We start from the raw sequence: 69,866 nt of genomic DNA, 5'->3' as shown, positions 1-69,866 counted from the left end.
AGAGTTCAGAACAATTTGGAGTAACAGAGATTCAGACACTAGGAGTAGGAGTAGACATTAGACACTTGGAAGAGAACAACTTAGAGTACAACTTGGAATTAGGAATTAGGTTAGACACTTGCAACAGAGAATTAGGCACTTGGCACTTGGAGAAAGAACTTGGAACTTGGAGGCACTAGGGACTAGGAACTAGGGACTAGGAACTAGGAACTAGGGACTTAGAGAGAAGAAGAGAGACTGAAGAATAAATGGGATTGAATCACACTCTGTCTGGTCTCCATTCCTCAAGTCCATCCTTACTCTCTCTCTTGCTGAACCCCAACCCTCCGACCAGAGCTGCTTTTGGCAGTGCCGGTCCCAACATTGACAGAGCGGTCCCCGACATTTTGGCCGCCAAGTGTGGGGCAGCTCAGGCCGCAACATTTCATCACAGCAATAGTAACTCTAAGACTTGTCTTTTAGGAAAAGGGATATGAACTGGCTGAGGCAGTGGTATCTGTAGAGAGAATCTTTTGTGAAATATCACCTGTCGATAGAAAAACCTATGGCCAATGAGCTGAGGCAGGAAATAGGAGGTGAAAGTTCTGGCAGAGAGATGGGGGGTGGGGGGCCTGGGAAAGAGGCAGGTTGGGGGATTTGCTCCAAACTCTGAGGAGGAGACAGATGCATAAAACTGAGAAGAAGGTAACCAGCCATGTGAAAAACAGAATAATCTAAACAGGTTAAATAATTTATGAGCTAGTCTTGGAACAAGTCAGTTATTTGCCTAAGCATTTATTCATATTATAAGTCTTAGAGTCATTTTTTTCTGGGAACAAAGTGGCTGGGTGTAAGGCCCACAATAACAGGCAACTGTAGACATACTGGCTGAGACCCTGCCGGACGTCAGGCAAGGCATAGAAAGAAGTAGAAGGAAAACTTGAAGTCAAGACTATAGAGAAACAGAGAGCAAAGATCAAAAAAGAAGGTGGCAATGGAAGAAGCTTCCAGACAAATACAAGAAGATTTTAAAAAGTCTAGGCCTGCCAGCACATCCACCAGGCCCATGACTCTCTAGACCTACAGAAGCCCAGTCCTAGCATTAAGATGCCCACAAGCCTGCTAGCTACAGTCATATAAGAAGTGGAGACAAGAAGACCACAAGTCCCAGCTCACCCTCAGATAAACAGTTCTGTGCCTACCTGGGCTACATGAGATCCTGTCTCAAAACAAACAAACAAACAAACAAAAAGAATGCCTGAAAATCAATAACAGAAAAAACCCCAAAACTTCCCATGAGGACATTTGCAGAAAAACAAGCTGGAAACAAAAAAAAAAAAATGTACACATACCAGTGTATCTACCTTTGTGTATGGGGTGGGTAGTATGGGGGCTGAGTCACAATCAAATCAAACTTCCCACTGAGATTGGCACGACATAAAAAGAGCTCCGGCCCTTGGCTAACAGGTGAGAGCCAGGAGCAGTGCATGAAGTTGCTGGTAGAAATGTGAATTGTGATATTCCTGGGAAAAGTGATACATGGATCAGAATCATAGTTACTTGTCCACCTATCTACAATCTGTCTCTTTCTACCCAATGATGTGACGTTACATACAGGATACAAGCACAATACACACAGCTTCTAACACCAGGTGTCTTTAAGGCAAATTGAGAATGGAGGCACAGCTGCAAGGCAATGTGGAGTCTTTGAATCAGCCACAAAGATACTGTATGTTCCCTAATATTGCACACATGCCAGTAAACTTTGAATGATATGTGTGAAGAGGTGGCCATAATCCTAGAAGTCATTTTAAGTGATTGTGGGTAATGTTTATATTTTTCTCTGTACTTTCCTATGTTGTTCACTTCCTCACCCTATGAGTTTGTATCACCCACATAATCAGAGCAGAAACAGTAAACCTTGGTTTGCTTTTCTTTTTTAAGACAGAGTCTTTCTATGTGGTCCTGGCTGGTCTCAAATTCTCAATCTTCTAGCCACAGACTTCTGAGGGCTGGGATTCTAAGTATGTGTGCCACCATGCCCAGCCAAAAGAAAAACCATTTCTTTCACTTGGGGAGAAAATAATCAGCAATAAAACCTAAAATCACTTTGCCAGGCAAAGATTTTTGGCCCCCATGACACCTGGCCTTCTGATGTTCTGGGCTGTGACTTTTCAGCCAAGTGGAAGCACTCTAGTTTCAGTTTCTTATTCTATAAAGTAAGGAATTGGTGCAGATGTCTTCTGAGATCTCCCCTGATTAGCTTAGGAACCTCTACACCATTAGGTTAAAGATGGGAGAGGCCCTATCTGGCAACCAACCATTATGTCCCCAGCTGTACAAAGGGTACAAGGAGCAGCAAGACTGAGAGCAATAGTCACAAGGACTCAGCAGCAGCCCCTCCCTCTAATAAAACTGAGCCCCGTAGAGGCACTGTGGATGGAAGGCTGAAGATAGGCCGAGGGAGGCCTAGCCAGAAACTGTTTTACTCCAGCTCTTTTGGGATGTACTAGTCCCAGGCCAGGGCTGATTGAGGCACTGTGAGGTCCAAGTTTCAGCAGCTGGGACAGGACTACTAGATTAGGAGGTATGAAGTAAACTCTATGGCTAAAGCAGGTCACACTTGGAGAAACTCCAGTCAAAATGGTAGGGGGAGATTCTAGGCCCTGGTCTACCAAGAGCACTCTCAGCTCTTCTGCTCAGTCTGCATAGGCTCTAGGACTGCTGGCTGTTTTTAAATTTGTTCGCTGTAGGCTTGTTGGCTTTAACACCGAAAAATACAGGAAAGTTCAGATGGACACTGAAGAATTTTTCAATATAATGTCTCATACAATCCTTGGGATACAAAAGAAAATGTTACTCATCAAGCTTACATATAATTTGGAAAACAGAGAGAGAAGAGGGGGATGACTAGCCTAAAACTTCTGGCCTCTCCTTTTGTGACCACATACCAACTCAGGGTCTCAGAGTAGTTAGGACCAACCCTATGTGGTTCTCATATATATATATATATATATATATATATATATATATATATATGTGTGTGTGTGTGTGTGTGTGTGTGTGTGTGTGTGTGTGTGTGTGTGCCCACCCAGTAGTTCTCTGTGAAACTGCCTTGAATCATTCAGATCTCAGCATGCCACCTGTTTCTGGTGAGGACTCTGCCTAACACAGGAGTTAAATAAAAGCCAGAAGTTTCTAAAAATTATTGAATACATATTAGTAAAAATGAAAACTAGAACAAATTAGTGGCACTTGTGCTTTGTCCTTTATATCTCTGGGCCTCTTGTAATCCCAGGGCTGGGGATTTTGAGATAGGAGGAATCTGAGGCTTGCTGGATAACCAGCCTAGCCCAATGAGCACATCGTAGGCCAGTTTGAGGCCCTTTCTCAAAAAACAAAAAGGTAAGGGTTTATGGGTGAATTAAATGAGAACATGACTGCTCCAGGGTATAGTTGAGGGGGTTTTATTGTAAATATGAGGGAGAGTATATCCAGAGACATCTGGAAGAGTCCAGAGTAGGGAGAGAAAGTAGTAGACTAACCATTACTAAACTGTACCATGAGTGGAGGAGGGGGAGGGGCAAGAGCACTAAGAGAGAGAGCAAAATGAAAATGTGTGGACAAAATGGCAGATTTTTATAGGAATCAGAAGTTGGGGCAAGAGAAGCAAAGCCACTGGACTGGAGAGGCTTAGAGGAGGGGGAGGAGTGAAAAGAGCAGAGAGGAGCCACAGGTACTGACTGAGCCTAGCAGCCAATGTAAGCTTCAATATGTCACATTCATTTGTTCCAAGTTTCTGCTGAATCTGACAGTGGGAAGGGTAGAAGGCAATCTATGTAAATACAATTGTTACCATACCTAACAGCCTGAGTTTGATCCCCAGGATCACATGATGAATTGAGACAACCAACTCCTGCAAATTGTCCTCTGACTTCCATACACATTCTGTGGCACATGTGAGTGTACACTGCCCAGCACACACACACACACACACACACACACACACACACACACACACACACACACACGAGATCTCATATAGTATAGGGGGAAAAAGATTTCTTGTAGCCCAGGTTGACTTTAAATTTACTATTTAACTGAGACTGGTCTCAGCTTCATAGTTAAATGCCTTAACTTGCCTTTATCTCCCAAGTGCTGGAATTACAGGTATGCAATACCATCCTGGATCTATATGCTCACTTTGTGCTGGACATGCTCTATCATGTCCTGCACTGCCAACTCATGATGCCAAAAGCATCTCTTGTATGATTCAAAACTACTGAATTCATGAATTGCATTGTTTTTACTCTATACACAACTTTTCTGCTCATATAGACACAATGATTTAATCATAGAAAATAAAGACTAAATTTTTCTACCATTATTATTCAACATGTAAGTATCAAATTATTATGTCTATGGATTGCATTTCATGAGAATGTTTTGGTTTATTTGTTTTGAAATATTGTTGGGGTGGAAATGGGGAAAGGGGATAACATCTGAAATGTAAATAAGTAGAATATCCAATTAAAAATACATTTTTTAAAAAAGAAAGAAATATTGCCACATAATGTAATCTTAGCTGGTTAGAAACTCAAATATAGGCCAAGTTGGCCTCAAACTCATACAGATCTCCCTGCCTCTGTCTCTAGCACACTGGGGTTAGATTGTTGGAATTAAAGATATGTACCACCACTCCCAGAAGAACGTTAGGTATTTTTTATTTCTATTTATTTTTTGTGACAAGGTCTTTTTATTATATAGCTCTGGCTATCCAGGGACTCAGTATGTAGACCAGACTAGCCTCAAACTCACAGAGTCTACCTGCCTCCTAAATGCCTTTAAGCTAGCACTCCTAATGGAACAATGTTATTTCTCAAGCAGGTTCCACTTTCAGCCTCCAACAATATCATCACTGGACCCAGATCCTGAAAGGTGGACAGAGGTGGGCTAAGGACTGCATCTGAGCCCTTGCTGACATTTCCAGAGGGTTTTTCACATGTGGGCTTGGTTATGACTCATCAGTGAGCTCCCACTTGAGATGTACCCAACCAGGACAGAACATCCAGTCTAGGCACCCAGGTCCTAAAGCATCTCAGAAACCACAACAATGGTCACATAACAGCCCAGAAGGCTCTGGTAACCAGGCGTTGGGAAATTAAGAGGTGTCTCTTGGCACCCTGGCCTAGCATGCAGGCCACTTAGCTAAGACAAAGTGTCTTTTTTCTTTGGGCTTCTCCTTTGACCTGTTCAGTTATCCATTTAATTTGTGCAAGATAGTCCTGCATTGTTATCTGCCCAGTGAATAAGAAATGCTTAAACAGGGTTTAAGGATACAAAGATAAGACTCCTGGGGTCTAGAATTGAAGAGATCTTGAGTTTGCTCCCTAGGAACCACATGATCACATAGAAAGAGAGAACTGACTCCCACAAGTTGTCCTCTGACTCCATGCATGCATGGCAAACACATAAAAATATGCAATTTTAAAGAAAGTCTCCATTATAGACTAGATGTGTTTTAGTTGAAATGGGCAAAAAGAATTGATATGCTACCACCAGAAGCAATTTGCTTTCAGTGGGCAAGGCCTGCAATATACCTTTACAGTTTTGCCTCAAGGGTATATTAACTCTCTTGCCCTATATCACAACTTAGTTAGAAGGGATCTTGATTGTCTCTCTCTTCCTTAAAATATCACATTGGTGCACTATATTGATAACATTATGCTGATTGGACCAAGTGAGCAGGAGGTTGCAACCACTTTGAACTCATTGACAACACTTATGCATGGAAATAAATGCAAAATTCAATGACCATCTACATCAGTGAAATTCTTAGGAGTCCAGTGGTATGGGGCATGCAGAGATGTTCCTTCTAAGGTGAAGGATTTAAGTTCTTACACTTGGCCCCTCCCACCACCAAGAAAGAAGCACAATATTTAGTAGGTCTATTTGGATTCTAGAGACAACACATTCCTCGCTTGGGTTTGTTACTTTGTCCTGGAAAGCTGCTAGCTTTGTGTGGGGCCTGGAACAGGAGAAGGCTCTTCAACAGGTTCAGGTTGCTGTGCAGGCTGCTCTACCACTTGGACCTTATGATCCGTCAGACCTGATGGTACTTGTATATCAGTGGCAGATAGGGATAAAGTCTGGAGCTATTGAGAGGTGAATCACAGAAGAGACCTTTGGGAATTCGGAGCAAGGCTCTACCATCATCTGCAGACAAACATTCTCCATTTGAAAGACAGCTCTTGGCATGCTCTTGGACCTTAGTGGAAACTGAACATTTGACAATGGGCCACCAAGTTTCCATTTGACCTAAACTGCCCATCTTGGACCCACCAAGTCATAAAGTAGGACACACACAGCAGCAATCTATTATCAGAACCTGAGTACACCAGAAACTGGTTTACTGATAGCTCTGCACATTATGCAGGCACCACCCAGAAGTTGACAGCTATAGCATTACAGACCCTTTCTAGGACAACTCTGAGAGAGTTGAAAGAGTGAAGAGAAATCTTCACAGTGGGCAGAACTCAGGGCAATACACATGGCCATACATTTTGTCTGGAAAAAGAAATGTCCAGATGTGTGATTGTTCATGGATTCATGGATTGAACTGATAGACTGACTCAGTGGTCAGGAACTTGGAAAGAACATGATTGGAAAACTGGTGAGAAAGCCATCTGAGAAAGATGTGGATAGATTTCTCCAAATGGAAGGATGTGAAGATACTGTATCTCATGTAAATGCTCATCAAAAGGTGACTTCAGCAGAAGAGGAGTTCAATAATCAAACAAGTAGATAATATGCTCTGCTCTATGGACAGTCAGTCTCTGTACCCAGCCATCCCTGTCATTGTTCAATGGGCACATGAACAAAGTGGCCATGGTGGCTGAGATGGAGGTTATGCTTGGGCTCAACAACACAGACTTCCACTCACCAAGGCTGACCTGGCTACAGCTGCTGCTGAATGCCAGATCTGCCAACAGCAGAGACCAACACTGAGCCCCAGATATGGCACCATTCCTCCAGGTGACCAGCCAGAAACCTAGTGGCAGGTTGACTACATTGGACCACTTCCTCCATGGAAAGGACAACATTTTGCTCTTACTGAAGTAGATACTTATTCTGGTTATGGATTTGCCTTTCTTACAGGTAATGCTTCTGCCAAAACCACCATCAATGGACTTACAGATTCCCTTATCCATCATCATGGTATTCCACACAGAATTGCTTCTGGCCAAGGAACTCATTTCACAGCCAGAGAAGTGGGACAGTGGGCCCACAATCATGGAATCCACTGGTCTTACCATGTTCCACACCATACTGAAGCAGCTGGTCTGATAGAAAGATGGAATGGCCTTTTGAAGATACAGTTACAGTGCCAATTAGGTGGCAGCAGCATGGAGGGCTGGGTCAGGGTTCTTCAGAAGGCAGTATATGTTTTGAATCAGCATCCGATATACAGTACAGTTTCTCCCATAGCCAGGATCCATGGGTCCAGGAATCAAGGGGTGAAAAGGGGAATAGTTCCTCTCAATATTACTCCTAGTGACCTACTGGGAATGTTTTTGCTTCCTGACCCCACAACCCTAAGTTCTGCTGGCCTAGAAGTTTTGATTCCAGAATGGGGAGTGCTTCTACTAGCAGCCACAACAAACATTCCATTGAACTGGAAGTTCAGACTTCCCCCCTGGTCATTTTAGGTTTCTAATGCCCTTAAACCAACAGGCTAAGAAAGGAATATCAGTGTTAGGAGAGGTGACAGATCCAGATTACCATGGGGAAATTGGATTGCCTCTCCACAATGGAGGTAAGAAAGATTATGTCTGGAGTGCAGGAGATCCCTTAGGGTGTCTCTTAGTACTACCTTGTCCTATGATTAAAGTCAATGGGAAACTACAGCAGCCTAATCCAAACAGGATGACAGAAGACACAGACCTATCAGGAATGAAGGCATGGGTCACTCCTCCAGGAAAAGAGTCAAGACCTGCTGAGGTGCTTGCAGAGGGTGGAGGAAATACAGAATGGGTAGTAAAGGAAGGTAGTTATAAATACAATCTCAGGCCATATAACCAATTACAGAAATGAGTATAATAATTGACATGAGTATAGTGACAATTTTGGCATTTTGGATTCTTTTAAAAAAAACACAGAAATATTATAAAAATATGTTTTTGTTTTAACCCCAGGTGTGGGATATGGGGCTGCTTCAGATTGTCCACAGCAGCTGACTGATTTGCCTTGTGCTCTAGCAGGGGTGTGATTTTGATACCTGCAGATAGTTTCTGTAATTGTATGATGTTTGAAACTCTGGAGACTTTTCAGAGAGTATATAATTGCTAGAACTCTGAGAGAGTTGTTGGGTTGTTGGTCATGGTTTATTAAGCAGTTGTGCACAGAGAAGAAACAACAAAAAGAAATTAAATAGCCTGGTGTTGAAGATCAAACTTGCCTCAAGGAACTCAATATCCCTAATCAGCAGAAAGTAGCCTAACGACAATAATGTCACCCCCTTTCTGACCCTTGACTTTATTCAGGGATCTCCTTCCTTTCTATCCTCTTTTTCCTCTCTTATCTAGTGTTAGTGCGTTAAAATGGTGAGAAAAAACTGGGTAGAGAGGGGTAGAAAAAAGAAGAACCCACAAAGTAGCCAAAGTCAGCTACACAGAGTTCTCCTGGCATGAGAAAGCCTAATGTGCCTTTTTCCTCTGTTAAAAAAAAAACAAACAAAAATGAACCCTCATCTTGCCAATTCTCAGCCTCAAGTTCCGCCAACAGTTTTCACCAGAAAAAGTAAACAAAAGTGAGACAGTATTTACAGTGTGTTCACCTTCTTGTTCGAAACCTCTAGAAGAAGGCTCTGGAAGTTTCTATTTCCTGAGGCCTTTGGATCTGTCTTTCCTGGTGCCTAAGCTGTCTTTTTTCATCTGTATACTATAAAAATCTTGCTTATTGTTCTAGTTGTTTTAAAATGTGTGGAATGACATTTCCCAGGTCTATATTACAAATTAGAAGCCTTCCCCTGTGATGGCATTCCACATGTAGCAGTTTCCAGGCTGACCCCAAGACCTTTTAAAATTAAATCCACTAGGTGAAGTCTGAGTTTGGGAATCTGGGCCAAATTAAGGGAGGACAATGAGGATTTCTCTTCCTACCCTACCAAAAGGGCTGAGCCACAAATAACCTTCTACTTCCTGCAGTCACACAGTCACAGAACCAGAGGCAACTGTGCAAGTTTTTGGTTTTTGTTTTTTAAGTGTGAGTGTGTGTGTGTGTGTGTGTGTGTGTGTGTGTGTGTGTGTGTGTGTGTTCAGTTTTGCTCTTTGAGACAGTGTCTCACTGTGTACCTCTGGCTGTGTCCTGGAACTGCTTTGTAGAACACACTGGCTTTGTCTGAGAGATCCACATGCTTCTGCCTCCCAAGTGTTGGGATCAAAGGCATGAGCTACCAACTACCTGGCTAAAGGCATACATTTTTAATTTAAAAATTAATTAAATGTGTTTGTGTGTTCTCATGTGTATACACACGTGTAGAAACCAGAGAAACAACTTGCAGAAGTCAGTCTCTCCTTCCATCAAGTAGATCTAGGAAATGTATTTAATTAAATTAAATGTATTTAATTCAGGTCATCAGGCTTAGTGGGAAGTAGTTTTCCTTGCTAAATCATACATCATCTCATGGGTTGTTAGGTTTTTATTTTTTGAGACAGGATCTCACTGTGTATCCCTGATTGGCCTGAGACTAGATGTGCAGACCAGACTCTCCTCAAAGTCACAGACATCCATTTACCTTTCCTTCAGAGTGCTGAGATTAAAGAGGTGCACCATCACACCCTGCTAGGTCCTTGTTTTTCGTTTTTAATATTTTATTCTTCTTTGACACTTTCATACATGTATACAGTGTATCTCAATCAATTCCAGATGTCCTTGTTTTGTTTTTGTTTGTTTGTTTTTGTTTGTTTTGGATGGGGAGATTTCTCACATTGTAGCCTAGGCTGACTTAACGAACATACTCCTGCCTCTACCTGGCAAGTGTTGGGATTAGAGGCATGCACCACCACTCCTAATGAGAAATGTATTAGCACTGAAGGGAAAATAGGCTCAACTCAATGTTCTGAAAATGACTCACAGCCAATTGCAACTGAGAGGTAGCAGAGACACAAGGAAAGGCCTTAAGCTCTCTGTACTGTATGTGCCTTCCAGCCCTGGCTTTTTCTCAGCCATGTGACCAAAACCAATTTGCTCACCTATAAAAATGTGGAAATTGGCAGCTCTTTCTTGATGCCTACACCTATGTCTCCAGTGCTTAGTATTCTCCCCTCCCCCTGTTTTTTTTCTTGAAACAGGATTTCTTTCTGTAGTACAGGCTGTCCTAGAATTCAATTTATAATCCAGGATGCCCTCATAGGGGTTCTAATCTGCCTGTCTTGTTTTCTGGCCTTCAGAGATTACCACACCCAAGGCCTACCATGTGGTAGGCATGAGCTACCACACCCAAGTTTTAAATTTTGTTTTATTTTAATTTTACTTTTGGCATTTCAAGACAGGATTTCTCTGTGTAATAACTCTGGTTGTCCCAGGGCTCACTTTGTAGACCAGGCTGGCCTTAAACTCACAAGAGATCCACCTGCTTCTGCCTCCCTAGTGCTGGGATTAAAGGAGTGAGTCACCATAGCCAGCTGATTTTTTTTAATATGCTTATTTTTAAAATATTTATTTTTTGGAGCCAGGCATGGTGGTGCACACCTTTAGTCTCAGCACTAGGGAGGCAGGTGGATCTCTGAGTTCGAGGCCACTCTGTTCTACAGAGTGAGTTCCAGGACAGCTGGCAGCTACACAGAGAAACCCTGTATCAAGACAAAACAAAAACCAAAAACCCTCAAAAGAAAAACAAAGAAACAAATAAAACAAATTTTCTCAACTTCAAAAACAAAAGTGTAGCCTCCTGGCTCATATCTTAGCTGATTGGTACCCTGAGGTAGGAGGAGTGAAAGTTTAAAGAGAAGTTTGACTGAATGAAACCCTGACTCAAAAGTTAAAAAAACAAACAAACAAACAAACAAACAAAACGTTGGAGACATAGCTCAGTGGTAGGACACTTGTCTAGAATATATAAAGGCGCCGGGCAGTGGTGGCACATGCCTTTAATCCCAGCACTTGGGAGGCAGAGGCAGGCGGATTTCTGAGTTCGAGGACAGCCTGGTCTACAGAGTGAGTTCCAGGACAGCCAGGACTACACAGAGAAACCCTGTCTCGAAAAACAAAAAAACAAAAAACAAAAACAAAAAAAAAAAAAAAAAGAAAAGAAAAAAGAATATATAAAGGCTTAGATTAGATTCAATCCCCTGTATACATAAATAAACAAATAATAATCATGGAACCCAGAGAACTATCATATAAAACTGTTTTTGTTTTTTGGGATTTGGGGTGGGGTAGTGCTGCTGGTGATGAACATGTATAGGGCCTTATATATGCCTGCTAAGTAAGTACCACTAAGCCTCACTCTCAGACCCAGAATGGGCTATTATATATTAGACTACTTAGTAATGTAAATTATTTTATTGTTTGTTTCTAAAGACAGAATCTCCTACTGTAGTCCAGGCTAGTGCCTGCCTTGGTTACCATCCCCATCCCTTTGTCTCAACCTCCCAAGTCCTGGAATTAGAGGCAGGAACAAGTACTGATAAGTTTCAAGACCAAATGTCCAACTTCCTTCCTGAAGTTTAGGGTAGGGCATAGTTGGCTTATACTCTCCTCCCTTATCTTCTCACCAAACCCATCTGCTCTTTAGTTTCTCAGATATGTCCTGGAGTCCCCTGGATCCTGGGAACATGGCTGTTGGGCTTAATGTAAGGCTTGCTTGCCTTGAGTGTATGTTGCTAAGAAGGACCACCAGGTCTAATATATGTGGGTCCCACTGCTGAAACTCATTACCACCATCAGGAAACTGAAGCTTTCATCCTGAGTTTGTCTCCATGTCTGGGGGCCACATCTGCTCTTGTATTCTCACCTCTGAGCCAAGATTAACATGGTCTGTATTCTGAGGCCCTGAGTCTTTCTTAAGTACCCTTGGATCTCATCATATCCCTTCTAGCCAACCTTTTGGCTAGGGTTAAAGTGCCATCCACATGCATCCTTGAAGAGGCTTCAGCTGGGACACAAGCTGGTCCACATCCTTCCCTGCACCTATATGGATCTCTATATTAAACTTCCCTGTACCCATATGGGCACCCACATAAGTCTGACTATCTTCTGGCTAGCATGCAGAATGATAAAATGGTGATAGGAGTCATATCCTGTCAACTGAGGAGGACATCCAGGAAGGGTATAGATAAAGCAATCCTTCCTGCAAATGGGATCAAAGTCTACCAGAGTAAGAGATGAAAGTCACATACAATGAAACCAATTGCCCAAGTCTCCTAGGAAAATCAAGCTGGCTACTTTGTAACTTAATCCCTTGTACCTTTGAATTGCCATGACCCTTGTTCCAGGCCAAACAGCTTTTCAGAGCTCCCCACTAGCAACTGACAGGAAAGACTTGTAGCATTGGCTCTTAGGTCTTGGGTCTTTTGGGAATATCCTGCCAAGTGTGGCAATGTATCTTGTCTTCACCCCACCTCCATTTCTACAGGAACTAGTTATTTATATTGGCTCCAAATTTCAACCACTATGTCCAGGTAAGTGTAACAACTTCCCAGTTAAGGAGCTCCTTCATAAAATACATGTTCCTTACATGTGCCTTTTTCTCATGGCTGTATAGATTTAAACAGCAGCCACTGTCACCTCCAGGCAGTGAACAGAGGTGGCTTTTGGCTTTGCAGTTATTTATGAGGACATTCTATTGTGCTCAGGACTGTCTAATGAGATTCTTCTGCAGATGTGAAGGCATAGAATGGGACACTCCCATAATATTTGGATAACCTTAGCCACCTAGAAGCCCACAGACCCCAGAGGAACTAGTTAGCTTCTCATTTTGAGAGCAAAATATGCTGAATTCAGTTAAGCCCCTAGAAGACCAGCAGCTCAGCTCCTTTATTTTACAGGGAAGAGTTTGGACTATAAAAGAGACTGGCCAAGGTCACTAGCTCTTGATGGTACAGCCATATAAAACAGGGGCTCATGTATGGCCTTTGCCAAATGAGTACTTGCAATTGGATAAACAAAAGTTGAGAATACTAAATAAATTTAATACATGAAGAGAAGATTATTACAGTACAATATGGTAATTTGCATGTCTTATTAATAATAAATTACAAAATCTACAGCAGGCTCAATACAGTAACATCAAAGTTAAAGTATTTCAGACTGCCAGTGAGAGCTTGTAATTTAATTTCTAGATCTATACAAAGCAGCTACAGGACCTATAGTGATCTGTACATGTCCTTTGATGACAAAGTCACAGGTGTTTCTGATACTCCATGTTCTACTTCCTACATTTTCAATTACAGGCAATGCCAAAATTCCACTAGAAGTTAGTTAAAATAAAGATGGAATGAAGAAAGGTTAATGTGGAGAAATCATCTGCTTTTAGTTTAGGCTCTGGGGCATCCGTTTAGGACCCCTGTACTACACTGTCTATGACAGTAATAACAATGCTGTGCCTGTACGGCCTCCTAGGTGACTTGGAACGTAGAAATAAAGACGGTAATTCTCCTTTTCCAAGCTTGTTGTGTGAGCTTGCAATATTGGCGCGAAAAGACCAGCGTTCACCATCCGGGTTTTTTTTTTTTTTAACTTCTCTAGCTTTGCTGGGGAAAATTCAAATCTCAAAAAAGGGCGGACCCATAAAGATGCTGTACGCCTGCGCAAGGGCGGGGTGAGAAGCCCTGGGAAGAAGGCGGGGCGGGTGACGCAAGTGACGCAGACTGCTCCCGCGCTGACATTGCTTCGGCGCCTTTAGCCTTGCTGGGCCGCTGGGTCGGGGTAGCCTGGCGCCTTGCGACTTGGAGCGTGTGGCCGGGTCATTCGGGAGGAGCGGGCGGAGGCGGCGACGCCTTGAGGTGTTGCTGGCGGGCCTGGGAGCCGGCCTGGGAGCGGGCCGCAGCTCCGCCCCTGTGAGCTCATGGCGTCACCTTCCGCTCTGGCCCCGCCTGCAGCTCCCCGCTGTAGCTGGGTTCTGACTGTCGCTGAGTGTTCGAGGCGGGAAAACAGCTGCTTCCCAGCAAAGGGTGCAATCGCAGTGTCCCTTCTTTATTACCCTAACTTACCATGTGCCAAGTCTCCACTGCTAGTTAAAGGCCATTTCTCTGGTTTGTGTCCCATGAGCGACCTGGGAGACAAATCCCAGAGGGCGGGACAAAGCGAGTGAAGTGGGAGAAGAGTTAGATTTTTTTCATCCGGGCATCCTCAGATGCCGCGGCCATCTTTGTTTTGTGCTGAAAGTCGCTATTGACGCCCGCAGACAACCGGGCGTGGGGAAGTGGCAAGATGGCGACTCCCAGAGAGGAGGCGTGGAGGAGCTCTGGTGGGGGGGCGCAGGGCGGGGCGCTACTGCACCTGACCCGAATTCTACTGTCCTCTAGCTTACTGCACAGCAGCACCAACTCACCCGCAAGTAGACAACGCAACGGTTTTTAAAGAAGCTTTTAATTCTTTATTTGCCTTGGGTCCTTTAAGAGGCTTGAGACCAGAGACGAAGAGGTGCGAAGGCGGGAGAGAGGTGACGTCTCCTGACTCCGCCCCCTCGCCCGATAGCGGCCATGTTTAGTTGTTACTTCTTCACACAAGATGGCGGCTCCCAGGGAGGAGGCATGATCACCCTGCCGTTACTGCTTCTTCTGCCGTACAATTGTCACTTCGTGTCTTAACTCCTGCTCTTTCGAGCGGCTCCTGTGGGAAGGAGCCTTAAGGAGGGAAGCGAGGATTGGATGCTGCCTTGCGTTTGGTTTGCTGTGGAAGAACTATCCAGGAAGAAGAGAATAGGTGGGGGGGGGGGGAAGAGAAGCTAGTCTCAAGATGGCGGCTCCCAGGGCGCCCGGCGCAGCCTGAATAGCAGAGGCGGACTCAAGGGAAAGGTTGCTAAACCTCACGAGCCATACGGCTCGGGGCCCAGAGCAGTAACCGGGAGTTGGAGCCCATTCCGCCAGCCTCTTGACACGCCATTATTATTTAGGAACGTTGGGGTTCTGTATTTGGTGGCTGTACTAAGTGCTGGGTGGGGAAGCAGGACGGTCTCAAGATGGCGGCTTCCACAATTGTGGTCTGACTGCCCGCAGAGCAGAGACAACCGCGGCAATTGTGGCTCTTTTCCACCCGCCCCGGAAGCCAGCCAGTGCTGGAGACGGGGGGTGTGGGAACCGGGCCGGGGCTCCGCCATTTCCGGCGGGGGAGGGCTACGACTGAGGAAGGGAGGAGAGAGAGGCGGCTCAAGATGGCGGCTCCCAGAGCCTCCTGCTCGAGCTTCTAAGCGGGAACACACGGGCAAATAGTTAGAGCGACGGCGCTCAGTGGCCTCCACCTTCTCGGGAATAGGTGCTCTGCAGTTTTGAGAAGCTTTTAAGGATACGAGCCAAGTGAGAAGGGGGGGAAAGAGCCAAAGGAAGGAGGATAGTTAAGATGGCGGCCTCCATGGAGTCGTCCACCGCTGTGTAAGGAGCCTCTTCTTCGTGAGAGCTGCCTTAGACGAAAGGGGGTGTGTGAAGAATTAAAGAGTATCCCTCTCGTTCAGTGACTTCTTCCCACTGCATCCTTAATCGGAACTATGGCTTCGGCTGTATCCCCCGCTAACTTGCCAGCGGTGCTTCTGCAGCCCCGCTGGAAACGGGTGGTGGGCTGGTCGGGTCCTGTGCCCCGACCCCGCCACGGCCACCGTGCAGTGGCTATCAAGGAGCTTATAGTGGTGTTCGGTGGTGGCAACGAGGGGATAGTGGACGAACTACACGTGTACAACACTGGTAAGTGTTGCCGCCCTGGGTTTCTCAAAGCCTTCCCTCCATCTCTCTCCTTACTCTTCTCTTTCCTATCTTCTCCTATTTCTCACTCCCCGTTGGGTTTTCCTTCTCCCTTTGCACTTATTGCCATCTTTGCTTTTTCCCTGATTTTTCAGCCCCCGTTCTTACACCCCCGTACTCTTCTGTGTTTAAAGGTTGCATTTTGGTACTTAGAGAAACCCTCTACTCCGACTGGTGAGGGGGAGGGGATGTCGCGGGCGACAGTGACTTCAGACGTACACCGTTACCCAGTGGGCTGGGGCTGGCGCGGCAGCGGATGTGTTCTCTTGGCGCAGGCGGAATCCTTCCCCATCCTCCGATAGTTCTCATCCCCAGCGCCCATGCTCGTTCCGGAGGAAAGACAGTATTTAGATCACAGATCCGTTCTCTACACCCAGAAAAAAAGGGACGCACTCTTTAAGGTGCAGACTTTTAACAGTCTAATGTGACCCTCGTGGCAAGTACGGATAGCGTTATGGCTATACTCCCTTCCCCCCACCACCACCACTTGGGGTTATTTACTTGTACGAGTTGCAAATTTTTGTGGGTTTTTTTCCCCTTCAAATTGTTTCTTTTCCTAATCTGGTGCCTCAACAGTTGAGTTCCCCCACCCTGCCCCCCATAGCAGATTGGGGGGGCTCAATGCCTCTTTTGTGTGTGAGATTGAAAGGGTTAACCTGCCCCTTCTAGTGCCTCCTTCCCCAAACCCAAGCCCTTGCAAATTGGGAGGAGCCTATCTACAGGTAGGGCTGATCTGCAGCCTGGCCTCTGCCCCCTCCCTTATGGGAACCACATGTTGTTCCTTACTTGGTTCCCTTGCTCTGTCTCTAGGGCAGAAAGCTTTGTCGCATGCATCCTTCCCCTGTGGTAGCCTCTTGGCACTTTCTGCACATCTAGTACAGGGGATTGGCCTGAGTTGCCAGTTGACTGCCCAAGGGCCTTCAGGACCTTCTCCTTGCCCTAAGGGAGAAGTGCTGGGGTTTGCCAAGGCTGGAAGTGTGTGCCAGTTGTGCCCAGATGAGAGCCTGGAATACTAGTGTGTCTAGGCAAAGCCAGAACCCTTGCCTCTGGTAGACTAGAAGCTTCCCTCTGCTGCAGTAGGTGCAGCCTGCAGTGCTTCCTCCCTTGCCAGCTCCTTGGCCTCTTGCGTGCACTCTCATCCTTTCTGGGCCCCTGCGGTCCCAGACACCTCTTCATTTGAGGGCAGGACCAAGTGTGAAGCAATTGACCCCACCCCCACCCTCCATCTCACACACTCAACACTGAGGAGGCAGAAAGCAGACAAGAGATCGTGGTATGGGGTAGTTCATGGAACTAGGGTTGGAGCCAGACTCTCCTGGCAGCTTCCCAGCACCTCCCCTGCCAGGCTCAGTGTACAGGGCTGCCTCTGCACCTCTGAACTATTCCCCCTTCCAAGTTGACTTTGAAAGACTGGTGGGTTCTTCAACCCTCTGAGTTCCTTGCCTCTCTGCACCTGTTGCCTCTAGGGATCAGGGCTTTTCTCAGGGCCTCTGCAGAAAGGGGGTGGGAGGGTTGGTGATGCTTATGCCAGCCCAGGCAGCTGGTGGCAGAAATTAGCCCAGTAAAGTAAGGCCAAGGGCAGGGGTGCAACTTGTGGAATAGTAGAGCTGTTTTTAGAGACGCCTTCGACAGGAGCAGCAGCACCTCCATTTCCTGGACTGCCTTTCTTCTACTAAAGCCTAGAACAGACTTTCTGGCAGGGAAATACAATTTTAGAAAGTAGGGCAGGGGCCTAATTACAGTCAGCTCCAAAGTCCATTGCAGGCCTATGTCTTGGCTTCCTGGGATCTCTACATATTCATTAGTTTATTGAAAACAATTGACCACTTTGGTGTTAATTTGTTACCATTTTGCAGAGGTTGGGTGTTAGAAGGTAACCAGGCTTCTAAAAGTCCCCTTACAGCAAAGGCCTGGAATCCTCCAAGAGTAATAGTTTTCAAATTGTTCTGATCAATTTTTAGGTGACTTGAGAGAGCAACTAGCAGACCCTACTATACCCTCTTCTTCACCTTAATGGGTGTACCCCTTGTAGTCTTGATGGTCTCAGGGTGTTGTGTATTTGGCAGGCTTGGAATTCCAGCAATCTTCGTGCTATTCTGGCTGTCCATCTACAGCTGCCTCTTCTGCTTACCTTGGTTTTGTTTTCAAAGAGGCCTGAGTTCATAATTTGTTCATGCCTCTGCCTATAGCCCTTTGCTTTTGTGGGATCAGTACTTACCCCTTTAAAGAGTATGCTCTTCTAGAAACTCCTCTTTGAAAGAGAAAAGAAATTCAGGGTGTGTGTGTGCTTGGCTGTCTTGGTCAACTCTTCAGTTTGCAGGGAGTGGAACATAATTCACTCAGAGGTTACCGTTACCCATTGGAATTACTGGGTTTGTGTGTGCTAGAGTATGTGCATACAAGACTTTGCCACTTTTAGAGGCAGTCATCATGGGGACTGATAGACCCTTTCCTGGCTTTTGGTAGGTCTTGGGGTTGCAACTGTCTGTGAATGAATTTTATTTCTATGAGGCAGTTCAGATTACTCAAGAGGCCTCAAGGATCCACACAGGCTGAGGTGAAATGTTCTGTGGTGAAGCTGTGTGTGTGTGTGTGTGTGTGTGTGTGTGTGTGTGTGTGTGTGATTGTTCCCTCTTCCAGACTGCTTTTGCCTTGGTGGATATTAGAAGTCACCAGCCCCCAGGGTTGGGTGTGGGCCCTGAGCAAGTTCTGTACCTCTGAGCCACATCTCTGGATCCTCCATAGACTTGGGAGAGGGCCAGGAGGGAGGTACAAAATATTTAATGGGACTTTCTACATGTAAGGAAATTGGAGTCTAAGAGGGAAATGACAGGTCCAAACTAGGGCACTGCACTGGCTACTGGTAGAAGTGGGCCAGAGTGTGAACCTTAATAGACTGAAAACCACCACCTTAAGAAACATATTCATTTACCCTCTGTCCCTATACCTAAATTTCATTAAATCAAATGGGTATTACATCTGTTTCCCCCATCAATTTCTGGCCCTCCTTAACAGGCTCACTTCCTTATCAACAAGTTTGTTGTTGTTTACTGATTAGGAAATAGCCTATTTACTCTTCAAAGCTCTGTCTTAAATGTTTTTTACTCAGAGAAACCTCCTTCAGTTATGTCCTTCATCACCCTTGCTCTGCTTCCAAGGGTTGGGCATGGTTCCAGGCTCTTTCAGTTTTTCTTCCTATCAGTGGAGAGGTTCACAGCTTACCAGATGGGAAATAGGAGGCCTGGACCATCTCTGCCTTTCAGCATGGGGCCTGCTACAGCAGAAATGGTTTTAGTATAACCAATCACACTGAAAGGAAGATAATTCCTTGAACTCCATCATGTTCTCTACTGTATGGCTATCATCAGTCTATATGGTGATGGGGAGACAAAGCTATAAATGAAGTTGGGCTAAAGAAAGAAAAGGTAAAAAAGTATCTCATACTGGAGCCTACAAACAGGTGGTCTCCTTTCCTCAAATTCCCCTCTTCTGGTGAGGGTCAGGCTAGAGGGCCAGGGACATGCCAGGGCGTGTCAACAATGAAAGACCCAGGGATTGGGTTACATGATACCCCACTGGGTGTTAGAGGGCAAGGGAGAGCAGCTGTTATATTTATAAGGTGGAGAGGGGAATTCATATACTTACACACTTGTAGGGAGTAAAACAAGGATTCATAGGTGAGATGATGGTATGTTATCTCCATACCAAGTACTTTACTCCCTAACAGACTTCCTGATAGGAGTTGGGAAGGGCTTCTTTCTGCCTTGCCAGAAGAAACATTCTAGAGCCAGATTAGTACCTCTTAGGTCTCATAGGAGAAGCTGGTGATCTGGGAGGTTCAGGGACATCATAGTTCTGGCCTGGTGGTCATCTGGGTCAGTAGATCAGCATGATAGGAAAGCTGTGGGCTAATCCCATTTGCCATTTAATTTTTACCCAAGACTTGCCTCATGATTCCCTACCTATTGCTTTAACACAAGGGTTCTCAGCTGAGTGAGGGACTGCCCATATATGAGACAGATAGTGAATCAAGTTCGTGTCCCTGCTGGATTTTACTCGGAATTCAGAAGAGTTTCCCTTCCTGTGCTCCCCGCCTCAGGGTCTTTTGTTGGTGTGTGTTTTGTTTTGAAACAAGGTTAGGCTAACCCTGAATTCCTGATCTCCACCTTTCAAGTGCTGGGATTACAGGTAACTGAGGGCTGGATTGAGACTGCCTCAGAGAATCCTGCTAGCTTTTCTTTTGTAATTTGGATGAAACTCCTTCCAAGGATTGTTTACTTGTCCAAGGTTGATTTACTTCAGTATTGGAAGCTCCTACATTTCTTGATTTATGTTTGCACTAGGAATAAGAAAATAGGTCAAGAGCCAACATTTGGGTGTGTGGACACATGCATGCATGTGCACAAGCAGTATAAGCTGCGTCACTCCAGCAGAAAAATGGCAAAGAGGATGGGGTCTATAGTGTTGTCTTTAGTGACTCAGCTAAAACACTGAGGAGTCTTAATAGCTAGCTAGCTATTCCAGGTGCACCTGGGGAGACCCTCCTCCCAAAAGCAAAGCAGGGTACAGTTGTTGCCTATACGGCCCTGGAGCTGAGAACATGAGATTTTACAAATGGTGTTGGGGGAGAGAACTTTGTTCTCAAATGCATCTAAATAAAGGGAACAGAAAAGGCAAAACAAGCAGTTTCCCTCTTTTTCTCAGTGCATGGGTCTCCAAATCAAACATCTGTTTCTTGTAGAAATATACCTGCCTCCCTGCATGGACAGTATGGCTGAGAAGCAGATGAACAGCTTAGACTGGACCACAGAAGCCTCCTGTGTCTTCTCCAAAATATAACCTGACTTCCCATCTACTTCTAGGAGGGAGGGCTAGTCTTGATTTGAAGCCCTTCCCCATCATAGCTGCAGCCTCCCTCCCCAGATCCAGGACTTGAAATCCTTCCTACAGCCTTCTCAGATCTCACCTGACTGACATGCAGTAGGTGGGGCTCCAGTCTTAGAGATCTTGGGAATGGACTGACTGACTTATCTTTTAAATATGTGGCATGGTAGAAGAATGTGTTTGCCTGTAACATTACCAGAACCCTTGCTACTGCAGATGTGAAGGACAGGCGCCTAGGTGAAAGCAAACTGCCAGCAAGCTAGGGAAGGGCTCCACTCCAACTGAAGGCTTGACCACTGTTTTGTACTATCATAGGGGAACCAGGAGGTACCTGAGGGATGATTTCCCTTTCTTGATGACCTTACTACCTTAGCACCAGTTAGAAGTGTGAGGGGCTCCTGAGAAGTTTCTGTCACAGAAGCTCTGCTTTAGTTACCACTTAAAGGTTTGAGAACATTCTGGATGTGGGGGAGGGGCACTTATCTACGAGATAAGTGAGTGGGGAAGTCAAAGCAGAGGCAGCTAGGCTTGGGAGGTCCACAGAGTCTGATTCTTGCTTCAGGTTCTTCTGAGCCAGCAATCTCTTCCCTGTCTTGTCAGCTGCCTGCATGAAGGGAAGGCATCAGCCTATAACAGTTAAAGTTTCCAGGACCACCTACAGGTGCAGCTGTGGGCTCTGGATGTCTTAACTCTGCAGTACAGAGAGAATCATGGGCCTTAGAGGGCATTTGGGGTATAGAAGTTTAATGATCACTGGGCAGTGGTGGTGCACGCCTTTAATCCCAGCACTTGGGAGGCAGAGGCAGGCGGATTTCTGAGTTCGAGGCCAGCCTGGTCTACAGAGTGAGTTCCAGGACATCCAGAGCTATACAGAAAAGAAAAACCCTGTCTCAGAAAAACCAAAAACAAACAAACAACAAAAAAAAAGAAGTTTGATAATCATGTAAACAGTAGGGGAGGGAAGTCATGGTCTACTAGATTGTCAAAGGCTGATGAATTATCTTGGTTGGTGACTTTACTGCTTTCTGAGATGACCTTAATGAGAACTTGTACAATAGTTTGAAAGCCAGGGTTCTGCAGATGGTTTGAATAAAATGGCCAGAGATTTGGGATAATGCTGTTAAAGGATAGTGTGCTGGCTCAGCCCCTTCTCAGCTACATTTGAAGACAAGGAGTTGGAGAGTACAAGACTTAAGGAATAAAGAAGAATGGGGGAGGCAGGGGACATTGGGTTCTAGAAGCTCCTGGATGTTATGAATTTTGTTTCTTTTTCTTTAGCAACCAACCAGTGGTTCATCCCAGCTGTGAGAGGGGATATCCCTCCAGGGTGTGCAGCCTATGGCTTTGTGTGTGATGGAACTCGCCTACTGGTGTTTGGTGGGATGGTAGAGTATGGAAAATACAGCAACGACCTCTATGAACTCCAGGTAATAACATAGAGCCTCTGTGGGCCTGGGTTGTTACACTGCCTCAGGCCCTGTGGAACTCTCCATAGTGGTCCTTGTACTGGTTTGTGAGCTAAGGCAGGAGAGGTAGTGTAAGGGATTACTTGAGAGTCTACCAAGGGCTGGGCAGTGGTGGCGCACACCTTTAATCCCAGCACTTGGGAGGCAGAGGCAGGCGGATTTCTGAGTTCGAGGCCAGCCTGGTCTACAGAGTGAGTTCCAGGACAGCCAGGACTATACAGAGAAACCCTGTCTCGGGGGGGTGGGGGGGGGAGAGTCTACCGAGGCTGTTCTCTTCTTGAACAGTGTCAGGAGAGAACAGGACCAAATTCTTTAGAACTTACATGTTTCAGCAATGTGCTCTTTCACTCTGGACAATCTTCTCCTTATGCCACAAATAGCCCCTGGCCCCCAACCAATGACCTTCTTAAATATTATCTCTTAAATATTATTTATTTTGTAGGCAAGTCGCTGGGAATGGAAGAGACTGAAAGCAAAGACACCCAAAAATGGACCTCCTCCGTGTCCTAGGCTTGGACATAGCTTCTCCCTTGTGGGCAACAAATGTTACCTGTTTGGGGGTCTAGCCAATGATAGTGAGGACCCCAAGAACAACATTCCGAGGTGAGGCTTTGTTCTGTTTTTGTCTCTGAAGAATCCCACCAGGGTGGGTCTACTTTCCCCAAGTATAAGATTTTTTTTTTTTTTTTAAATTCTAAAGTTGGTTGTGCCAGCTGTCTCTATGTTTCTCTCCTGTGCTGGGTTGTTAATGAGAGAATAGATTCAGTGCCCTTTCAAGAAGTTCTCAGCTTTGAGATCTGAAACCCCAGGTAAGTCTTGTAGGAGAAAACTGAGCAAGAGGTAGAATTGGCCTGGTCCCTATTCCTCAGTCTGAAATTAGACATGATTGCTTCCTTTGCAGCTTCTGCTGCTTAAACATTTTCTGATGGGTATTTTCTAAGGCCTGTGGCCAAAGCTCCTAATATGTGGAGGTAGTTCCAAGCTGATACCCCCTTACTCTAGGGAGGCCAACATATAATGCCTTGTATTGTGTACATAATTGCCTAAAAAGACCTGCCACTGAGTCTGAACTTAAGGCTACCATCAGAGCTTTGCATATACATCCTTTCCATTGCTCCAATTGGACTCACCCTGTAAGCTTCTAGCAGTCTCTTTTGGGGGCAAGGATAGTAGAGTTTGTGTTTTCCATGACCTTTGCTTTTTTGTGTTCTAATCTAATGCTCACTGAGATGTGTTCAAGGTTTGCTATGACTGTTCTTCCTCAGGTACCTGAATGACTTATATATTCTCGAACTACGGCCAGGCTCTGGAGTGGTAGCGTGGGACATCCCCATCACTTACGGTGTCCTGCCTCCACCCCGGGAGTCACATACTGCTGTGGTCTATACTGAAAAAGATAACAAGAAATCCAAGCTGGTGATCTATGGAGGAATGAGTGGCTGCAGGCTAGGAGACCTTTGGACCCTGGATATTGGTAAGAAATTGCTGCGATTCCAGTAGCTTCAGAGCAAATACAATCTTCTGGATAACTGGCCTTGAGTGGCTGTTGTTACCAGGTGAAGTGGGGCTCATGGGAAGCTAGTATCCACCTTAGCCTATCAGTGGATAGAAAACAGTAAGGCTTGGTGCACTACTATATGGGCTTTGGAGAGAATAAGGACAATCTTTTCACAATGGAATTCCCTCAATCTAGGTAGAGTCCTGACTCACTTTTCAGTGGACAGAGTTTTTGTCTAGTGCTAAAGTGACATGGAGGTAAATATGCTCTGGAGTAGAGGTGCAAAGGAGAGGTTGGGGTGAGCTTGATACCCCTATATCATCCCTGAGAGTGGTGCTGCCTTAAAGCTGGCGCCTGGTACTTTTGGGAAGAAACCTCCTTGCCCAGATCATCTGAACAGCTTTAGAAATGCTGAAATATAGTTGTTAGGGCAATAAATTAGAGGGCTTGGTGAGGGATTTAGGAAGACAGAGATGCAGTTGTTATGTTGGTTTAGAGCCCAGTTGGCCCAAGTACTGGGACTATGGTGTCTGATCCAGCATTGGTAATCTCTCCATTTCTGCAGAGACACTGACATGGAATAAGCCCAGCCTTAGTGGGGTGGCACCCCTTCCTCGAAGTCTCCACTCTGCAACCACCATAGGAAACAAGTAAGTGTCTCCTCTTTTTCTTCCCTGACCTGAGCTGCCCCTGAGTCCTGAAAGTTTCTCAAGTCAGTTTTGTCAACTGTCCCCCAAGCCCAAGGAGGCCTTTTTCTGGCAAGTCTGGCATTGAACAGCCCCATACCCTCCCTATTAAACATAAAAAAGACAGATTAAGGGTGGAAGGACTGCATGTAATGCAGCCTGAGACCCTTTCTTTACCTGTAAGGCTACCCCATCATGAAGCAGTGTAGCTCCTCATTGAATCAGGATTCTTTGTGAATGCCAAGGTCTGCTAGGGTCCATGGAGGCACCTTAGATGAACAAAGTAATGCTCTCCTTACAAAGAAATGACAGTTCTTTGAAAGAGTGAACCATTGGGTAGAAAGTGCCATCTTCATCTTCAGGGACTCCTGGGGCCTTCTAGGGAACTGAGTGTGTTCAGAACTTTCTGGGTAAAAGAGGTAGCCTCTAGCTTGGTACTTCTCTTCAATCCTCTCTTGCTTTTTCTTCATCCTCCTAGAATGTATGTATTTGGTGGCTGGGTGCCCCTTGTCATGGACGATGTCAAAGTGGCCACACACGAGAAGGAGTGGAAGTGTACCAACACACTGGCTTGTCTCAACCTGGGTATGGCCTTCTCAGGCTTAGAGTGGCCAGGGATGGGGTAGCCCTGGGAAATTTTTTAAATGTGCAGGAAGCAAACTTGGGCTCATGGATATTACTAGAAATATCCAATGGGTAGAAAACTCTCAGGCAGTACTCCTTTTGGTTTGAATGGACTCTTCATATGTGCCTGATAACAGTAAGTGGAAAAGCACATATAGTGCAGAGGAAGTGTTTCTTGTATTCCATATGTAGGAACTCTTTATATAGGCAATAGCTCCAGGACCTTAGCCTACCATACACAGGGCCAAGTAGCCCTTTTCCCTTACTGTCTTGGAGCTCATTTCATACCTATGCATAGTGAGTATCATATTCTTTAATATGGTGTACAGCTTTAATTCTAGCATCTAGGAGGCAGAAGCAGATGGATCTCTTGAGTTCGGGACCAGCCAGGTCTTAGTAAAATCCCATCTTGAAAACAAAATACCAAACAAAAAATTTGAGTTGCTTTAATTTTGACTGTGGATGCATAACATTTTCTTAAGATCTTTACTTGATTTGTTTTATGTATTTTGTTTCCCTTTGCCCGTCTCTTAGGATTGTTTCATTTTTATGTGCAAGGAGTTATCTTCCAAATAATTTCCCAGTATATTGCTTAATTTCCTTTTTATGCTCTTTTTGCCTCATTTTTGTTTACTTTTAATTTGATACTCCAATAGCTTGACCTTCCCCGACAATGAAAGAATAGAGAGCAACTTGGGAGTTGGGGAACAGGTTCCTTTTGTCCTCTGTGACCTCTAGCACCTGTACACCTCTAGATACCATGGCCTGGGAAACTATCCTCATGGATACATTGGAGGACAACATTCCTCGAGCTCGAGCAGGCCACTGTGCTGTTGCCATCAATACTCGTCTGTACATTTGGAGTGGCCGTGATGGCTACCGCAAGGCCTGGAACAACCAGGTCTGCTGCAAGGACTTGTGGTACCTGGAGACAGGTAAGATACAGGACCACTGCCATTCCCCACTGCTGAAGCTTCTCTATTCCGTATCTTAACAGTTTCTTTGTTGTATTACAGAAAAGCCACCACCCCCAGCCCGAGTACAACTAGTACGAGCCAACACCAACTCACTGGAGGTTAGCTGGGGTGCAGTAGCAACAGCCGACAGTTACCTTCTACAACTCCAGAAATATGACATTCCTGCCACAGCTGCTACGGCTACCTCCCCCACTCCCAATCCAGTCCCGTCTGTGCCTGCCAACCCTCCCAAGAGCCCTGCGCCAGCAGCAGCTGCACCTGCTGTACAGCCACTGACCCAAGTAGGCATCACACTTGTGCCCCAGGCTGCCACTGCACCCCCAAGCACAACCACCATCCAGGTCTTGCCGACAATGCCAGGCAGCTCCATTTCTGTGCCCACTGCAGCCAGGACTCAAGGTAAGCCATGAGGGCCATAGGTATTTGTGTAGGGCTTAGTCATTGGAGACATTCATTGCCTTAATAGTGTTTGTTGCTTTGTTCTTGGTTGATTTAGCTTTGGTTTTGTTCTTGAAATGGGAGATAAAAGTGTTCTGTCTTGCTGATAGGATGGCATTGGGCATAGAAAAGTCACACATAAAGAACATGCAGGTCAAGGAATAGCTCAAATCTGCCTTAAATTTGGCAGAGTAGTGGGATATGTGTAGAAGAGTACCTCCTGATGATCAGCCCTTTTTCTCATCAGGTGTCCCTGCTGTTCTCAAAGTGACTGGTCCTCAAGCTACAACAGGAACACCACTGGTTACCATGAGACCTGCAAGCCAGGCTGGGAAAGCTCCTGTCACTGTAACTTCTCTGCCTGCCAGTGTGCGAATGGTTGTACCCACACAGAGTGCCCAGGGGACGGTAAGGATCTGTTACTGAGTGGGGCTTTATGGTGACCCAGTAGTATAAACAGAGTTCTCATGTGATCTTTAAAATTACGTGCGTGCATATCATGTATCTCCCTGCAGCTAGGGGTGTAGCTTACTTGATAGAATATTTGCATAGCATGCATGAAGCCCACCAGCTCCCATCATATATTCTTCTTGTTTGTAAGATGCTACTGCATTAAAAATGCCACAAGCCTTTAATCCCAGCACTCATGAGACAGGAGTTCAAGGATAGCCAGGGCTATACAGAGAAACCCTGTCTCAAAAAGCCATAGCAGGGGCAGGGGGGTTCTTGACATTTCCATTGTGTTTTTCTGATTTTTGAAAGGTGGAGGGAAAAATTTAGTTAGTTGGGTTTGACCCCAGTCTGTGAGAATGAGAATTTAACTCAAAGGTTGTGTTTTATTTTGAGTTTTGACAGTCATACTCTGTAGCCCAGGTTATCTACTATTTAAGAAATTGTCCTGCCTCAGCCTCCTCTGAGTCTGGAATTATAAACATGAACCATACCCAGCAGTGATGTTGATAATGTTGTATGTGAAACCCATTACTGCTTTGTGTATACTGAGATATGTAAAGTGAATTATTTTTATTATAAATGTATATAGTAAATTAATCCAGTGGCTGTATTTCTTTACCTTAGCTAGTCCCAATAACCACATATAGAGGCTAAGATTTATTAAAATTGCTTTGAGCCAGATACTTAGCAATTATTACTCCATTTTAAACCTCCAAGCTAATCAGGCTTCCTCCCAGACAATATCTGCATATTACTTGCATTTTTTCATCCTTTCTTGTTCTAGCTCTCTTCTCCTAATGCCTCATAGTGGGATAGAGAAATTAGCATTGGTGGCTGGTGTAATGGCTCAGCAGTCAAGGGCACTGACTGCTCTTCCAGAGGTCCTGAGTTCAATTCCCAGCAACCACATGGTGGCTCACAACTGTCTATAATGGGATCTGATGCCGCCTTCTGGTGTGTCTGAAGACAGCTATAGTGTACTCACATACCTAAAATGAATAAGTCTTTTTAAAAAAGAAATAATATAAGGGTAACCCTTACACAGTATACAAAAACATTGTGCCAACAGAGATATATCTCCAGTTCTGGCTATGGTCTTTTTATTTATCTCTACAGTGCTGGGGGCAGAACCCTGTTAGGGAGGAACTTCACAAACTAACTATACCTCTAGCTTTTACTTTTGAATCCGGGTATCACTAAGCTGTGATCTTTCTGCTTCCGCCTCCTGAGAAGCTACAATTACAAGCTATGCCCCAGGCCTAGCTTGACTATGGTTCTTTGGTTAAAAATCTACTCGGGTTAGGGGTGTGGCTCAATTGGTTGAGTACTTGCTTAGCCTGCATGAAGCTCTAGGCTCAGTTTCTAACATAACATTAGCCAAGTGTGTAGTTGCATGTCAGTAATCCCAACATTTGAGAGGTGGAAGCAGGAAGATCAGAAATTGAAGGTCATCTTTAGTGTGAGTTTGAGGCTAGCCTGAGCTATGTGAGACCCTTTCTCAAAAGAAAGGAGCACTTGGCAAGCACCTACCTACTTATCATTTGCACTAGGAGAGAGGAGCCAATTAGGAAAAAATGGGATGCTGCTGAGCCCTCCTGGCAGGTTCTGAAAGGGTCATTGAATTGGGAAGCAGGTGGAACCCTTGCAGCTCACATGCTTTCTGTCCACCACAGGTGATTGGTAGCAACCCACAGATGAGTGGGATGGCTGCATTGGCGGCAGCTGCTGCTGCCACACAGAAAATCCCTCCTTCCTCAGCACCCACAGTGCTAAGTGTCCCAGCAGGCACCACCATTGTCAAGACAGTGGCTGTGACACCTGGCACAACCACTCTTCCAGCCACTGTGAAGGTAGCCTCCTCCCCTGTCATGGTGAGCATTTATCTTCTGGGCCTGGTGATCGAACAAGCAGTGACCATTTGTTCTAGGTTTGGTCCAACCTTTCGGGCCATTGGTTTATAATCAGTACTGGCATGGGTTATGGAACATACAGTTACCTTTAAGGGTGTGCAGCTTTAGATGAGACCTGTGGAGAGGTCTGGCTGTTCTCTTGCTGCTCAGCCAACCAAGCTGAATGGACAGGTGGTCAGCAGAGCTACAGCCATTATGTTGCTGCTATGTTCATTACTCATCTCTGCTTCTCCAGGTGAGCAACCCAGCCACTCGAATGCTAAAGACTGCAGCTGCCCAAGTAGGGACATCTGTGTCCTCTGCTGCCAACACATCAACCCGCCCTATCATCACAGTACACAAATCGGGGACTGTAACAGTAGCCCAGCAAGCCCAGGTGGTGACCACAGTGGTAGGCGGAGTCACCAAGACCATCACCCTAGTGAAGAGTCCCATCTCTGTCCCAGGAGGCAGTGCTCTGGTAAGTGACAGAAACCACCTGACTGTGTGTGGCAGTTGCCAGCTTATGGTGGATGCCACTGGTGACTTGCTATCTTGGGCCAATTTCAGTATAGTTGTAGCCCAGTCCATGCCCTTGTTTGGTTCCAGATTACTGCCTGTTCCATCCTTTCCTTTTTAGATTTCCAATCTGGGAAAAGTGATGTCAGTGGTCCAGACCAAACCAGTTCAGACTTCAGCAGTGACAGGCCAGGCATCTACAGGCCCTGTGACTCAGATCATCCAGGTGAGCACTCTCTCTCAAAAGTCATCCCTAAACTCCAGGCCCACAGGGATGAATAGACATTGAGAAACAAGGACAGAAGATACCATGAGCACAAGTGGCTCAAAGGCCTTGCTGATACCACAGTACCCACAGTATTCAGAACATTCTCTGAGTTAGAGTAGCTAAACCTAATGTTCCTTTCTGGCAGTAGTTCTTGTTAATTCATAACTTCTTCCTTTCAGACCAAAGGACCTCTGCCAGCAGGAACTATCCTGAAGCTGGTGACATCAGCAGATGGCAAGCCCACAACCATCATCACCACCACACAGGCTAGTGGGGCAGGGACCAAGCCCACTATCCTGGGCATCAGTAGTGTCTCTCCCAGCACCACGAAACCTGGCACAACTACTATCATTAAGACCATTCCCATGTCGGCCATTATCACCCAGGCAGGCGCCACGGGTAAACATACAGCTTTTAAAAGGCCCTTGCTGTTGAGTATATAAATCTAAAAGATGAGACGCCCTCATAGCTTATTTTCTCTGGACCCTTCCCCAATGCAGGTGTTACCAGCAGTCCTGGCATTAAGTCCCCCATCACAATTATCACCACCAAAGTGATGACTTCAGGAACAGGAGCACCTGCCAAAATCATCACTGCTGTCCCCAAGATTGCTACTGGCCATGGGCAACAAGGAGTGACCCAGGTGAGGCACACATGGCTCTTCTTCACTTCAGTCCAGCACAAATCGCATGTGTCCTCCTAACAGGCCTGAGAGGGGCAGCATAGTCCAGCCTGAAAGTGACATTGGTGGCACTTTGCTCTGGTGTTCTAGGTGGTGCTAAAGGGGGCCCCTGGACAGCCAGGCACCATCCTCCGCACTGTGCCCATGGGCGGCGTTCGCCTGGTCACCCCTGTCACCGTCTCCGCTGTCAAGCCAGCTGTCACCACATTGGTTGTGAAGGGCACCACAGGTGTGTAGCCCACAGGCCAGGTCCTCAGTGCTGGCTGGGGGAGGCCACATGGCAAGGCTCCCATTCCCTAGCTCTCTCCAGAGAGACAGGCTGCTAGATAGTAAGTGGTAGCAATAGGCTTCATTCTACCTCTGCCTTTCCCTCCATTTAGGTGTTACAACACTAGGCACAGTGACAGGCACTGTCTCCACCAGCCTTGCTGGAGCTGGGGCACATAGCACCAGTGCTTCCCTGGCTACACCTATCACTACCTTGGGCACCATTGCTACGCTCTCAAGCCAGGTGATCAACCCTACTGCTATCACAGTGTCAGCTGCACAGACTACACTAACAGCTGCTGGTGGACTCACCACACCCACAATCACAATGCAGGTAAGTGGGTCCTAAGGATGTACCACCATACACAGCAGCACTCCCACATGAAAGGGGGCATTTTAGCCTTTCTCCCCTTTCCAGATTCAGTTCTGAAGACCTATGTAGTTATGACAGCCTTTTCGCACATGGTGTGATCTCTGTCTCAGTCTTTCCTGGTGGCGCATGGGAGCTATGTCCAGTTTGCAGACACTAGGATCTCATAATATGCATATAGTATTTGTTATCTTGTCATATTTTTTTTCTCTCAAACTGAACAAGAAGTTGTAAGGGATCTATTTTACTGGCCTTTGTACACTGTTTAGAAAAAGGCTTGGCTGTAGCACAACCCCTTCTCCTGCCCCAGCTCTGCCTTATTGTCCCTTCATCTCTAAGTAAGTCATTGTTTTAAGATCATGGGCCAAGCTTATCTTAGATTTGCCTTGGATAGTTAGCAGAGTTGGTGGTTCCAGTCAACATGGGCAAGCATAGGATAGTAGGAGAGGCAAAAGCGAAATAACATAGTTCAGGCACTAACTCCTCTGTTCTCTTTCCCCAGCCTGTCTCCCAGCCTACCCAGGTAACTCTGATCACAGCACCCAGTGGGGTTGAGGCTCAGCCTGTACATGACCTTCCAGTGTCCATTTTGGCCTCACCTACCACAGAGCAGCCCACAGCAACAGTTACCATCGCTGACTCAGGCCAGGGTGATGTACAGCCTGGCACTGTGACATTGGTGTGTTCCAACCCACCCTGTGAAACCCATGAAACAGGCACCACCAACACAGCTACCACCACTGTTGTGGCTAACCTTGGGGGACATCCTCAACCTACCCAGGTGCAGTTTGTTTGTGACAGACAGGAGGCAGCTGCTTCACTTGTGACCTCAGCTGTAGGACAACAGAATGGTAATGTGGTCCGTGTCTGTTCAAATCCCCCCTGTGAGACCCATGAGACAGGCACCACCAACACTGCCACAACAGCAACCTCCAACATGGCTGGGCAGCATGGCTGCTCGAATCCCCCCTGCGAGACTCATGAGACGGGCACCACCAGCACTGCCACTACAGCAATGTCCAGCATGGGCACTGGGCAGCAGCGAGACACCCGTCGTGCCACTAACACCCCTACTGTAGTGCGGATCACTGTGGCTCCTGGGGCATTGGAGAGAGCCCTGGGTACTGTGAAGCCTCAGTGCCAAACTCAGCAGACCAACATGACCAGCACCACCATGACTGTGCAGGCCACTGGAGCTCCATGCTCAGCTGGCCCACTGCTCAGGCCAAGTGTGGCACTGGAGGCTGGGCGCCACAGCCCTGCCTTTGTGCAGCTAGCCCTTCCAAGTGTCAGAGTTGGGCTAAGTGGCGCCAACAGCAAGGACACGCCCACAGGGCGCCAACCAGAGACATATCATACTTACACAACCAATACCCCAACCACAGCCCGTTCTATCATGGTTGCTGGGGAGCTTGGTGCAGCTCGGGTGGTCCCCACATCTACATATGAGAGCCTCCAGGCAAGCTCTCCTAGCAGTACCATGACTATGACAGCCCTAGAGGCACTGCTGTGCCCTTCGGCTTCTGTGACCCAAGTCTGCTCCAACCCGCCATGTGAGACCCATGAGACGGGTACCACCAACACCGCCACTACCTCCAATGCGGGCAGTGCTCAGCGAGTATGCTCCAATCCGCCTTGTGAGACTCATGAGACAGGCACCACACACACAGCTACCACTGCCACATCAAATGGAGGTGCAGGCCAGCCTGAGGGTGGACAACAGCCTGCCAGTGGCCATCCCTGCGAGACACACCAGACAACTTCTACTGGCACTACTATGTCAGTCAGTGTTGGTGCCCTGATTCCTGATGCTACTCCCTCTCATGGAACCCTGGAGTCTGGCTTAGAGGTGGTAGCAGTGTCCACTGTCACCTCCCAGGCTGGTGCCACATTGCTGGCTTCTTTCCCAACACAGAGGGTATGCTCCAACCCTCCTTGTGAGACCCATGAGACAGGTACCACGCACACAGCCACCACTGTCACCTCTAACATGAGCTCAAACCAAGGTGAGTATAAGTATCCAGTAGAGGAGGGTACAGATATTCTGTTAGCCACAACAGAGGGGGGTGGTCCTAGAAAACCTGTGGTGGTAAAAGCAAGTGGAAGTCAACTGGTCTCTTCTTTGACACATTTATAGACCCTCCACCAGCTGCCAGTGACCAAGGAGAGGTGGCAAGCACTCAAGGTGACAGTGCAAATATTACCAGTGCCAGTGCTATCACTACAACTGTGTCTTCTACACTGCCAAGAGCAGTGACTACTGTGACACAGTCTACACCAGTTCCAGGTCCCTCTGTGCCGGTAAGCCTCACCCCAAAGGATCTCTTGTGGCCTTCTGCCCACTATACCTTTCATCTGTGCTGTCCATAAATGGACACTAGATGTCACCCTTGTACAAGCATAGTATTGCTCCTTGGTTCTTCCGGACCATAAAAGGGCAATCTTGGTGCCTGGGAAGCAGGAGGCAGACAATCCCTTAGAGGCGCCATGGCACTTTATCTTCTGCTATTGATTTCCTTCTTGGCTGTTCCCCATCATTTGTCTCTAAAGTGAAGTCTTCTGGGCATGAGTTGAAACTTGACCCAGGGGCTTTCCTCCTGCACCTTCCCCATTTACATTTATCATGGGGTAAAAAGTGGCCAGCCTGTAGTGTATGATACCATAGGCCTACAGGGAAAAAACAAAGGCCATCTTGATTTTTGGCAACACTGCCTGGTTCTAGCCTTTGTCTCCCCTCCTCTCCCTCTGACGGGGGCTTCTCTCCCTTTCTAGAACATCTCATCATTGACTGAGACTACCCCAGGGGCTCTGACTTCCGAAGTCCCCATCCCAGCCACGATAACAGTGACCATAGCCAACACAGAAACTTCTGACATGCCCTTCTCTGCTGTTGACATCCTGCAGCCCCCAGAGGAACTCCAGGTCTCACCAGGGCCTCGCCAACAGCTGCCTCCACGGCAACTCCTGCAGTCTGCCTCCACGCCCCTGATGGGGGAGTCCGCTGAGGTCCTGTCAGCCTCCCAGACCCCTGAGCTCCAGGCCGCCGTGGATCTGAGCAGCACTGGAGACCCATCTTCAGGCCAGGAGCCTACCACCTCTGCAGTCGTGGCCACTGTGGTGGTCCAACCACCCCCACCCACACAGTCTGAAGTAGACCAGTTATCACTTCCCCAAGAGCTGATGGCTGAAGCCCAGGCGGGCACCACAACCCTTATGGTAACAGGGCTCACTCCAGAGGAGCTGGCAGTGACTGCTGCTGCTGAAGCAGCTGCTCAAGCTGCAGCCACTGAAGAAGCCCAAGCCTTGGCCATCCAGGCTGTGCTCCAGGCCGCACAGCAGGCTGTTATGGGTAGGTATCAGCTGGGAGATTTGAGGGATAGGCACCTTAGGATGAGTGACAGCCTTACAGAGAGGGCTAAGGCACCATTTGGGGACAACTTGAGATCTGCTTCCTGTGAGAGTGCACAATGTAACTCAACAGAGGCCTGTGTAGGACAAATAGTCCAGGAAGTTGACATAGGGCCTAGTGGTGAGGGGTGTAATAAGGTGTGGGCAGGATAAAAGCTTAGGAAAACACCATTGCTGTCCATTCTGCCAGGCATAGTTGTGTTCCTTTTGAATAGTAGTTTTCTTGGTCCTGGAGCAGGCACTGGGGAGCCCATGGATACATCTGAAGCAGCCGCAGCAGTGACACAAGCAGAACTGGGTCACCTTTCAGCTGAAGGCCAAGAGGGTCAGGCTACCACCATACCCATTGTGCTGACACAGCAGGAGCTTGCAGCCCTGGTGCAGCAGCAGCAGCAGCTCCAGGAGGCTCAAGCTCAAGCACAACAACAGCACCACCTTCCCACTGAGGCTCTGGCCCCAGCTGACAGTCTCAATGACCCATCCATCGAGAGCAACTGCCTCAACGAGTTAGCTAGTGCTGTCCCCAGCACTGTGGCCTTGCTACCCTCAACAGCTACAGAGAGTAAGCGGGTCTGCTTTTTGGCAGGGGTAAATCATTGATAGAGTTGAACTGATGGGAGGTGGACACAGTGTAGCAAGATGGCATGGAGGTTCTGCCTCAACACAGAACCTTCTCCCAGCTGATACTTTGTTTCTTTCCAGGCCTGGCTCCATCTAACACATTTGTGGCTCCCCAGCCTGTTGTTGTAGCCAGTCCAGCAAAGATGCAGGCTGCGGCTACCCTTACTGAAGTGGCCAATGGCATTGAGTCCCTGGGTGTGGTGAGTCTGGTTCAGTGGCCCCAGGGGATAGAGCAGCACTGCCTTTGGGCCCCAAGGGCTTGATGTCATCTCATTTCTGTTCCCCAGAAACCGGACTTGCCACCCCCACCCAGCAAAGCCCCTGTGAAAAAGGAGAACCAGTGGTTTGATGTGGGGGTCATTAAGGGTACCAGTGTAATGGTGACACACTATTTTCTGCCACCAGATGATGCTGTTCAGTCAGATGTAAGTATTCCCAGTAATTGGTACCCTTGGATAGTGGGGTGGATCCTGCCATGCCTGTGAGGCAATTGTCATAAAAACAAACTTAGTTTCCCTGCCTTGTGAGAGGAGCTCACAGGAGAACTCAGTCTTTGTGCCACTTGAACAATTAGGAAGTAGAAAGGCCAGCCAGAGAGACACCTTCCCCACCAGAGAGTAAAAGTCAAACTTAATCTCTTTCTAATGGCACCAAGCCCCAGTTAACCTCACCATGTCCCTAGGGCCTTGCTATAAAAGAGACAGCCATCACTGAACTTCCTCTTGGTCCCATTTTACTCTAGGACATTGTCTATCTTAGACAAGCACTCTAGCACTGAACTGCCCCCTAGTCCAGAGTATTTTTGACTGCAGGCCTCAAGCCATATTCTTCTTTACGAGTTTTCCACCTCTTACCTTAGGATGACTCAGGCACGGTCCCAGACTATAACCAGCTAAAGAAGCAGGAACTGCAGCCAGGCACGGCTTATAAATTTCGAGTTGCTGGAATCAATGCTTGTGGCCGGGGGCCCTTCAGTGAGATTTCAGCCTTTAAGACTTGTCTTCCTGGTTTCCCAGGGGCTCCTTGTGCTATTAAAATCAGCAAGGTGAGTCTTTCTATGGTCCACCTTTCTGTTCTCTGTTGGTCTGCTGTCTGCTCTAGGGTGGTACATATGAACAGAACCAGTGGGTATCTGGACCAAGAGTATACGAGATAAGGTCAAGGTAGCCTATATTCACCCTTAGTAAACAAGGTACATGCTAGGCTCTCCATTGATAAAGCTTTTTGTCTAATCCTGAAAGTCCCAAGGAGGCCTGGGTCTTGTTAGTCTACTTTCAGATGCAGAAACTGAGGCACCAAGAAGCTAAGTGACAAGTTATGGATTAGATGATGGGTTTGAGTTGGGGCGTATTATAAAGGCTCTTTAAAGTCCTCTAAAACTTGATGTGGAATATCTCTGGGTTGTTTTGGGTTTTTAAATTTTTTTAATTACATTTGTATTTGAGGGGGGGTCATAGGTGTGCCACGGTGCTCATGTGATGGTCAGAGAAGGTTGTGGAAATTAAACTCAGTCATCAGGCTTGGTAGCAGGTACCTTTACCATACTGCTTAGCCATCTCACTGGCCCCTGGAATATCTATTGTATTGGAGGAGGTTTTTATAGAGATTATTAACAGTTCTAGAAGCTTCTAGCCCTCTTGCTCTGAGCACAGGCAGGGTGGGCTGAAGCCACAGTAGATGAAGAAGACAAGCCTTAACTTTATGTCCTGGGTTCTAGAGCCCAGATGGTGCTCACCTCACCTGGGAGCCGCCATCTGTGACCTCGGGCAAGATCATCGAGTACTCTGTGTACCTGGCCATCCAGAGCTCACAGGCCAGTGGTGAGCCCAAGAGCTCTACCCCAGCCCAGCTGGCCTTCATGCGAGTGTACTGTGGGCCTAGTCCTTCCTGCCTAGTGCAGTCTTCCAGTCTCTCCAACGCCCACATTGACTATACTACAAAGCCTGCCATCATCTTCCGCATTGCTGCCCGCAATGAAAAGGGGTACGGCCCTGCCACACAAGTGAGGTGGTTGCAAGGTAAGTGTTCACAAGCCTTTTGGGGCAGTTTTTAGGAAAAGTACAGGGGAGAGCACTGAGTAGAACAAAGATACCTAGCTAGACTAGGGGGGGCTCTTGTGTTCTAGGGGTGCACAGAAGATACCCTGGGATGTCTAAAAGTGAGAAAAGTTAGGAGGAGGAGCTAGAAGAAAGCAAAAGATGTTAGGTTCAAGAACAGCATATCCCAAGGTCCTTAAAATGGGTGGCTCAGGCTGACTCCCTGGAGGTATCTGTCTCAGGAGGGACATTGAGAGGCAGGAACTGAACCTGAGGGATGACCTGGGCAGTCAGGACTGTGACAAGTGGGGTACACTCAAGTGTTCCTACTTTTACCCTGACTGCTCACCATTCATCCCATTTCTTTCAGAAACCAGTAAAGACAGCTCTGGCACCAAGCCAGCCAGCAAGCGGCCTATGTCGTCTCCAGAAATGTAAGTAGCAAGTCTCTTTCAGGAATCTTCTGTGTGGGACACTTAGAGTGTTAGTAAGCTCCATTTCTCATCAGCTGCTTGGGATTATATCCACACAAGGTCCTGAGTTGGTGTTTTTGTGATACTCTTGGAACCCTCTGTAACTATTTCTTCTCTTTCTCTTATATAAGGAAATCTGCTCCAAAGAAGTCTAAGGCTGATGGTCAGTGAGGAAGCTGGCCAGCATCTGGATCCTCCAGACCCCTCTGCTTCAGGAATGCCCTATAGGGCCCACCTTCCCGCTCTGCCCACCTGGCCTTTGCACTTCACCCTCACCAGCTACTGGCCACCATTCAGTCTCCCCGTTTCCCTCTGTTTTTACAATAAAGAAAGCACATTTTACCATTGCTGTTGGGAGGAAGCAGAAGGCAGATTGGAAAGAATGGCGAGTAAGTGCAAGTTGTGCTCCTTCCTTTTCCCTACTTGGTGCCCTCCCTGGGTTAAGTATGACTGGACAGTTCAGAGACTTTGGGAAGAGAAATTAAAAACTAAAAACAAAGGAGATAGCACCCATACTTAAGCCTGCACTTGTTTATAGTTCATCAACCTTGGCCTGAGATACAGCCAAGGGCTGGAGGGGGAAGGGCAACCCCCAGGTTCCCTTACAGGCTTTTCCCAGCAGGTATCCCATCTTGGGTATCTGTCTGGTTCTATTTTGGTTTGTTACTTACTATCCTTGTATTTCCAGCCTCCTCACATCCCTTCTTCAAGCTTAGCCAGACCCTATCTTGCCCAGCAAAGTCACGGGAAGCTTAATGTATCTCAGAGGCCTTTGAGTTCCCACTCAATACCTCTCCCTCTTTACAAAAGAGAAGGGTAGGAGAGCCTTGGTTGGTCTGAGCAGTGGCTGTGAAATCCTCCCAGTGGGCACAGAATGGCCCCCCAGTAACCCTGGCTTTGGCCTACCTTTTTGAGCCTGGGGGCCACATCACCAACTGCTGCATTTGTTGTATTTTTAAGTTGAAATTAATGAAGTTAACATTTTTATTGTAATTTTAGCCTTAGTGTGTGGGGGTTTATCCCTTTTTTTGTTAGCTGTGTACAGAATGTGTATCCTATCTTCCACCACCACCACCACCCCCTTGGCTAATCATTGGCAGGAGTTTTCCTGGGGAAAAGCTAAAAGAGCAGCTAAGGCAGGAGAGAAGCAGAGTATCCTGGGTGAGACTTTTACTGCCCCAATATCCTGTTGCTAGCCCCTGCCTGTTTGTGGAACAGTGTGAGACAATTAAACTTCATTCCCTATGGGTTAGCACTTAACATACAGAGACTTGGGCTTGAAGGTGGTGTCCACCTTAATCAGCATCACTTGCAGAGACTGACCCTAAACAACACAGCAGGGGCAGGGAACTGGTGGGACTTAACCCCCTTGAAGGCAGCCCAGGATGGGGGTGGGGTATGCTATATCCCACAGAGGCTATGGGTAGGTACCAGATACCAACTCGGTAATTAATTGTAGCATTGTCCCCAAGCTCTGGATTTTTTTCTCTCTCCAGGACCCAAGTTAGGCAGTGAGTAATGCTTGCAAGCAAGTTACTGAAAGATTTAAAAATGGACAGCCAATGTGTTCAGCCGCTCTGGCCCGTACCCCCTGGGGCCTCTAGTGTATTGTATTATATTTCTCTGTGGAAAGTCATGTTTAGTCAAATTGGAACCCACTCACCTGTTCCTTTTGTTTTCCCCATCCCTCCTCCTGAGCACCCTTTGATTTCTGAGGACAATACTACCCATTCATCTAATGTAGAGTAACCCTTGTGACTCAATATTACCATAGTGCGATGTTGTTTTGTGCTATTTTGAACAATTAAAAAGACTTTTTTTGAAATAACCATCTGGTATCTACCCGTGTGTCAAGAATGTCTTGTGACCTTTGGAGATTAGAAGCTTGGACCTACCCAAGGTTCACTTGAGCTACTGGAGGCCTTTTCTAACCAGAAACCATGGGTTTCAAAGAAGGCTCCAGAACAAGGTACACCCCTTGGGGCCTTTAGGGACATGGTACCTTATAGACCCACAGCTGAGAGGCCTTGTTGAACAGTTGCTGATTTTGCATTTAGAAATCAGTTCACGGGCTGGAGAGATGGCTCAGCAGTTAAGAGCACTGACTGCTCTTCTGAAGAGTTCCAATTCCCAGCAACCACATGGTGGCTTCCAACCATCTGTAAGGGGATCCAATGCCCTCTACTGGTGTGTCTGAAGACAGCAACAGTGTACTCATATAAATAATAAATAAATCTTTAAAAAAAAAAAATCAGCTTACCTATTTTTCCCACTAAGGCAAACACCTAGCTGGCCATTGGTAGTTAATTTTCCTGGACATATAAGCCACACAGCCTCTGTAAATTTCCCACCATAAGTTCAGCAAATCCCGGGGTGTGTATGACACGAGATGGATGATCAATGCTACAGGACCAAATTCTCTGGTATTGTGCACAAGCCAAGCATATAAAGAGAGACACAGAATTACCCTGGCAGCTTAGTAACCAGTTGGATAATACAGTTATGATTTGGTTGAATAGTGCTAACTGGGCAGAAAACTAAGAAAGTCTGGAGATAAGGCAGCCCTGGACTGGACTATAGTGCCAGAAGGTTGAGAGGAGCAAGCATAACCACCCCATGCCTCTTTAGGTCTTGGTTGAGATAGAGAAGGAGTGTGGAGACATGTTTCCTCTCATCAGCATCTCAATACTGTTATCTCTGCTTTTTCTCTTTTCTGTTTGTTTTGGGGATTTGCTTTGTTTTGTTTTGTTTTTTGTTTTTTGAGTCAGAGACTCAACTGAAGTCTTGACATGTGTAGACCAGTTAAGCCTCAAACTGCTGCCTCTGCTTCCAAGTACTGGATTTAAAGGTTACAACTCAGCTTTTTATTTTAATTCTGTGTATGTATGTGGGTGGGTGAGTATGTGCAGGTTCTCTCAGACACCAAAGACAGTCCTCTGGAGCTGAAGTTACAGGCAACTAATGAGTATCAACTTAAGGACTGGGAATTGAACTTAGGTCTTCTGCAAGAGCAGTATACAATCTTAACCACCGTGTTATCTCTCAGCCCCATGTATTGGTACTTTTCTCACCCATTTTGGTACCAAAAGTTGCCTCCTATGAGCTGAGTGCACCTGATGCAGGACCAGTACAGTAGGTTGCTTCTGAAAAGCCCTTTTCTTGGTGCTCACATCACCACTGGGCTCCATAGCAGCACTTCTTAGCATGTGGTATCCATTATGTCCTCCTACCCAGACTGTTCCCTGCCCCAGATGGGACCCAGCCTAGGACAGCTAAGGTACAACTTGGGGGCTGGAGGGATAGCCTCACTAGGTTCATAGCCTCCAAGGCTTCATGTTGGCATATCATTTTATTGGGTTCTTACAGTTCTACCTTCCTTCTAATCCCCCAACACTAGGTAAGAGAAGGTTAGAAAGGAAACGGGGTATAGACCTCTTGGCCAACAAAATAGACTACTTCCTGTTAATTAGGGTCGTTGTGTTTCTTGGCAAGTCCAGTCTTTGTCAGAATATCTAGCAGTCTAGCAAACACAGCAGTGGGAGCAGCAGGCCCTCTTGGGGTTCTCCAGAGTCCTCAAAATTAAGCTGTCTGCAGCTGGCAAAAATCACCCCTCTAGAGCACAAGACAATCATAGTTAATAGCTGTGGAAAAACTGAAGCAGCCCATATCCCATGCATGGGGTTAAAACAAACAAATTCTATAACTGAGTTTTTAGTCCAAAACTCACTACATTTCCCCCTTTTTAATGCAAAATAAAGCCTTTTCTCTAATAAGCTAAATACAATAAGAACAATTATAAGGACTATCAAATAATTATATTTACAGTATTCAGTCTATATATGTATTTAGCAACCTGGGAAAAAGTACTCCACTCTATCCTATCCTGGTGAGTCCAAAGTTCTGTACCTAAATCACTTTCTATCATAACTTGCATTTATCAACCTGAAGACATCTCAGATCCTAAACAACTTAAGTTTTTATATCTTTAATCCTAAACAACTTAAGTTTTTATATCTTTAATCTTTAATAAAGAGAACTTTTAAGACTATATCTAGTCTTCAATCTCATCAGAGATCTGGGAAAGCTATATTACCTTACTAAACAAGAAGTGTAGAGCAAGCAGCTTCCAAAACTATAGAAATGACAGAGACTGCTGACTCCCTGGACAGTTACCCAAAGTTCCTGTGTGTCATTTGGGGCATCCAGTCTTTAGCTAACAAGCCCAGAATATCTGACAGACATCTGTGAAGCAAAAATTTTGAAGGACTGACCTACTTTTGTCTCTGCAAATTGGGCAGTCAACTTTCCAGTGTCCTGTTTATCCACAGTTTGGACAGCCTGCTGTCAGCAGTAGAGGCAAGAGCAGTTTTTTGTTCAGTGGCTAGCTTTGCTACATTTGAAGCAAAGTACATGTGGAAGTTTGATACCCATGAAAAGCCTTTTATTATTAAAACATCTTTAAATGCCATAATCTGTGGATCTCCAAAGTGTTTGAAGATTATCATATTTAAGTAGACAAACATTTCTTGTTTCTAACTATTTACTATCTGCTTAAGTTTGAAAACATACAAGAGGCTAAATAAAGCTTATTTCTGTAATTAACTACTACCTAACAAGACTACAAGTAAGATTATAGGTGACTAACTACTAACTTGCATTTTAAATTATCCTAAGCAGTTTGTAATAATAGCTTTCATAAGACTAGAACTTTACATTTTTAAGTGAGTTGTATATATACAATATATCAAGCAAGAGTTGAACAAAATAACCTAAAATTTCTATCGATATAGTGATAGAATTTGAGAATAGTGGATTTAATAAACTACCTTTTATCCTATCATCCTATATCCTCCCTACTTTTTTTTTACTTTTAGTATCTCCTTCCTTCTCCAAAACACTAGATAGGAAAGGATAGAGGGGAAAAAGAGATCTCTGAATCTAACCTCCTTTACTTTGTATCCTCCCTGACCATAACTAATAACAACCTGAAACCAACACCCCTAAATGAAAACAAATATTCATAACCCATCAAACAACCAAAAACCACCCACCCCACCTCTTGGGAATGGGGCCATTGTATTCTTAAAATTGCTTCCTGCTGTCTGGGGTGAAGGAAACTTTTGAGGACCCTAAGAAAATCGAGATATTGACAAAATCCTGGGAGAGCTGGCTATTTCACTTGCTGTCTAGTCTCAGTGTGATAGGAAAGTGCAAGGCTTAACTAAAGTCCTAGCTGTAACAAGTCCCTGAGGGTGAACCATCTGAGCTAGCTGCTTTGAAGTTGACCTGGATGCAAATTTTTGAGGAAACAGTGAGGCAGTTACTGGGTGAGGCTCGATCACCCAGGCTACTTGCTTTGTCTCCATTGGTGTATGGTCTGTTTGCTCTGAAAACACACAAACTTTTAAAGGTAATACAGGTACATTTCTGGATTAACATGTATGGAACGCATGGTGTGCATAAATCAGCCAACAATTTTCTGCTTAGTGTCTGACCAGGTGAAAGGCATCTATCAATTTTTAAGTCCATTTGGACTGTGTAACCAAACTGTATTATATATTTCCATCCATGCTATATAAAAGGATGGCATGTGTCTTAGTTTGGGTTTTACTGCTGTGAACAGACACCATGACCAAGGCAAGTCTTTAAGGACAACAATTAATTGGGGCTGGCTTACAGGTTCAGAGGTTTGGTCCATTATCATCAAGGCAGGAACATGGCAGTATCCAGGTAGGCATGGTGCAGGAGGAGCTGAGAGTTCTATATCTTCATCTGAAGGCTGCTAGGAGAATACTGACTTCCAGGCAGTTAGGATGAGAGTATTAAAGCCCACACCCATAGTGACACACCTACTCCAACAAGGCTACATCTTCTAGTAGTGCCATTCCCTGGGCCAATCATATACAAACCATCACAGCATGTAATAAGTCATGAGCACCAGGTAGCCAAAAAGATTCATTGGCTATGCAGAGACATTTAGCCTCAGCTAGCAGGAAGTCTTCCCAGGTCATATATAATCTTTATAACTTTTGATGGTAACCCTATATTTTTCATTCCCTATAGAAACAAAACTGTCCTTCCTTACATGCCTAAGTCACCCTTGATTGGATAAAATAGAAAGCCTATGACCTATTAGCAAAGGCAGGAAGTAGAAGGTAGGAATTCCAGTAGAGATAGCACTCTGGGAAAGGCACAGGAAGATTTGCTATAACTTTAATTTTTTTCTTTCACGATTTATATATTTTATGTATGTGAGTACACTATAGCTGTCTTCAGACACACCAGAAGAGGGCATCAGAACCCATTACAGATGGTTGTGAACCACCATGTGGTTGCTGGGAATTGAACTCAGGACCTCTGGAAGAGAACTCAGTGCTCTTAATCACTGAGCCATCTCTTCAGCCCTAATTCTTTCAAAACCTATTTTTAATAATGGTTCTTAAGTGCTTTAACCTCCCTTGTAACCCACCACTCACCAGAGGTAGTGAAAAAGAAAGGATATGGGGGACTTGGATCTGTTTAGAAAGGTTCTTTGGCACAACTCCTATCTGTGTTGTCTGGAAATCAACAGTTCATTCAGTTCACAGGTTAGCGGTGGCAGCTTGATCCACTTGCAAACACTTCACGGATACACCAGCAGTCCAGTTGGGTAGAGTTGGGATAGCAAACAAATCGGCAGTAGTGGCTCAACCTAGCAGAGACAGCCAGGTCTCAGCCTTAGCTTGAGTCAGCAGGAAGGATGCAGAGGGACGCCAGGAGATACTCTCAACTGTACCTCTCTCAGGGAAGCGAAGATCAGCGAAGACTCGAGATCCATAAGCATTGTACAGCTAGCTTTATAAGCAAGCCTAGTTCAGCCTCCATCACTGTTCATTCAGTCCTATTTATACCCTCCAAACATCACATGTCCTGCCTCAGCACATGCACCTGTCAGCTGACATCACTCTGCCAATCAGCCTGAGTCTATAGCACACCACCAGAAGTTTTTTGGTGTGTTTATGGTGTCCTGACCAACGGAACTCAACTATGCAATATAAGGTGGACCAATAAATATGTGTGTTGTTAGCAAAGAATCCTTCATCACGTGTCCTTTCACATGCTTCCTTTTAAAAAAAAAAAAAAAAAAAGGAACTTAAAGCGGTTGCCCATTGAAACCCCAAGTATATATCAATGGTATGCTATAAATACATTAGTTTTCCAAATTCTGCAAAATGAAACACATCCATCTGCCAGACTTCATTTCTTTTGATACCCCTCAGGTTACTTCCAGTAGGTAAATGAGATTGGTTATACAGGGAACAAGTAGGACATTTTCTGATAATTTCCTTGGCTTGTTGCCAAGTAGTAGAAAATACTTTCTTTAAGCCTTCACTGTTTTGTTTTGTTTTTTTTTGTTTGTTTGTTTTCTGAGACAGGGTTTCTCTGTGTAGTTCTGGCTGTCCTAGAACTCACTCTGTAGACCAGGCTGGCCTGGAACTCAGAAATCTGCCTGCCTCTTCCTTAAACCTTCACTGTTAACATGGTATCTTTTCATGAAAATTTGAAGCTTCTAATATAGTTTCTATCAATAGTTGGTCAATTTCCTTGTTTTCTTGTGCCAACGGACCTGGCAAACCTGTATGAGGCCAAATATGAGTAATATAAAATGGAAAGTTGTAGAGAGAATATCTTATGTCTGTATGGATGTGGCACCTGTCAATAATAAATCTGATAGCCTATGGCTTAGGCAGAATGTTGGGGGGTCCTGCATCCGCTCTGCCACAGGGGTAGGGCTGCTGGTCAGGGAGGCAGGACTCAGGATGTGGGAAGTTTGACTGTGCTCTCACCCTACGCCACTGCTGGGCTGGTGTCAGGCTGTGAGAAGCTGTTGTGGAGACACTGCTCCAGGGGTGGGGAAGTGCAGACTGAGGTCTTGGGGGGGACCGTCTGGTTCTCAGGCTCTTGGGCACATCGGTGCCGCTGGAAAAAAAAAAAAAAAACGTAAGAGCTGAGAACGACATGGGGGCCCACGTGCTGGACTGGCTTACCAGCTGGACTGGCCCACGGCCAAAGGGGTGAGGGAGAGAGAAGCTCCAGCTGTGCCCCATGGGGAGAGTCCTTGGCTTGTCTCTGTGGTTTGGCTTAGCTTGTTCACAGGCAGCTGGCTTGGGTTGGTGATCACCGTGGCTGGGAACACAGAGAGGTCATCTGTGGTAGATTAGACAGCGGCTCCTCATGGCGAATTCAGTGAAAAGAAGCAGTCCATGGTTTTAAGGCTTTTATTGTCGCAGGGCTGTGGTGGCGCACGCCTTTAATGCCAGCACTTGGGAGGCAGAGGCAGGTGGATTTCTGAGTTCAGGCCAGCCTGGTCAACCCTGTCTCAAAAAACAAACAAACAAACAAACAACAACAACAACAACAACAAAGCTTTTATTGTCATGGCAGAAAGTAGATGAGAAACCGTACCCTGTTTGAGGACCGGCCTGAGGTTAAATACCTTTTGCAGGGAGGAGTGTCTGGGAAGGAATGCTTAATTGGCTAAGCCCTTCTGGCCTGTAGGTACCTCATTAATATGGAGCTCTGTCTTGAGGCTACATGGCCTGTAGTCATGCCCTCTACCTGTGGAGGGGCTAGGAGGTTGTTACCCTACAAAAGGACACAAACCTATGGAGGGTTGATGCCTCATGTCAGGAGCCTGGAGTCTGGGGTTGTGGCAAAACGCCTGCTGTCCCTTAGGATCACCTGGGGTCACTGGGGTTTCTAGCCTGTGCTCAACCAGAAACCAGGCTGCCTTTCAAGGTCCAACATAAATCTATATCATCTTCCTCAATGTTAAATAACTTAAGTTTAATTATGAGACTATAACTAGTCTTCAACTCCATCAGAGATCCAAGAATGAATTATTACCTGAATGTGTAGGAAGCACAAGAACTAAGCTGCCAAAATTATATAATTTGGAGAGACAGCTGGCTGTCTAGACAGTCTCTTAATTTCTTATAATGATGGAGTCTCTGTCTTTAGCCTTCTGGCCCAGAAACACCTGGCAGACTTCATGTGAAGCAGGAAAATATAAAGGACTAGCTTATCCTGTCCTGGCAGAGCTAAGCTGTCAACTATCTCATATGTGTATTCTTTCCTGGACAGTATTCTTTGTCTGTAGATGAATTAGGTCATTTCCTGCCCAGTGGCTACCTTGTCATAATAAGCAACTCTACCTGGGGATAACGATGTTCAGTATCTTCTTTGAACTATGAAGGGGGCACTGTCAGAAGCAGACATGTCTCATAGTCAAATGATCTTAAATAATGAAATAACATTAAATGTCATAGTCTGTGGATTTTTGGTGTTTTTGAAGATTTGTTTATATAAAGTATATCTGAACTGTTAAACTTTGACTATTCTTAGCTATTTCTATTTGAATAATATTGAAAACACTTTATTATAATTAAATCAGAATCTAATATAACTATGAGTTTGCTATCTGGCTCTTAACTTGTGTTACTTAATCATCCTAAACAGTTTGTAATAGCAGCTATAGAAGGACAGAGTCAAAGCCTTGTATTCTTAAATGAATTGTATAGATACAATGCCTATCTAACAGTAACAATATTAATTTTAGATCTTGTATCAATATAAAGAATTTTTACCAATTAAAGTCTTAAATCTGTTTCAATATATAAATTTTATACCAATGTAAGAAATTATAACTTCAACTTTGTATCAATTATAAAGATTTCTACCAGTGTAAGATTATGGCTATACAATGATTTGTTTAGGAATAAATTTAGTAATCTATCCCATATATTTCCTTCCTGTTCAAAATTATGACCATTTCCAAATTATCCCTTAAAATAACAACCTATCTATAATTTATAAAATAACCATAACCAGACATCCAAACCCAAGAAATTAGGATGATGACTCTCTATGGCTTCTTGTTGAATAGGGGCGATGAGAAAATTTTAAGGGGTGGGGAGGGGTAAGAAAATTAGAAAAATTGGTTAGACTTAAGAAAGCTAGTTTTAGCATCTTTTATCCAGTCTCTGTATGTTTAGAAGGCTCAGGACTTGACTGAAGTTTAGACTGGATCTGTGTGAAAGGCCGGATGAACAAGTCCATCAGGAATATCAGCAGTTATTCCTGAAGCTGTTTTGGGAGGCAGGTAGCTGAAACAGTAGGTCGTTTCAGTGTCCCCGAAGATGAATCTTGTCAAAGCTGTACATTTTGTGATATATGAATCTTACAAACAAAAGTTTAGTATTATTAAGATATTTGTATGGATTATATAAGGTGCACAGATCAGTTAAGGATGAATTTTTGTTTCTTGTTTAAGCAGGTGAAAGACAACTATCCTTTTATGAGTTAATTTGATCAATAACCAATTGTAATAAATCTTCATTCATGCCATGTGAAGGATGGCACGATGAATCTTAAGGATTCTACAACCAACAAGATTTATTGCCTAATTTTAACTGAAATTTTGGCTAGAGACATTTTCATGTCTAAGCCAGTTACTGGGCTGTTCCCATGTGGAGGAATCAACAATTTAAGTTACCTGTCTTGTTTGATTTTCTTTTCTGTAGTCAAGATCTTTAGGGGAGTCTTCCCCTGTCATATCTGACCCATATTACTCTGGAAGAGGTCCAAAGCCTTTTCTTCTTTCCTACTAACACAAATACAGAGCCTCTCTCCCAAAATAGCACCTGTAGCCATCCAGCGGCCATGGATGAACTAGGTTTACCTGAAAGGGGGACTGAAAATGAAAGAGACAGGGGAGGCAAGAGGAGTATGAAGCTAAGACAAAGTTTCTGATCAAGGCTCAAAGTTCAGCACTGCCTTTATATAGGGGAAAGCCCATGGAACCCATCCATTGTTTCAGCTGGATTATGTTACAAAGCAAACTCAGTGGGCAGTCTATTCTTCTAAGTTCCTGTAGGAAGTTGCACGGGTTAAGGTCCATTGTAGCAAGTAAGGTCTAGTCAGCCTTCTCAAGGTTGGGAAGGGCACATTAGTCCAGTAACCTGAAATCATCAACAGGATAGATTGACTCAATTTAGTAGGTTGACTTCTCTCCCAGAGGATTTATATCATAACCATAAAACTTGTAACCACACAAATTTTGATAATTGAAACAAAAACAATCAAAGCAATCTAAACAAATAATTATTTGTTGAGACATTGTTTCTTATCTCCTGCCTTGTTCTTACATGAGGTCAAGGCCTTAAGTTTCCGTCTGAAATAAGGTTCTTCTCCCTATCTCCTCTCTTGACCTATACTTTAAGATCAAATCCTCAAGTTATTTGTTCATCTTTGTATATTTAAAATTTCCCTTTTCTTAACTGTCTCCTGCCTTGTTATTCTCCCTATCTCCTGGTCTTGACCTTTAAGATCAAAAGCCTCAATTTATTTATTCATCATTAGTACTTAAATTCCTCCTTTTATGGAGATTAATCTCTCTCTCTCTCTCTCTCTCTCTCTCTCTCTCTCTATATATATATATATATATATATATATATCCCCTTTCTCTTTATATAACTTGAACCCAAGGTTCCCCTATGATTTGGGGAGCTGAATTAACACAAATAGCTTTAGAACCACAACACCCAACATCAACTTATTTTATAACCCAAATAATTGAATCCCCTCTCTATTTTTTCAGGAGCAATCTATAACCCCCAGCATGGGAGAGTTATTTTTGTTTCTTCAAACATCTCTAAAGTATCTGCATCAGAATTAGCCAACAAAACATCATCCATGTAATGATAAATAGTAGACTGAGAAAATTGCTTACAAATTATTTCTAGTGGTTGTTGCATGAAATACTGGTATAAATTTGGCCTATTTAACATTTCCTATGGAAGCACTTTCTAATGATATCTCTTTAATGGACCACTGTTGTTACAAGTAGGTAATAAGAAAGCAAACTTTTCCCTATCATGCTCATGCAAAGGGACTGCGAAAATACAATCTTTTAATTCAATTACTATTATAGACCATGACTTAGGTAACAAAGAAGGTAAAGGAATTCCAGGCTTCGAAAGATACATTGGGTGAATTACTCTATTCACTACTCTTAAATCTATTAACATCCTCCATATTCTGATTTTATTTTTAGTTGTGGTTTCTCTGCCAGCTTGTTACCTCCTGACAGATCAAAAGGCTTGTAGTTTTTGCTACAGGGCCTTGAGCTGATAGGCCCTTCATTTCGTTTCTGGATGGCAAGGTTACCTTTTATGTCCCTCTTAGACCTGCACTTATTAGTCCAGTGTCATGTTTTACCACAGCATCTCTCTACAAACCCTGGGAAGCCATGGCTTTCTTTCCAAGGAGAACCCATTGCCACCAGGAGAAGAATTCATTGATGTATTAGTCAGGGTTCTCTAGAGTCACAGAACTTATGGGTAGTCTCTATATAGTAAGGGAATTTGTTGATGACTTACAGTCTGTAGTCCAACTCCCCAACAATGGTCAGCAGCAGCTGTTAATGGAAGTCCAAGGACCTAACAGTTGCTCAGTCCCACAAGGCAAGCAGGTGAAGGAGAATGTTCCTTCTTCCAATGTCCTTATGTAGGTCTCCAGCAGAAGCTGAGGCCCAGATTAAAGGTGTGTACCAACACGCCTGGATCTGGGACTTACTTTGTCTCGGATGACTTTGAACTCAGAGATCTCCTTGTCTTAGTCTCCTGGGATTCATAGCCACTATGCCTCAAGATCTCCATGCCAAGATCCAGGTCAGAAACTTGTATCTCCCAGCCTCAAGATCAGGATCACAGGTGAGCCTTCCAATTCTGGATCATAGTTCATTCCAGATATAGTCAAGTTGACCACCAGGAATAGCCACTACAATTGCCCATTGTAGAAATGTCACCTTCTACACTTCTGTATTGGAAAGTACTATATTCCTCAAACTTAATGTACCTGGCATTGTGAGCTCTGAGATGTTTAGCAGCTTAATCACTATTTCTTTTCAAATGGCAGAATTTACCACAATTAAAGCACTGGATATTTTGATATCTGGGATCTCTAGCTATTGCTTGTTCTATGATATTGGCATGATGCTCATGAGAGCCAATACCAGTTGTGTCTCTTATCTATTCATCCACCGGTACTGGTCCTGCCTTTAATGGCCTAATAACTCTCTTACATTCAATATTTGCATTCTCAAATGCCAAGAGCTCTATCAACACCCGTCTGGTATTGGGGTCTGATACAGCTTTGTTTACAGCTGAAACTAATCTCTGCAAGAAATCTGTGAAGGCTTCTCTAGAGCCTTGCATTATCTTAGTAAAACGAGGTGGATCTTTTTCCAGTCTCCTCAACCTTATACCAAGCTCTTAAAGCCACCACGTGACATTGTTTTATAATAGCATCACAGCATCATCAACTTGAATTTGTTCTTGTAGGTCAAAATATTACCCTTTACCAAGCAATTGATCTTTTAACAGTATTTATTCTCCTTGTTCTATTTAATTATTCTATATTCACAGCTTCCTCCCTCCAGCATGTTAACCATTGTAACTACTGACTGACTTCTAGCACAGCTGTTAAACCAGCTATATATCTACCTCCCTTCCAACCCAACACTAGGTAGGAGAGAAAGGTTAGAGGCGAAATGGAGCAACCTCTTTCAGCCAACAAAATAGCCAACTTCCTGCTAATTAGGGTCATCTTGTTTCTTGGGGCAAGTCCAGTCTTTGTCATCAGAATATCCAGCAGTCCAGGAAAACAGCAATCCAGAAATAGCAAATGCAACAGCAGCAGGGGGCAGGGGGCAGCAGCCACAGCAGCCTCAGTGGAGAGGAAAAACAGTAGCTGCAGCAAGCCTTCTTGGGGGCTCTTGAATTTATACTCTCTCCAGAGTCCCCAAAATTAAACTATCTGCAGCTGGCAAAAATCATGCCCCCCCACCAAGAGTACAAGACAATCATAATTAATGCTGGGATACAACACAAACATTCATATAACATAATTGGATTTTTAAATAAACCAAAACTCACTATAGTTTGTTTGTTGAAGGTATCCTGTCAGTAAAGAAAGCAAAGGGAAGTTCCACTAGCCTGTGTAGCTGGTCTTTGTTACTTTGTAGGTTCTTTTTTTCACCCTTTATCCCCCAGTTTATCCCCCTAACACTAAATAGGAGAGGGTTAAGGATAGAGGGGAGAGAGGAATTAGGAAAATCCCTGAATGTAATTTCTTTTTGTTTCTTTGCCCACTGCTACTAACAAACTGCAACCAACCTCCCTAAATGACCAACTTTCACCTACCTTACTTCTCGGGGTCCTTGTATTTATATACTTTCTGAAAAGTTCCTAGAATTCCAAATATCACGCAATCATAGAATTATCTACAGCTGGCAAAACCATGCCTCTGTTACAGCATAAGGCAAATCACGGTCAGCTGCTACGAACAAGTCCACAGCAGCCCCACATCCCTACACCCGGGATTAAAACAAAAGCACATTCTTTTAATATTCATGTGTTTTAAAAGAAACCAAAATTCCAAAATTCTCACTACAAGCCTGCCACAGGCCTAGGAAGAGGAGCAATACACTGTCCTTCAGATAGGAGCTTTGAGAACAATCTCCAGACATCATAGGAGGACATGGGTCAGCAGAGGTGAGTTGTCCAGTGGAGAAGCCTGTGCACATTTGTTAAGACATGTGGACACTTAGCCTGGCAGAAGTGCAAGGGTTCTTCCTACTCTTGTAGCCATTACCTATGGAGCTACCCTTCTTCCCTGTGCTCATCTTCTCATCCCACTCTGGAAGGCAAGGAATATAGAGGGCTGGAAGGATGGCTAAGTAAAGAGTGTACTGCTCTTGCAAAGGACCAGAGTTTAGTTCCAAGCTTCTTCACCGAGCAGCTCCAGGAGGACTCAATGCCTCTGACCTCCATGGACATCTCATCCACACAGACACATGCATACATACACGTAATTAAACATATTTTAAAGAAATATACCAGAAGTGCTTTGGTGCAGATCTCAAAATACAGAGCTTGAAGCTGGATGTGATGCAACACATTTGTAGTCCCAGCCCTGAGAGGTGGAGGCAAAAGGATCAGGAGTTCAAAACCATCCTTGGCTAATAGAGTTCAAGGTACCATGGGATACATGAGACCCTGTTGCAAACTAGCAAACTGAGCTCCACGGGAGAAAGAGGCATCATAGCTTTGCATCACTCTGCTCCCAAGAGACCCAGGACCAGGGAACCACCCATACTATCATACCAAGGCTCGAACTTAGGATGAGCTTGAAAGGGATAATATGTGTGCAAGAGAGGCAGAGAGATGGTGGAGATGAATAAATACAGCTTAAGAAACAGCAAGCTTTCCTGGATACAGAGCCAAGGTCCCCTGGGTATGAGCTAGGCTAAGGGTAGTTAAGAACACAGAGTGGCTGCAGTAGATGCTGAACAGACACTGAGCACCATAAAGATGAAGTGTTTCAGGATGGAAGAGCCATTCTACAACCTATAGAGCCAACCAGCAGCTATAGCCTGGAAGATAGCAGTCATTGTGAAATGAGTCAACACATAGCTGGGAAGGGGCAGGTAGCACAAGAGCATAACCATGCCTAGGAACTGAATTCTTTTTACTGACCAACTCCCAGAGCAGCATTGATGAGGCAGAAGTTCTACTTACTTTGCACTCCTGGGTTGCAGTCCATCATTAAGAACATGTTCAAGGGGGCTGGAGAGATGGCTCAGTGCTCTTTCAGAGGTCCTGCGTTCAATTCCTACCAACTACTTGGTGGCTCACAACCATCTGTAACGGGATCTAATGCCCTCTTCTGGTGTGTCTGAAGAAAGTGACAGTGTACTGAGTACTCAAATACAATAAATAAATAAATCTTTTTTTTTTTAAAGAAAGAACATGTTCAAGAATTGGAGTGATGATTCAGCAGTTAAGTGCACTGTCTGTTCTTCCAGAGGACCCAGGTTTCATTCCCATTACCCATGTGGAGACTCACAACCAGCTGTAACTCCAGCCCCAGAGGATCCAATACCTTCTTCTGGCCTCTAAGGACACTGCATGCATATGATGCCCAGACATACATAGAGGCAAAAACAAACAAACAAAACAACCCCCCAAACCAAAACAACAACAAAAAACCCAAAACCAAAAAAACCCAAATAAACAAACACTGAAACACATAAAATAAAATGACAAAAGAAAATCAGAACGTGTTCAGTCTCCCCAAAGTACCTCTGGCATTGTGGTGGGAACTCTCCCTCCTCTGAGCTGGCTGATGAGATAGCTCAGCAGTTAAGAGAACTCAAGGTTATGAGTTCAAATCCAGCAACCACGGATCTGATGCCCTCTTATGGGTGTCTGAAGACAGCTACAGTGCACTTACACATAGTAAATAAATTTTAAAAAACCATTTGGGTCGGAACCAGCGGGAGAAGGGAAGGGTGGGGGGAAGAATTCTGCTGAGCAATGAGGGTGCCCAGTGGGTAGCAAGAATGGGGAACAAATTAACCAGCTTGTTGCAGAGCCAACCTATACTTTGTAGTTAGGAGGCAGGGCCAGAGACCTGGAGGATACCCGCTGTACTCTGCATGATTACCACCTGTTTTTCCAGAAGCATCCTTGGGGGTGAAGTATCCGGCAACTGGAAACCAGGGCCAATGGTTGTAAATTACTGGATTCAGACAGTTAAAGCTAAAGGACCAAACTGGCAGAAAGGGTTTGCCGACAATATGGGGTCACAGGGTCTCAGGATTCAGCATTTCCAGGGACACCCTAACTCCACAATCTGTTGGGATCACCAGCCTCAGCTGCCAGGCCCAGATTTAGTTTCCTCCCTACTCCCAATAAGCCCAGACTTCCTCACACAGTTCCCACCAGGGGATCTACTCAGTCCTGGCCTTGAAGAGCAGAAGGCGGGGTTTGAAACCCCGCCCTCTGTTCCGCCCCCAACTCGGGGCCCTTCTCTTGGAGGAGGATCAGGTGGGTGGGACACTGTTCGGTCAGCTGAGTGACAGTCACGGGATCGCGACCAAGCCCTATTTCCTGGAGGAAAGCAAATGATGGACCTAGGACTCCTAGTGTTACAGGTCAGTGGTAGTGGAGCTGGTTCCAGTCAGTGGTAGGGCCAGAAGCCCATCGAAGAGGTGGGAGTACTGTATCCTTGGCTCGAGGCGCTGTGGTGGTGGGGTGGAATCAAGTACCTCTGGGGCCTACTCGAGTTGGTTCAGGAAGTCCCTGTGAAGGAAGAACTGTGCCTCCCTGCCCTTCCCTGAATCACTTCACAGGACATGGAGAAGGAACGGAAGACACTGCAAGTCTGGAAGAAACGTATGGAGCAAGAGCTCGATAGTGTGATCGCTTTCTGGATGAAGCATTCCCATGACCAGGAACACGGGTTAGCTACCCTTCCATGGTCTTCCTAGGGCTCCCCTCTCCCCCCTATCTCACTTGGAGGTGACTCACAGATCTACTGACTTGAGAGTAGTGAAGTTATGGAGAAAGGTGCAAGGCTCTTTCCCTCTTTTTCTAACAATACATGTCTCACAGGGGCTTCTTTACATGCCTTGGCCGCGATGGGAAGGTATATGATCACCTCAAATATGTCTGGCTGCAGGGGAGACAGGTAAGTTTGTACAGTTACGGTGTTTACACAGCAATAGGGTATACCCAGGGATACTTAGGATTATCTCCACCCCAGCGACTCCTCTCTAAACTGTGTTCCCTTACAGGTATGGATGTATTGTCGCTTATACCGCAGTTTTGAGCGCTTCCGCCACGTTGAGCTTCTGGATGCAGCAAAAGCAGGTAACCTCTCCTAACCCCATCTCCCTAGGAGCTTCAGTGGGTAATTTATTCAGTGTATCTAAAGTGTTTTTTAAAATTTATTTATATGAGTACACTACACTATAGTTGTCTTCAGACTCACCAGAAGAGGGCTTCAGATCCCATTGCAGATGGTTGTGAGCCACCATGTGGTTGTTGGGAATTGAACTCAGGACCTCTGGAAGAGCAGTCAGTGCTCTTAACCACTGAGCCGTCTCTCCAGCCCCTCTAAAGTGGTTTAGAAAAGCAAAGGAACTGGGCAGGTTCCAAGAGTCCTCACCTAGCATGCATACTCCCCAACCACCAGGTGGCGAATTTTTGCTGCGTTATGCCCGGGTGGCACCTCCTGGCAAGAAATGTGCTTTTGTGCTGACTCGGGATGGCCGTCCAGTAAAAGTACAGCGGACTATTTTCAGCGAGTGCTTCTACACCATGGCCATGAATGAACTGTGGAAAGTAACAGGGGAAATGCATTATCAGGTGTGTGGGTGCCTGTGGGGGCCACAGGCTGTTGGGCATGAATGTATTCTGATGACAGGCCAGGGAACCTGCCACAAGTCCCATTTTGTGACCACCATGTCTCCTCAGCTCTCTCCTACCTCCTATACTACCAAAGGGACCCTGGGCAAACAGGGATCTATCAGTACCCTGTGTCCAGGTAGAAAGGTTCTCTCTTTCTTTACTGGGCCCTTCTACCAGAGAGTGACCTGAATCCCAGAGCCCCCAAAAGTAGTATTGGGAAGATCTGCTTGGCCTTTAGTGTCTGGATGTAGGGCTAGCCCTGGAGAGCTGCAGGAAGTGCAGGTATTTTTGGAGAAGAAGCTGAGTCCTGAGCCCTTGAAGGAAGAAAGTATGTGCTGGGACAGGGTACCCTCTCTGGTCTCCCCACAGAGTGAAGCCGTGGAGATGATGGATCAGATCATTCAGTGGGTACGGGAGGACCCAGCTGGGTTGGGCCGGCCTCAGCTCTCGGGGACACTGGCCACAGAACCCATGGCAGTGCCCATGATGCTGCTCAGCCTGGTAGAGCAGCTTGGAGAAGAGGATGAGGAGCTGACCAACAAGTATGCAGAACTAGGGGACTGGTGTGCCCACAGGATTCTTCAGCATGTCCAGGTAGGCAAAGAGACAGGGGCAAAGTGAACTCTATTCTCTCACTCTGCATAGGCCCCTCTACCTGAAGTCATTTGTTCTTCAGCTTTCTAGACAGGTGGATCCAAGGAAGCTCATTCATTTGAAATATAGCCCAGGGCCCTCAGGAAGGTAGAGCCCAGCTTTCTGGTGGCAGAAATGGGTGTGTCCTAAGACAGAAAGAAGAGGCCAGAGCAGAAGGCACATTCTGAGATCAGGAAAGGTCTTTTTTTTTTTTTTTTTTTTTTTTTTTTTTTTTTTTTTTTTTTTTTTTTTTTTTGGTTTTTCGAGACAGGATTTCTCTGTGTAGCCCTGGCTGTCCTGGAACTCACTCGGTAGACCAGGCTGGCCTTGAACTCAGAAATCCGCCTGCCTCTGCCTCCCAAGTGCTGGGATTAAAGGCGTGCGCCACCACTGCCCGGCCAGGAAAGGTCTTGATCTATGTTCTTCCCTAGCCTCTGTGGGCATCAAAGTTGGTCTTGCCTATCTCCTCATTCAATGTTTTACCCTCTTTATTTGAGAAACCCAGACCTAAAGCAAGGATGAGAACCTACTGGGTCCATGGGAGACAATCAGCCATTCCAAAAAATGTTCTGGGGGCTGGAGAGATGGCTCAACGGTTAAGAGCACTTGCTGCTCTTCCAAAGGTCATGAGTTCAATTCCCAGCAACCACATGGTGGCTCACAACCATCTGTAATGGGGTCTGATGCCCTCTTCTGGTGTTTCAAGGACAGTGTGCTTATATACATTAAATAAATAAATAAATAAATAAATAAATAAATCTTAAAAAAAAGCCACACACCCTTAATCTCGCACACCCAAGGAAAGTCCTGGGTATCCAAAGCAAGATGTTATCAGAGTGTGCTCAGCTGTTGTAGGCTATTGTAATACAAGTCTCATGTCAGGGTATATGGCTCAAGATGGCTGCAAAGCTGATAGCTGCTTTCTGCTAAAAGTCTGCCCCCAACAAACATGTAGCCACATGTAATCAAACTCATGTGGAAGGCAAGTGTGGTGGCTCAAACTTGCAGTCCCATCACTGGGGAAGTTTGCAAAGGAGAACCAGGAGTTCAAGGTTAGCCAGGCTATAGGGTAAAAGACATTGTCTCAGAAAATCAAAAAAAATTTGAATGAATCTGCTACAAGGTAAATTTACCATAAACATAGGTTCTAGGGGCCAGTGAGATGTCTCAGTGGGTAAAAGTGTTTTAATAAAAAGTTCTGGAGCAGGGCATGATACACATATCTGTAATTCCAGAACTCTGGAGGTGGAAACAGGAGAATGTAGAGTTCAAGGTCACCCTTGCTTGTATAGTTTGAGACCAACCTGGGCTACCAAGACTATCTCAAAACAAAAATGCCCCTTTAGATCTACTGAGTAGGTGCATGGCTGCTACCAAGGGCAGAGGAAGGTATTTTTGAAGTTAGATCTTTCTGATTGGGTGACCTGAACTGGAAACATCTGTCTCTTTTTCCTTTCCTGGCAGAGGGATGGACAAGTTGTACTGGAGAATGTATCCGAGGATGGCAAAGAGCTCCCTGGTTGCCTTGGAAGACATCAAAACCCAGGTGAAGTCATGTGCTAGGCCTGTTAAGAAAAAACTTATCCTTGAGTTTGGGGTATCAGATGGGAAGGGTAGCCTTTCTCCCTTTACCAAAGAGCAGGCAATGGGAGGGGATAGACTGACCAGGAGTGGACATGAAGTCCAGGCAGAAAGGCAGGGTATCTTGGGACAGAGTTCAATCATCTCTCACTCTTGAGAAGGAAGGGAGGTACCTGGAGCTCAAGCCCTCAGATGCCTAGAAGGGGGTAACCTGATTCTTGCCTTACTTTCTTTCAACTCCCACTAGGCCACACACTGGAAGCTGGCTGGTTTCTACTCCAGTATGCCCTCAGGAAAGGTGACCCCAAACTTCGAATGCACATTATTGACAAGTTTCTCTTGTTGCCTTTCCACTCTGGATGGGACCCTGAGCATGGAGGCCTCTTCTACTTCCAGGATGCTGATGATCTCTGCCCTACCCAGGTGGAAGAGCCCAAAAAAGCTTGCAAGAAGTCTATCATGTAGTGAGAGCTGGATGTGATTGTGCATTCCTTTAATCCTAGCACTTGGGAGGCAGAGGCAGGTGGATCTCTGTGAATTTGAGGGTAGGCAGGAGTGGAATTATTCCTCTGATCAATTTTCTGATCCTTCTGGAGATCTGCAGGGTGCACTGTACCATCCATGGGTAGCAGCAGTGTCTAAAAGGCCTAAAGACAAGTGTGACAAGGCAGACAGTATTTTAATTCAAAGACTGAAGGGAGCCTTCCTCAGTACTGGTCTCCTTTTAAGGAGCTGCTTAGGGTACAAACAGGTCAGAAGGCTAGCCTTACTCTTAAGGACTATTTAAGCTCTATTCCCCGTGTTTCCCCCATGATAAAACACCAAGTTCTGAGCCAGACTGAACCAGAACAGAGGATGTTAAGTGCCCTCCTAAGACCTACAGGGACCTCAGCTGCCCATCTCTGCTCTGTTCTCAGCTGGAATGGAACATGAAGCTGTGGTGGCCACACAGTGAAGCAATGATTGCCTTCCTCATGGGTTACAGTGACAGTGGGGACCCAGCCTTGCTTAACCTCTTCTACCAGGTGGCTGAGTATACCTTCTGCCAGGTAAGTGCTATCTCCTTGTCCCCTGGAAGCCCAGACAGCAGGAGAGGGAGAAATGGGCTGTGTGTAAGGGGGTCCAGGAGGCTAGCCCATTCACTAGATGTTGCCCTCAGCTGCTCTGAGAGTCCCAAGACTTTTGTTTGGTGAACCAAGAAGCTCTGCCTCAAGGAATACACCTTTCTGGCTGATCAGACTCTAGTCGAGTAAACAAGCAAACATAGAGACCAATAAGCTGTGGAAAACAAAGCAGATGTCAAATGATACAGAACTTTCTTATAGAGGGGCCAGGGAAGATCTTGTGAGCAAGGATCCAAAACAAAGGAGGGCAGGGTGTGTCTGTGTCTATTCAACAGAAGGGAAGCTGGGATGGTATGGCCAAGTGGAACATCCTTGATCTGCCAGGGTCAGTAAGCCTGAGCCTTGACAGGGAATCCAACAGCTAGGATGTCAGGCTGGTAAATCACCAGTTGGATTCTCCTCCTCATCCCCTGGGTGTGTGGGTGTGTGTGTGTGTGTGTGTGAGTGTGTGTGTGTGTGTGACAGAGAAAGGCACACACGGGGGGGGGGGGTGGGGAAATATATAGGTAGGTCAGATGACAATCTCATGTGGTGTGTTCCTTAGGCATTACATACCTTTTTGTTGAGAAGATAGGGTTGCAAACTAGCTACACTGGCAAACTGGATATAGAGGTGAATCCTTAGAATAATCCTATCTTTGCCTCTCCAGTAGTGGGATAAGTATGCTATCCTTGACTTGTTTTCATATGGGTTCTGGGATCAAACTTAGGTCTTGCAAGGCACTTTTTTGTTTGTTTTTGTTTTTCAAGACAGGGTTTCTCTGTGTAGCCCTGGCTGTCCTAAAACTCACTCTATAGGCCAGGCTGGCTTCCAACTCAGAGATCTGCCTGCCTCTAGCCTCTCTGGTACCTGGGATTAAAGGCGTGTGCCACCACTGCCCAGCTAGTTTGCAAGGCACTTTACTGACTGAAGTATATCTCTTGACCCAGCAGATGAGTTTAAGAGGCTGTAGTTCAGAGAGAGAAATTTGGCTTGCTACAAAGCCTAGTTGTCATAAAAAATGTAGGTGAACTGGGTGTGGTGGTACATACCTGTAATCCTAGCCCTTGGGTGGCTGGAACCAGATTACAGCATAGAGATCAGCCTGGTCTACAATAGTAAGTTTGGGACTAACTAGCTACATAAGGAGACCTTGTCTCAAACAAACAAATAACAACAATAGAGAGATATGGAGCACTAAGAGTAAGGTAAAATTTTTTAGTATAGAAGGTAAAGAGAAAAAAGAAGCAGGGCTAGTGAATGACGCTAGAATCAATCATGAACTAGGAAAGAAACCAAATCAAGGGGCTCCAGAGGGTAGTATACCTAATGGAGGTAGTGTTCCTGAAGACTACTGGTGTGTTTCTAAAGTCACTATTCCAGTGGTTTCCCTACAACTGTAGCAGGGACTCTTTCATTCTACGATTGTGGCTTTGGTTCTAGAAGAAAATGACAATTTGTTTGATTATTTTTTAGATGTTTCATGTAACCTAAGCTGGCCATAAAAACTCAATATGTAGCTAAAGATAACCTTATACTTCTGCTCCTCCTACCTCCTCTACCTTGACTCCTGAGTACTGGGATGACAGGTGTATGCTACTGCATTTGGCTGGTTTGTACTAACTGTGACTGAAATCTAGCCTGGTTTTATTGTGATTACAGGGAAAAATATGCCAGCCATGTTTCTATTACATTGTATCTAAACAAGCAACTGGAGCTGTCTCAGATACTCACTCCTACTTCCAAGCAACATCACCCATTAGGTTGCATCGCTGCCTGAATAATGAATGCATTCATTAAGGGTATGGGTTAGAAGCCACCAATCTTAACCATAAAATGAAGTAAGAATGCTCTTGAACAAAATAGAGATGACATTAAGCAATTCCAAGAGCCTACTGTGCATCCCTATAATCTCAGCACTTGGAAGATCTCAAATGAGAATAAGAAAAATGAATTGTAAAAGTTATAATCAACAGGCAGATAGTAACTAAGGCAAAATTCAGATGGTCAAAGAAAGCAACTTGAGAACTTGTTAGTTTCCCTTTTTCCTGTTCCCCTCCCTATTATTTTGTGTAAGATCAAGTAGTTAAAAATAAAGACATAGGCCAGTTATCATGCATGCCCTTAGTGTCAGCAATAGGGAGACAGAGGTTAAAAGATCTCTATTGAGTTCCAGGCCAGCCTGAGCCACATAAGAAATTCCAGGACAGCCTGGGATACATAGTGAGACTTTTCTCAAAAATAAATACACAGTAAGGACAAGGCTACTCAAAAGTTATAAAGAATAGATACAGAGCTGGTTATACCTCACTTGAAGAATGTGCCACCACCACTCTTTGAGACAAAATCTGGTCTGGCCTTGAACTTATTCTCCTGCCTCAGCCTCCTGACATCACACAGTTTAAAATGTACAACTCATGTCACAATTTAAATGGAACATTTCGGTAGTAAACTTTAATGCAATTGATTTGTTCTGTAAACCTTCACTTAACTGTTTTATCAGTGAGAGCAAAATTGGGAAGTAATGGATAAGAATCTGGGCTACATTTTAGGGAAAAGCCTCAGTAAAAGAAGAATGGGGTGTACAATGAATGGGTCTGTCCAGCTAGCTGAGCTGCTGTTCCCCATATCTGAAGCATCAGACCCACTGGACAGGGTCAAAAGAAGTGAGAGACATGTTCAGAACCTATGGTTAAGACAGGCAGAAGACCAGGTTGGCCTGTACCTTACAGAAATATGTCAAGCCTTTGCCTCCTGAGGGCTGCGGCAAGGTATGCCCCATTACATAGGGCTAAAGGAAAGTCTGTGAGTCATAATAAAAACCTTGGTATGCAAGAACAGGAGTTATTTGTCTCTGCTTGTAATCCAAAGATCGTTTAGACCAAAGGCCTGTGAAGTAGAGTACATGAACTCCGGGGAAGTCACTACTTGCAAAGTTTGCTGGTAGGTCAATCTAGGATTCTTTGTTTTTTCTTTTTAAACTCAGGGTAAAATGTGTCCGTTTTTAAAAGTATTCAATTAAGTGTTAGATAACATACCACAATTGAATATAGAGCACTTGTTCTCTCAGTGTAGCAGCACACAGCCTGCAACCCCTCCCCCATCAGGTTACATGCTAAGACCTACTACTGCCTACTACCCCCAGCTTTCATCTTTTTCCAGGATATAGCAAAGGGAACAGCGAGGGCTCCTTCCTCAACCGGTGACATTCGGGTGGGTCCTCCCAGAAACTGTCATTGTCTCTTTATTCTAGTTTCGTGATCCTGAGTACGGGGAATGGTTTGGCTACCTGAACCAAGAGGGAAAGGTGGCCCTCACCATCAAGGGAGGTCCTTTTAAAGGTGAGCGAGGGATGAGGCGAGACTGTGGGGGTTTGTGGCACCCGGATTGCAGGGTCCTCCCAAACCCAGGGTTCATTATCCCTACAGGCTGCTTCCATGTGCCGCGGTGCCTGGCCATGTGCGAGCAGATTCTGGGAGCCCTACTCCAACGCCTTGGGCCCGACCCCCTCGGCTCCTCATCTGCTGTCCCTACCCACGAAGGCTCGAAATAAAGCTGACCCTGTTCCACATGCTTGTGTGCGCACCTCTGTGGGCCCCGCGGGAGGGTACAACTACTCCCCAAGCTGCCTGCCTTGTCTTCACCGTGGTTTCAAATGCACCACCTTAGGTGCTGCTCCACTGCATCCTATTGGCTCTAAGTGCCACGCTCATTGGCTGTGCAGTTCGGAGGCGGATCCCATAGCTGGGTATTTCCGCTGCAGGCCGGTCTGAGCGGCCCGCCTCTTCCGCTGCCGCCCCAGGATCCTGGCCTCGGTCCTAGTCCCCTGCTCCTATCGTCCTTACCCTGCTTCTGAGTGTCCGCTAAGCGCACGCATTCACGATCCACAAGGACCCGCGAGCTCCACCGCCGCCGTGATGAACATCCGCAATGCTAGGGTGAGGTGACGGGGAGTCAGCCTGTCCGCACCGAGTGGGCGCCTACCTGGTGACCGTGTGAGCATGTTATCGAGGGACCTGGTGCTGTGGCCCTGTTGGTTTGCGGACGCCAGACCTTAAGGCTGCTGCAGCCTGCTTTAGACATCCCGCGATTATCCCGCGTTTCCCTAATTCAGGTCTCATTGAGTGGGCTCCACAACCTCTGGGCACTATTGCTCAGCCCTGGAACTGGCACGTATTGCATGCTGCATAGAAATCGGGCTTGTGCAAAGTTCTATATTACCAACTCTGTCCTGGCCGGGGAAAGAGGAGGCCCGGAGATGGACAGAGAACAGAGGTCACATGTGTGTGGCCCTCTTAGTCACTGCAGCCCTGAACTAATAGTGTCTCACTGTCATGCAGCCCGAGGACCTGATGAACATGCAGCACTGCAACCTTCTCTGCCTGCCTGAGAACTACCAGATGAAGTACTATTTCTATCATGGCCTCTCTTGGCCCCAGGTGGGCAGCTTTTGCGTTTTGTAGGGGTGTAAGGTGCAACAGGAGGGAAACATGGATCTGAGTGAGCCAAACGCAGTGGGCAAAGGCATAAGAACCTGAGGCTCTAACCTGTTGCCTGCTCTACTGACTTCCTTTTCCTTTCTATCACCAGCTTTCTTACATCGCTGAGGATGAGAATGGGAAGATTGTGGGGTATGTCTTGGCTAAAATGTGAGTCACCAAGGAGGAAGAAAAGACCCTAATGCTAAGATGGGGTATTGAGGGACTAGGACAGAAGCTTTGGAGAAGGGAATGGGAAGCTGTGAATTAGTTTAAGAGGCATTCTCTGTTGCCCAGATTGACGCTTACTGTGTAACTCAGGCTGACCTCAAACTTACAGCAGTCTTCATGCTGAGCCTTCTCAATGCTGGGATTTAACTATGCCCAGCTTGCTATGGATTTTGTTGTTGTTGTTTTAATTAACAGGTTTGTAGGGTAGCTCTAAGCTGACAGAAAAACTGAGCAGAAGGTACAGTTTGTCCATACACCCCTCCCTCCTCCACATTTGTTTTCTCACTTGTTAGAAGTGAGAAACTAATGCAGATTTTGTTAAGCAGATTTCTATTTTCATTGTTGTGTTTCTGTATGTGTTACACACTCTCTGAATTGGACAATAAAAGAGTCTACCTTTCAAGAGTATCCATCCCTTCCTCAGCCTCCTACAACAAGATTATCTTTTCATAATGATGCAAAGTTGGAATAGTAGCTTATAGGTCTTTCGAACTGGCTCCCCTCAATGCTCTGAAATAAGCATTACTCTTTTTGTGGCTTGACAGCTGACTTTCAGGGGCATCAATTATAGGGTGATCTGTTGACACTGCACATACCTGGTAGGGGCTTTGAGGGGGTCATGATTGGTTATTCTGATTCAGAAGTTCCTAGTTCTCCTCTTTCTAGATCTGGGGTGCTGTAGGATCAGCCACAGAGTCTGAGCACCTGCTGTGCACAGATGTCCCAGATAGACGGCACCCATACCAGGCTCCTTTCTAGCTTTTTCTTCTAGGGAAGAGGACCCAGACGATGTGCCCCATGGACATATTACCTCACTGGTGAGTAGAGCTACTGAGGGTTTGGTAGAGGTGAATTAGAGATAATTGAAGGAACCACAGTGGTCCCACTTCTACCCAATCTTCTTCTCTCAGGCTGTGAAGCGTTCCCACAGGCGCCTTGGCCTGGCTCAGAAGCTGATGGACCAGGCCTCTCGAGCTATGATAGAGAACTTCAATGCCAAATATGTCTCTCTGCATGTCAGGAAGAGGTGGAAGCCAAGTTGGGGGAAAGGGCAATGCTGGGAAATGGGGAGGAAGGGGTACCCGATTGAGAGTGGTTCTGGGGTTTACTGCCTTCATAAGAATATGGGAAATAGTATTAGTGGGAAAGGGGAGAGGGACCAGGAAGTTGGCAGGGTGTGGCCTGCCAACCTGCCTGGCTAAGTTTGTAAAACTCAGCAATACCTTATTCCCCTACAGTAACCGGGCCGCCCTGCATCTCTATTCCAACACCCTCAACTTTCAGTAAGTAGATCAACACTTTTTTTTTTGAGACAGGGTTTCTCTGTATAGCCCTGGCTGTCCTGGAACTCACTCTGTAGACCAGGCTGGCCTCGAACTCAGAAATCCGCCTGCCTCTGCCTCCCAAGTGCTGGGATTAAAGGTGTGCTCCACCACTGCCCGGCTCCTTTTTTTTTTTTTTTTTTTTTTTTTTTTTTTTTTTTTTTTATGTGGCATGAGCAGAGAAAGGAGTGGAGGTATTCTAGACATTGCTGGGAGGCTTTCTGTATACTCAATTGCTATTTATTAATAAGCTAACCTGAAGAAAGCACCTGTTTTCTCTGTGTGTGTGGTAGAGGAGAGTCCAACATATGCTGGATAGAGAAGGAGTGCCTTGGTGCTAGTGAGACTGGTGAAGAGCAGTGTGGTAAAGGACACACGGGGCTTCTTAGTGCTGGTCTAGGAGTAAAGAGAGGTAGGCTAGAGCATGAGCAAAGGCTGAGGAGTAGCTGGCTCCAGGAAGCATCAAGTAAGAACAGATAAAAGGGGACAGCAGGGAAAGGGGGCCATGAGCAAAAGCAATGAGGAACCTATTGCTCTGAGTGTTCTGGTGACTGAGGGCAGGTCTGCTCTGGACATGGGCATCTCCATGAAGAGAGGACTTGGTAGTACCTAGTGCCACTTGAAAATGGGGCTGGAATAGACTAATTTGAGGAACCACTGAGCCACACTAGACTTCAAGGGGGTCCAATGAAGATGACACCATTGGGACGGGGTAGTAGTCTTTAACTTTTCTGGGCTCAACATCCAGATTCATGGAGGGATCTTTGACCTAGTTAAGATGCCTCTGTGGCAGAAACTGCTTTACCTGCTAAGTCAGCAGTTCTCAGCTGGGTGTGGTAGTACATGCCTCTTAATCTCTGCACTCAGAGTGGAGGACTGTGGGTTGGAGTCCCAGCATAGAGAGTTCCAGGTTAGTCTCAACCACATAGCAAGCAAGACCCTGTCTCAAAAGAGGGGTGCTAAGGAGATAGCTTAATTGTGAGGACATGTGTTTGATCCCTAGCACCCATGAATAAAAGCCACATACAGTGCCCTGCACCTGTTATCCTAGTGCTGAAGAAGTTAAGACAAGAGAATCCCTAAGGTTCACTAATCAACCTAGTTGAATGGACAAGGTTCAGATTCAGTGAGAGACCCTATTTTGAAAATAATAAGGTGGAAAGCAACTAAGGGAGATATCCAACATGTACCTCTGAAGACTGGCAAGTAACCTTCCTAGGTCATTAAAGGGCTTCCCTTCCTGTGTCAGGGCTACTCAAGTGGGCACACACACCTCCCTCCCTCCTCTCAACCATCTGATCAGTAACCAGGTTATCTATGATGACCATCTACATGCAGGTACAGTGTTTCTTTTTCCTAGCAGAGGAACTAGCTATGTGTTCACTAAATGACAGGGAACAGGTCAGGGAGATGAAGAGGCAGAATTACGGGCTTCAACTTAAAAGACACAAGTGGTCAGGCTAGGGACAAAGTGGTAGCAAGGCTAGGAATGATAAGTACCCTGAACGCTACATGCTGCTTGGCTTCACTGGAAGAGCAGAGAACACTATCACAGCTGTTGCACAAGAATCCATTCAAATGAAAAACAAAAAGGAGAAGCCCATTCACACTGGCTTTTTGCCTCTACAAAGGTCCTACAGGGGAGATGACATTTACCCCAGTAGCCTAAGAACCTGGAGAATTTGCCCCTAGGCATGTGTCTTGATCCTACCCCCCAGGATCAGCGAAGTGGAGCCCAAATACTATGCAGATGGGGAAGATGCATATGCAATGAAGCGGGACCTCACGCAGATGGCTGATGAGGTAAGAGTTCAGCCAGGCCAGGGCAGTAATTCCAGCAGTAGAGGAGATTCTGTACTCCGGAAAGTTAGCTACTTTAGAACTGTGAGACAGAGTGAGGCAGTGGTGACTAGAAGCAAGACCAAGATTGTCAGCCCTTGTGATTGTAGAGCTAGGAGTCAGAGCCCCTCTTTCCCTCACTTCCTAAGCTGTCAAGTTGGGACATGGCCTTTGTTGACTCTAGAGGAGGCCATGAGATGCTTTCTGGGGAAGAAGCCTGAAGGTGGGTGGAATAGGAGAGACAGTAGGAAGATATTTTTCTACAGAGGGAGTGGGACTACTAGGGTCAGGAGCAGCCTGCTCAGATTTAAACTAAACTGGGCTAAGGAGAAGGGGTCTCTGACCAAGCTTCCTGGAGAGGCACTGCTGTCTTGGGGGCTCCCCAGCAGCACCTTATCATTTTACAGATGAGGAAGCAGGCTTAGGGCAGAGCTAGGACTGAACTACATTTCTACCCAGTCGTATTTCCTGCCTTGGCCCTACCACTTCTCACTGTGTCCCTTCCCCCAGCCAGCCCCAGGGCCTGGCTCCTCTTGTCTTCTGTCTGGAGACTTAGGCCCTGTCTCTTTCCATCCGATTCCCTCTGGGCTCCTGGCGGCAGCTGAGGCGGCACCTGGAGCTGAAGGAAAAGGGCAAGCACATGGTGCTGGCAGCCATGGAGAACAAGGCGGAGAACAAAGCGGAGAACAAAGGCAACGTGCTTCTGAGCTCAGGAGAGGCCTGTCGTGAGGAGAAAGGCCTGGCTGCTGAGGATAGTGGTGGGGACAGCAAGGACCTCAGTGAGGTCAGTGAGACCACAGAGAGCACGGACATCAAAGACAGCTCAGAGGCCTCTGACTCTGCCTCCTAGAACCTGCCCCACCTGGTCCCAGCCTCGCCCAATGTGCTTTTACAATAAATGTCACCCAGTGGCCTTGGGAAATTTGTGAATGTACATAGTGGGGTATGCTTTTTTCCAGCTCATATATGGCAGGGAAGCTATCTTCACAGCCTAGAGCACATTGAGCTCACACATCAAAACAGATTTGAGGTTGGGCTGGCTATGTTCAACAACTGAGTTGGAGTTGGCAGATAAACCATCTTGGGTACCATATTCTGATGTCACTTTCCTGGCCTTCCTCAGGTCTCATTAACATCCTCAGTAATTTTCTAGGCCCAGGAAGTCATTTCTGAACAAAATTATTTCCTGGGCTTTCTAGTCAGCCTCACATTTCAGAGGCAGCTCTTCTACCTTGATGGTTTTTGCTGTACTGCTTTGCCCTCTTATATCCCTCTCAGCCCTTTACCCTAGTCATACTTGCTCTCATCTGTAGGAACTCCAGTTTATACCTCCTAGACCCCAAATGCCTAAGTCCAATTGCTCATTGCACTTATCTGTAGAGATCCTAACTTGATCCTGTCCTATTCTGCTACCTAGTTGTTCAAGCTCTTCCTATCTGTAACTTTTTTTTTGAAACAGGATTTTATTCTTAGTCCAAGCTGGTCTGGAACTCATTATGTAGCCCAGGCTGGCCTCAAACTTGTGCCAATCCTGCCTCACGCTCTGGGATTACAGGTGTGAGCCACTCCATTAATATTTTGTATTTGCTGTGGGGCAGTGGTGGCACACTTAATCCCAGCACTTGGAAGGCAGAGGTAGGTGGATTTGTCTTTTTAAGTTCCAGACCAGCCTAGTCTGTAAAGTGAGTTCCAGAACAGGGCTATGCAGAGAAACAAAAACAAACAAACAAAAAAAAGAGACAGTTCTATGAATTGTTATCTAGTTCTTGACTTCCATCAGGATACCCACAATGTCTTCTAATATTTCTGCCACTTCTGGTAGGTACATAAAGTCAAATATAATAGAACTAAAAAGACAAAAAGAGTCCACTCCACTTCCGAACGCTGCTTTATCACAACCTCAACCTTGTATTAACAGTTGCTTCTCTAAACGTGTGGCTTTAAAACTATCACTAATGACTCCTAGGTCCTAGGTGGGCTCTCCTTGGGCTGCTCACCTAACTGCAGTGCGCCTTATATCAGAGCTGTCACTATACTAATAATATCCTTGTTCCTGCAAGTGACACAGCGATCTGCCACTATGTGGAATAATTTGTCCTGGAGCTTAGTACTTTGGTTGTACAAATCATATTAGAAACTGAGAAAGAAGCGATTAAAGGGCAGAGCTGGGGAAGAAAAATAGCAGCCGCGTCCCCTTCTCTACTTCAAACTAAACTGCGCTCTGGTTGGCTAAAATTACATACTTCCCTACTCAAGTCAGCGGCTTACCCCACCCAGCGTGCTGGCTCAGTTCCTTCCGGTTCGCAAGCCGGTGATCTTAGTTCTCAGGCTCTGATTGGTTCTGCAGCGCTAGGCCCTGCAGCAGATCGGTGGACATGCGCACTGGCTCGGCCTTGTCCTAGAGTTGGTGGGTGGGGGAGTGTGCGGTTCTTGAGGCGCTTACGGAATCCACTGGAGGCCTGCCCTCTGCACTGGTTATTTAGGTGTCATTGGCGGCCGGCTGAAGCTCTGCTGTCCGTCCTGCCTCCTAGTCAGTTAGGTTTCCTGGGCGGAGGTGGGAGCTGTGAAGGAGAAAACCGCAGGCGTGCGAGGCCCTGGGGGCCCAGCACTTCCCCTTGCTTCGCTGGCATCAGCCTCTTACATTGTGAGCGGAGGCCGGGGATGACTCCAGGGACACTTCTCTGGGCCTTATCTTCACTTCCTAATTTTTTCTTTCTTTCATTTTTTTAAAAAAAGAATTATTTATTTTACGTATGTGAGTACACTGTTGCTGTTTTCAAACACACGAGAAGAGGGCATCGGATCCCATTACAGATGGTTGTGAGCCACCATGTGGTTGCTGGGAACTGAACTCAAGACCTCTGGAAGGGCAGTCAGTGCTCTGAACCC

General features: G+C 45.8%; 3 protein-coding genes across 8 annotated transcripts; all 3 read left to right on the top strand.

Annotated features, from left to right (window-relative positions):
• Positions 1-14,436: 14,436 nt before the first annotated feature.
• On the top strand, positions 14,437-39,322 carry Hcfc1 (host cell factor C1). Of its 4 annotated transcripts, none has more exons than XM_034484993.2 (26): positions 14,437-15,878; positions 22,098-22,246; positions 22,728-22,888; positions 23,551-23,759; positions 24,349-24,433; positions 24,948-25,054; positions 25,849-26,028; positions 26,110-26,469; positions 26,756-26,916; positions 28,635-28,832; positions 29,107-29,331; positions 29,491-29,595; positions 29,817-30,036; positions 30,138-30,280; positions 30,410-30,548; positions 30,700-30,920; positions 31,459-32,962; positions 33,094-33,257; positions 33,729-34,305; positions 34,600-34,926; positions 35,067-35,185; positions 35,273-35,410; positions 35,845-36,030; positions 36,703-37,003; positions 37,392-37,455; positions 37,626-39,322. In XM_034484993.2, exons 1-26 carry the CDS (start codon positions 15,686-15,688, stop codon positions 37,663-37,665), a joined length of 6,276 nt encoding a protein of 2,091 aa, XP_034340884.1. In that variant the 5' UTR covers positions 14,437-15,685; the 3' UTR covers positions 37,666-39,322. The 4 variants fall into 4 exon arrangements, with proteins under 4 accessions (XP_034340884.1, XP_034340885.1, XP_034340886.1 ...); XM_034484994.2 differs by having other exon boundaries at positions 14,441-15,878; positions 34,603-34,926; XM_034484995.2 differs by having other exon boundaries at positions 14,445-15,878; positions 33,861-34,305.
• Positions 39,323-54,380: 15,058 nt separating this feature from the next.
• Positions 54,381-62,678, top strand: Renbp (renin binding protein). Its single transcript, XM_034484929.2, has 11 exons — positions 54,381-54,532; positions 54,731-54,840; positions 54,993-55,068; positions 55,175-55,250; positions 55,576-55,748; positions 56,160-56,384; positions 57,888-57,969; positions 58,252-58,427; positions 58,922-59,053; positions 62,361-62,448; positions 62,536-62,678. The coding sequence occupies exons 1-11, from the start codon at positions 54,503-54,505 to the stop codon at positions 62,658-62,660; spliced, it is 1,293 nt and encodes a 430-aa protein (XP_034340820.1). The 5' UTR covers positions 54,381-54,502; the 3' UTR covers positions 62,661-62,678.
• A 42-nt stretch (positions 62,679-62,720) lies between these two features.
• On the top strand, positions 62,721-67,911 carry Naa10 (N-alpha-acetyltransferase 10, NatA catalytic subunit). 3 transcript variants are annotated; one of them, XM_034484930.2, is made up of 8 exons: positions 62,721-63,045; positions 63,448-63,546; positions 63,698-63,756; positions 64,589-64,634; positions 64,728-64,843; positions 65,055-65,099; positions 66,857-66,941; positions 67,579-67,911. In XM_034484930.2, the coding sequence occupies exons 1-8, from the start codon at positions 63,025-63,027 to the stop codon at positions 67,825-67,827; spliced, it is 720 nt and encodes a 239-aa protein (XP_034340821.1). In that variant the 5' UTR covers positions 62,721-63,024; the 3' UTR covers positions 67,828-67,911. The 3 variants fall into 3 exon arrangements, with proteins under 3 accessions (XP_034340821.1, XP_034340824.1, XP_034340822.1); XM_034484933.2 differs by having other exon boundaries at positions 67,492-67,728; XM_034484931.2 differs by having other exon boundaries at positions 62,726-63,045; positions 67,488-67,911.
• The last annotated feature ends 1,955 nt before the right edge of the window (positions 67,912-69,866 follow it).

This window comes from Arvicanthis niloticus, chromosome X, assembly GCF_011762505.2.
Source record: "Arvicanthis niloticus isolate mArvNil1 chromosome X, mArvNil1.pat.X, whole genome shotgun sequence".
Taxonomy (NCBI): domain Eukaryota; kingdom Metazoa; phylum Chordata; class Mammalia; order Rodentia; family Muridae; genus Arvicanthis; species Arvicanthis niloticus.
Note: the sequence above shows the minus strand (reverse complement) of the source record. Positions and strands in the feature narration are given on the sequence as shown.

Coding starts and splice junctions, on each gene's coding strand:
- Renbp (XM_034484929.2), top strand. CDS start 54,503: ATGATGGACCTAGGACTCCTAGTGTTACAG. Junction 56,385..57,887: donor GGATTCTTCAGCATGTCCAG/GTAGGCAAAGAG, acceptor CTTTCCTGGCAG/AGGGATGGACAAGTTGTACT. Junction 58,428..58,921: donor ATGATCTCTGCCCTACCCAG/GTGGAAGAGCCC, acceptor CTCTGTTCTCAG/CTGGAATGGAACATGAAGCT.
- Naa10 (XM_034484930.2), top strand. CDS start 63,025: ATGAACATCCGCAATGCTAGG. Junction 63,757..64,588: donor GGGTATGTCTTGGCTAAAAT/GTGAGTCACCAA, acceptor TTTTTCTTCTAG/GGAAGAGGACCCAGACGATG. Junction 64,844..65,054: donor TCTCTGCATGTCAGGAAGAG/GTGGAAGCCAAG, acceptor ATTCCCCTACAG/TAACCGGGCCGCCCTGCATC.
- Hcfc1 (XM_034484993.2), top strand. CDS start 15,686: ATGGCTTCGGCTGTATCCCCCGCTAACTTGCCAGCGGTGCTTCTGCAG. Junction 22,889..23,550: donor CCCAAGAACAACATTCCGAG/GTGAGGCTTTGT, acceptor GTTCTTCCTCAG/GTACCTGAATGACTTATATA. Junction 30,037..30,137: donor CACCCAGGCAGGCGCCACGG/GTAAACATACAG, acceptor TCCCCAATGCAG/GTGTTACCAGCAGTCCTGGC.